Here is a 72,089-nt window from a genome sequence, read left to right as displayed (position 1 = left end):
GAGGGACTGATTTTATATACGATTTACATGTTCCAAACCAAATGGCTTCAGAATTTTAAGGATTTACCAAGAGTTTATTTATTTATTTGCAGGTCCTTATATACCATCCATATCGGGGTTCTCTGCTGGGCAGTTTACAGTATCTTAACAAAAAGCAAGCAGTACTCAAAAACAGCAACAGTTTAACAAAACAAGACAAGGCAATAACATGTAGCAACAGACAGCATACCCCCACAGTCATGAGGGGTGGAACAGGTAAAATAAAGAACAGTTGTTTTCCCTTTCAAATAATACTAAAACAAGGGGCACTCCATGAAACTAACAGCAGCAAATTTAAAACAAATCATACAAAAAAAATGTTCACTCAACACAAAATCAAGCTATGGAATCTGTTGCCAGATGATGTTGAAAAGACCACTAGCTAGGTTGAGAGAACATTGCACAAATCTCAACTTTGGGTGAGTTTCCTCACTCCGAAGGTCATCAAATCTTCACAAGAGAGCACTGTTCTGTTCGTACATCTCACTTTGAATGTCAAAGTGGCTCCTAACCCCTACACTAATTCCTGAACCTCACTTTAAGTTATTAGGTGGGCCTCCCATAGAGATATAAATACCTATCTAGTGTGAGGGCATTATGGCTAGGTGCTCTCCTCTCTCTCTCCCCCTCCCCTCCCCTCCCCCTGATGGCTGGCTTTCCAGGAGCTTAAAACAGCATGTGTGAAAACATCACAACACTCAATAAAGCCCTATCACACAGCTTTACACAAATGAAAAAGGTGTAGTTAAAGCCATGCAATATGGCTTTACAAAACTGTGAGGCCAGCCCACTTGGCCAAAACTCCCACCCCAATATCCTCCCCTTTTTGTTATTTGCATCGCCTTATGGTGCTTTCGCATGCGTTAATGGCATTTTCCCATGCGTTAAAGGTGTTTTTTGCATGCGAAAATTCCATATAGCACTTCGATAAATGACCCTGTTAGCCGGATATGTAGCAATAGTCAGCTTTATCCAGTTAAGTTAACCAGGTAATTAGACGTGGTCCAATCATGAAAAAATTACAAAGCATCTTGAGGAAAGTTGGCAAATTAAATTTAAGGAAGCAAATAGTAAATTTCTTAAAACAGTCTATTAAAGTATAACAAAATAGTTATTCTGTAAATATTTGAAATTAAATATTCTGTTACGCATCCCGTCCACGACCGGCCTGCGCATGGGCCTGCTCACCTTCATGGTTCCACGGCAGGTCCCAGGTCGGCCTCCCTAGAGGCTGTTGCTAGCGCGTCCAGGCCCCGGCGTCTCGCGGCAGCGATTGCTGGGCCTTCCACCATGCACCAGACCTCATGCCGGAGCTCGGCATCCTCGGCTGTGTCAGCCATGCCCCTATGCGCGCGCACGGGGAGCGCCCGGCCTCTTGTAGGGCCAAGGGGGGTCCTAGCTCCACGGCGCGCCCTGATTTATTCCCTGTTATAAGGAAGTCCTTGCATGAACTTCCTTGCCTTGGCAATCGGGTCGGCGTTTGTGCTAGATTGTCACTGCATACTTGCTTGTTCCAGTCTTGTTCCTAGTCTCGTTCCAGGATCCAGTTCTGTTCCTGCCTTGTTCCTGCTTCCTAGTACTCCAGTGTCCTCCTGTTCCTGTTCTTCTGTTCATCTACCCAGGTAGTACCTTGGACTGTCTTACTGGTATTGACCTCTGCTTATTCCTGACCTACCTGCCTTTTGACTCCTGTCCATTCCTCACCCTGCCTGCCTGCCTGCTGCCTGCCTTCTGACTTCAGTCTGTTCCTCGACCTGCCTGCCTGCCTGCTGCCTGCCTCCTGACTTCAGACCGTGCCTCGACTCGCCTGCCTGCTGCCTGCCTCTTGACTCCAGTCCATCCCTCGACTTGCCTGTCTGCTGCCTGCCTTCTGACCTCGGCCTGCCTGTGACCTCGTCTGACCTCTGGAACCTGACCTCTGCTCGCTGACCATTCCTCAGATTGATTCCTGGACTTTGACCTCTGCCTGCTTGACCACATTCCTAGATTCTGGCTCTGTTCCTCGCCTTGTCATCACCGATGCTCTTCTGGTCCTTCTTGCTACATTGGACCTCCTGTCTCGAACCTGACCGCGCTCCCCTTCTGCTTGTGGGCACACCGGAATTCCACCTTCCCAGGAGATCCTGCGAGGCCCACCTAAGTCCAAGCGGCCCGAGTCCCTACGGGCTCCTCCCGGGGGGGGGGGGACCTTGGGCTTCCAGTGGTGAAGCTCTACCTAGCCTCTGTCTCCTCCTGTGCTCCACCCCCTGGGGGAAGTTGTTTCCTGGTCCCAACCAGGAGGCAGTTCTCCACTGCCTCAGGACAAGGGTCCACCCCCGAGCACAACATATTCTTGGAGATCTTGCAATAAAAGTGGTCAACCTCATTCTGTGACATTACAAAAATCCACCTGTGCTTATATCCAATTGCAGCGCAGTAAGATGGAAGACAAAAGATAAAATAACTTCTCCAAGGTGCAATATGGAGAGCTTGATTTGAACTCTTGTGTATCAGGATTCTGCTGTTCTTCACTGCTATGGTCACAAACCTATCAGAGCATACTGCTGGAATTATGATTCCAGCAGCAGGAGTGGGCTGAATGCAGATGAGGCAACTTGAACAGGAGCAGATATAAGGTATCTTCTGCTGGTACTGCCACCTTCCCCTCAGGTTGAGCCTCAGATGTTGGTGATTGGCAGACTGCAAGAGCAGAACACTCACACCAGGGTAAAGGCACCCACAGGAGCAGGGTTGGACCATTGTAGGAAGGTGTCCACTTAAACAAGAACAAGACCAGAACCAGGCAAGAATACACAATTAGGACCAAACAGGAACGCCACAAGTCAAAAGCAAGACTAGGACATGACAATACCATGAGTTAGACTAAAGCTCTGGTAAGGTATAGACTAAGAAGGTGGACTATAACAAACCATACAGGATCAGCATGGCTGTCAGCAGAAGGTACAGATAGTCTTCTCATCTTTATGACTGAATGTATTTTGCCTCTTTTTTTGGACCCCTGCTGGCAGAAGCCAAGAACTTCCCAATAGGTTCTCACAAGAACAGGAGAACCAAACACAGAGAAGAACTGCACATATCTAGAATATGGAAGATAAAAAGGATATAATGCTAAAAATCACCATGCAGTTAAAGGGGCCTAAAAAAAGTTATTTAAGATCATACAACCTTTTTCCAATTTTATCAAGACAGGCTTTGAACTTTTCCAGGTCAGCAGTAGATTCTGAGTTAAAAGCTCCTAATGTTTGAATATTATTTGCGTATATATAGCAGTTAAAATCTAGTCCCTGAATTAATTCAGGTAATGGAGCAAAAAACAAATTAAGCAGTAAAGGGAACAAAATAGAACCTAGGGGTATCCCGCAAGTAACTGTTTTCAGAGATGAAATTCCATTTTCACAGTTTTCAAAAAATTGATGGTTTGCTAGGAATGGACTAAACCAGTTTTCAACTATATTAGCAATGCCAAGCTTTTGTAGACAACCTAGAAAAAGACTATGATCTACTACATCAAAAGCAGAACTCATATCTTTGGAGATAAGAAGATCATTCTTACCACAATCAATATTCATTCTAAACTCATTAATCATAGCTAATAAGGCTGCCTCTCTGCTAAAGCCTGTATGAAAATCTAATTGCTAAGGATGGACAACATTAACTTTTTCTGCATAATTATTTAAATTGCTGAAAAAACGCCTTTTCTATTATTTTAGACACAAACATCAGTTTAGGGACAGGACAATAGCTCTTAGTTCTGAGGGATTCAATGATTTCTTTTTTATAATGGGATAGATTAAGGATTGCTTTGATACAGTGGTGTAGCCAGAACTGAATTTTTTTTGGGGGGCCAAGGTTAACATGGATAGGCAGTAGGCATACAGGTCTAGGCCCTACTAGTTGTAGTCTTATCAATAAATAATGCCTTAGAGTGCACCTGACAATAGATTTCTAAGTACGCTCATCATGAGTGATGCTTTAAATATTTTCATTCTATTATTTCAAGCACTTACCAACATTAAATTGCTTTATTATCATATAAAAATTAAACAAAGAACACTTAACAAAAGCATCAGATCCAATCATGTAATAAAACAAATATCAATGTATTCCTTTATGAATTTTCTTTCCAAAAATGCAGAGTATATCATAACTATAATAAAACAGCAATAATCATAAGAACTTAAGATTTGCAATGGGTGCACAACAGAACTAGGACAGTTCATATTACAACTCAACATACAAAACAAATATTCAAATTCTGGTGTCACCTCAGCCCTCAATAACAGTAAAACAAACTCCCTTCACTGCCAAACACTGTAAAGTAACACAAACTCTTACAAAAATATAATAAAAAGTCACCTAGAACCTTGCCATTACATACCATAATAGCAGTAAATCTCAGGATTCAAACAGCAGCAACTGTATCTATGAAAAGGCAATAAGGCAAACATTGCACCAGGCCCAAAACACTAATACGCCACCTACTGGGCAAACAACAAGCTGGACTTTTGTAAATACCTACAAAAAACTACACACTAGCCGAAATACTGCACCTCTTTCACACATGTAGAGCCCAGACTGACCCTTACGTTGATTTATTTATTTATTGCCTTTTTTTTTATACCAACGTTCGTTCGCACATCACATTGGTTTACAACAATATAAAAAGCATAGGAATAACATAAAATACAATGCTGCATCTTAAAATTCCAAAAAAAATAAATAATATATACAGAATTATAAGCGTAAAAATTAACAATAAGACCATAGTCAGTAGCCATATTTAAAATCTAAAATCATAAAACTATGGGAAAATACAAACAATATAAAAAGATTATAAAAGACTCTGCTTTAAGGCTTTAAATGGAAAAAAATCAGCAGATATTATGGGCAGGCCTGCTGAAACAACCAGGTCTTCAACTTTCTTTTAAAAGTATGTGAGTTGGCCTCAAGTCTCATTTCTTGTGGTATTGCGTTCCAGATAGAAGGGCCTGCTAGGGATAGTGCTCGATCATGAATGGAGACGAGGTGTGCTAATTTGGGTGAAGGTATCGGTAGTGTTCCATTGCTGGTAGATCTGGTAATTCGAAGCGGAGTTTGAAAGTGAAGAGAGGCATTGAGCCATTCAATATTTTGATTATATAGAGTCTTGTGGATTAATGTTAGGCACTTGAAACGTATTCTATAAAGTATCGGAAGCCAGTGAAGATCTTTTAAAATGGGTGTAATATGGTCATTTCTTTGCATGTTTGTAAGTACTCTCACGGTGGCATTTTGTAACAGTTGTAGGAGTCTGAGTGTGGATGCTGGAAGTCCTAGCAGTATGGTGTTACAGTAATCTACTTTGGAAAAGATTAGTGACTGAAGAACCATTTTAAAATCTGTCTGAGGGAGAAGGGGGTCTTACTTTTTTTAATACTTGTAATTTATAGTAGCAGTCTTTGATTGTTGTGCTAATTAATTTTTTTAAGTTTAATTCAGTGTCAAGTATTACACCAAGGTCTCTCACCTCCTGTACAATATGGTATTTGATTTATTGGCATTGATATCAGATAAGACATTATCATTTAATTTATGACAGATTATTAAAATCTCTGTTTTAGAGGTATTTAGAGCTAGGTTCATTTGAATTAGTAATTGGTTGATGGCAGCAAGGTAGATCTCCCAGAGATTAAGGGCTTTCGCTATGGAATCGGTGATGGGAATTAAGATTTGCACGACATCTGCCTAGATGAAGTGTGTGAGCCCTAGACCAGTTAATAGCTTGCAGAGTGGCAGCATATATATATTAAATAATGTGGATGACAGTGATGATCCTTGAGAAATGCCTTGAGTTAATTCGATAGGTTCAGATTCGAAGTTGCCAATTTTAACCTTATACTGCCTATTATTTAGATATGACTCGAACCATTTTAATGTTTTATCTGCTAGTCCAATTTTGATCAATCTATCTAATAAGATTTTGTGACTAATGGTGTCGAATGCTGCGGAAATATCGAGCATTACAAGAATATACGATTGGCCGTTATTTATTCCTCTAAGGACAGTGTCAGTGAGAGAGAGTAGTAGGGTTTCGGTGCTAAAAAATTTGCGAAAACCAAACTGAGATGGATATAAATTGTTATATTTTTCTAAGTGCTCGGATAATTGCTGATTTACGACTTTTTTAAGTCGTTTGGCCAGAAAAGGAATAATGAATATTGGTCTAAAGTTGGCTAGGTCGGATAGATTTAGATGTGATTTTTTTAATATCGGTTTAACTATGGCGCCTTTTATTGAAGATGGGACATGGCCATGTGCCAGTGATGTATTTATAATATCAGATATAATGCAGAATAAAGGACTACAAATTAGAAACATGCAGATAAGATTGAAATGGAAAGCCCAATAAACCAGTCTCTGTGAACAGTTGAATAATGAAGAAAAAGCAAAATACAAATATATAAGAAATGCACATTCCTAAAGATGTCATATTCCAATCGATGAAAGTCAAAATAATTTTTTTTTTACCTTTGTTGTCTGATCTTATTTTTCTAATCGGTTGGTCCCAGTTTCTTTTTTCCCCTTGTCTGTCTTTTCCTAATTCCTTTTTCAGGGGCTCTTTTATTATTTCTATTTCTTTTCTTTCTTCCTGACCTTTACTTCCTCCCTGATGCACACACATAGGCTCTGTCTCACACACACACACACATGCTTTCTCGCATGCTCTTTCTCACACAGAGGCAGAGGTAACAGCCTTCCTTAGCTGGGAGCAGATCAATATCAACCAACTCTCTTAAAAATAAAAAAAAAACCTTCTCTTCTCCTCTCAACTGGACAGTCACTCTTCTAGGTCTGTGAAGGCAATTAAACAACAGGACAAAGTCCTTCCTCTTTGGTACAGGCTGAGTGACCTGAATTTAGGGATCGAGCAATACAGATTGCGCCATGCATGGGGGGAAGCCAGATTTGGCTTTTGATGACAGTGAGTACAAGAGTTACACTGCAAAGTGTGGGAAGTTTTGTCTATACTAGAGGGCTTCTTTTCAATAGTTCAGTTAGACTGCTTGGTAGCTGCTGACTATTTGAACTTATTACTTGTTGTTGTGGAGCTTGTGTATAAGTCTTGAAAGTAAATTCTTGTTGCTTGAAGGGACTGATTATTTTAAACCTTTCGCTCTCTCCCACCCCAGGCTCAAATCTTAAAATATAGACAACTGCATAATTAGGGGACTGGGAAAAGTTTCTGATTGGCAGTCCATAGTCCATTAGTGGCCTCACACAAAAATGCTTAATTGATTGATACTGACCAACATTGCAAAGAAACGATCCATTGTAGGTAAGAGATTTGCAGATATATAACTTAAATTAAACCAATCTAAGATACCTAATATCTCTAACGGATCAAAAGCTAAAATATGGAGATAGTAGTCCAGCAGCAAGATGGGAACTATCCAGTCTTTTGCATTGAGTGCCACAAATATAGTAATGTTTAATAAAAAAATCAAAACTTGGCTCTTTCAATAGGCATTTAATGAAGGTGATAACAGAAAATAATATAATCGATGAGTAACAGGTACTTAACCAAGAATAAAACAGGAAAAAAATGGACGATGAGTAAGGCATGTTTATCAATGGTTGTGGTGTGTGTTTTCTGTTTAGGAATTTTAACACAAATTGTAACTGAATTTAAAAATGATTTAGTAATATTGTTTTATTGATTTTAGTTAATATGTTATCTGTAAATTAATGTGAACTGATGTAAACCAATATAACGGTTTTACCAAATACCGGTATAGAAATTCCAATAAATAAATTAAATAAATAAATGTATGATTATCTATCAGATGGTAAAAGGCTATATGTGTACCCTATGCAAAGAACTCCTGACTTTAGGAGAACAAATCTGTAATCTGGAGGCCCGAGAGGAAGACCTGGGGAACAGAGGCAGAAGGTATATATTATTGTTTACTTTTGCTGTACATCACTTTGAAAAGACTTATTGTAAGTTTTGGAAGGTGATCTATAAATCTTGTAAATAAATAAATAAAATATATTCCCACTGCTTCTTTCCTTCAAGTTGAGAATATGAATATATTAATTGGGGAGGTTATCTGTGATTTGGGTGTCATACTGTATTCCTCCCTTACATTGCAGAGACAAATAAGACATGTAGTAAGAACTGAAAATGATTAGACTGTTGAAGAATTATATAGCTCTGAATGATTTGCGGAATGTAGAGCAAGCAATGGTATTAAGTAAAATAGATTTCTGTAATTCTCTATATTTAGGCTTACCATAAAAGTGACTGAGAACTTTAGAACACGCAGGGGCAGGTGTTCAGGGTTACGTGTGTAAGTTACGCATATAACCCTTTGAAAGTCTACCCCATTATTTGTTAAAAGTGCACACTATTTCCTGAAAATGGAAAAACACAATAAAGAAAAAAACCCTGAAAATGAAAAACAATAAAAAAAATCTGAAAAATGAAAACAAAATGAAGATGAAAAAATGAGTGCACACATCCCTAGTAGCTAGGACCTGCCCTTCAGGTGATGCATTATCCTCCTGCAATAAGGATGCATCTCCAGAGGTCTGTTCCCAGGAAGGAAGGGTTAGGATGGTCATTGTAGTTAACAATTCAATAAGTAGGAATATGGATATCTGGGTGGCTGGTGGGCATAAGGACCACTTGGTAACTTGCCTGCCTGATGCAAAGATGGCAGACCTCACACATCACCTAGACCGGATTTTAAACAGTACTGGGGAGGAAATGGCAGCCAAGATATATAGAAAGATACAGGAGGGAGTTTCTAGAAGCTAAATTTAGGCTTTTAAGTAGGAAACTGAAATCCAGAACATTCAGAGTAGCATTCTCAAAAATGCTTCCTGTTCCATGTGCAGGACCCCAGAAGCAGGCAGGACTCCAGAGTCTCAATGCATGAAAAAGATGATGGTACAGGGAAGAGTGCTTTGGATTTGTTAGGTAATGGGCAACATTTTTGGTAAGAAGAAGCCTACTTGGAAAGAATGGGCTCCGTGGAAATTGTGTTTATTCCCTCTTGGTTCATTTCCGAAAAGAGGATGATTCCGTTCCAGTACAATTTTACTATTTTTATTTTTCATGTAATATTACAAGGAGAAGACCACACTTTGAATAAGTTCTCCATGGGGGTTCTGAAATCTGTTACATTCAGCAAGACTTATATACTGTTTATATACAAAAAAATCAGCATCACAGAACAAATATGTTGTAAGTTATGATTACAGAACACAAAAAGCAGGAGCAAAACTGCACACAATAGTACAAATAATCCAAGGAATTGTGCAGAATAAATTAAATGTCCACGCAAAACTCAATGGTATTGATGTGTATTTATTTGGTACAGCAACTCCACGGTATTTTAAATCGAACAGTCTTATATTCGAGCAGGTCTAAGAATGACCTAGGTCCTAATTTTAGTTATCTACAAGCACAGTACATTTTGTTACTCAAAAATGAAATTTCAGATCTATTAGCTAAAATTTGTAAACTATCATTAAAATCATCCATTGTAACTGAAAACTAGAAGGTGACCAATGTAACCCCAATATTTAAAAAGGGCTCTAGGGGTGATCCAGGAAACTATAGACTGGTGAAGTGATTTCAGTGCTGGAAAAAATAGTGGAAACTATTCTAAAGATCAAAATCACAGAGCATATAGAAAGACATGGTTTAATGGAACACAGCCAGCATGGATTTACCGAAGGGAAGTTTTGCATAACAAATCTGCTTCATTTTTTTGAAGGGGTTAATAAACATGTGGATTTACTGTATTTGGATTTTCAGAAAGCATTTGATAAAGTCCCTCCTGAGAGACTTCTAAGAAAACTAAAAAGTCATGGGATAGGAAGCGATGTCTTTTTGTGGATTACAAACTGGTTAAAAGACAGGAAATAGAGAATAGGATTAAATGGTCAATTTGTTTTATTGACATCGAGGGACTCTAAGGGCCCATCTTTTTGGCAATGGTGCAATTTACTACATGATATGTTACAAATGGATAACAGAGCAGCACTAACATCTTTTAAAAGGCAACTTTCGTTCTTGGCAACATGGAACTCATATCTTCAATAACCTTCTCCAAGCACAAGGAGTTTAGTTCTAAATTCTACCATATGAATAACTGGACATTTGTGCTGTCTGTGTCTCTCTAATAATTGGGAAGGGGTGGGTATGAGAAGGGGGGATTCTAGGGTTCATAGTTGGTCTTTTGGTTATTCTTGCTTATTGCTTTTTGCTGCATACGAGGTGTGAAAAAATCCAACACACTTCATCTGTCTTTGTTAATGATAAAATAAAAATATAGGGGCAGATTTTAAATGTTACGCACGCGGGATACATTTGTGCGCGCTAGGGGTTGTACACTTGTGCACCTTGCGCGCACCGAGCCCAAGGGGAGCCCCGATGGCTTTCCCTGTTCCATCCAAGGCCGCTCCGAAATCGGAGCAGCTTTGGAGGGAACTTTTTTCAATCCCCCCACCTTTCCCTCCCTTCCCCTATCTAACCCACCCTGCCAGCCCTAACCAAATCCCCCCTACCTTTTTTTCAGGAGTTACGCCTGCCTGAGATACAGAGAAGGGCAACCAAAATGAGGCCTGAGGCAGGTGTAACTTGCACGCACCGGCCAGCTGCCGGCGCGCTGTGCCAAAGCACTCAGGATCACCCAGGACCTTCCCCAGACTGCCTCCACACCCCCGGCCCCTCCCCCAGACCGCCACCCTACCCCCGGCCCTGCCCCTGGACCACCCATTTTGGAAAGCCCCGGGACATACGCGCATCCCGGGGCTTGCGCGTGCCGCCGAGCCTATGCAAAATAGGCTCGGCACGCGCAGGGGTAGGTTTTCAGGGGTTATACGCATATCTTACGAGCGTAACCCTTTGAAAATCTACCCCATATTGAATATATAAATGGTCAATTTTCTCGGTGGAAAAAGGTATCAGTGGAGTGCTTCAGGGATCTGTACTTGAACCTGTGCTTTTCAATATATTTATAAAGGATCTGGAAAGGAATATGACGAGTAAGGTAATCAAATTTGCAGATGATACAAAATTATTCAGAGTAGTTAAATCACATGCGGATTGTGATAAATTGCAGGAGGACCTCGAGAGACTGGAAAATTGGACAACCAAATGGCAGATGAAATTTAATGTAGACAAGTGCAAGGTGATGCATATAGGGAAAAATAATCCATGCTGTAGTTACATATTAGGAGCAACCACCCAGGAAAAAGATCTAGGCATCTTAGTAGATAATACATTGAAATCATCAGCTCAGTGTGCTGCAGCAGTCAAAAAGGCAAACAGAATGTTAGGAATAATTAGGAAGAGAATGGTGAATAAAATGGAAAATGTCATAATGCCTCTGTATTGCTCAATGGTGAGACCACAACTTGAGTACTGTGTACAGTTCTGGTCGCCACATCTCAAAAAAAATATAGTTGCACTGGAGAAGGTACAGAGAAGGGCAACCAAAATGATAAAGGAGATGGAACGGCTCCCCTATGAGGAAAAGCTAAAAAGTTAGTGCTGCTCAGCTTGGAGAACAGATGGCTGAGGGGGGGATATGATAGAGGTGTTTAAAATCATGAGAGGTCTAGAATGGGTAAATATGACTCAGTTATTTACTTTTTCGGATAATAGGACTAGGGGGCACTCCATGAAGTTCGCATGTAGCACATTTAAAACCAATTGGAGAAAGTTCTTTTTTACTCAATGTGCAATTAAGCTCTGGAGTTTGTTGGTAGGGGATGTGGTGAGAGAGAGAGAGAGACAACCTCTGGGAGTAGCATCTTACAGGCCAATTCAGTAAAAGTAGCGGGAGAGCAGGCGAGCGCCCGCTGTCCCGGCGTGCGCACAGACCACTCTCCTGTGCACGCAATTCAGGGGGAAAAAGATGCAAATGAGGGCCCACGGTAAAAAGAGGCGCTAGGGACACTAGCGCGTCCCTAGCGCCTCCGTTTTGACAGGAGCGGCGGCTGTCAGTGGGTTTGACAGCTGACGCTCAATTTTTCCGGCGTCGGTTCTCGAGCCCGCTGACAGCCATGGGTTAGGAAAACAGACGCTGGCTAAATTGAGCGTCCGTCTTCCGACCCTCGGGCAGATTTTTTATTTTTTTTTACTTATAGGGCCTCCGACTTAATATCACCAAGCCACACACATTTTACTCTCAGAAATTAATGCCTGCCCAAGGCAGGAGTTAATTTTGGCCGGCACCAGGAAAGTGTACAGAAAAGCAGATAAAACTGCCTTTCTGTACACCCTCCGACTTAATATCATAGCGATATTAAGTCAGAGGCCCCAAAAATAAAAAAAATCATACAAAAAAAAAATCAGCCCGCGGATCGCGGGTTGGAAGAAGGACGCTCAATTTTGCCGGCGTCCATTTTCCAAACCCGTGGCTGTCAGCGAGTTCAACAACCGACGCCAGTAAAATTAAGCGTCAGCTGTCAAACCCGCTGACAGCTGCCGCTTCTGCCAATAAGGAGGCGCTAGGGAACTTTGGAAACTTGTTTAGCAAGTGAAGAACAGTATCAGCAGGGCTTAAGCAGATGGTTGTGGGGGGGGGGGTAGTTTGTCTGTGCCTGGGACCTGACTCAAGAGGAGGAGGGATGCCTGGCCAGCAGCCCTACACTGGACAGGAAGGTTCCCAGACTCAGGCAGTGGCTTGTCTTTGCACGTGGGATCCTGGAGTCTCACCTGTGCACTAACGAGTGGCGCAGGGTCTTTCCCGTTGAAGCTGCGTGCTCCTGTTTTTCGGTCGCACTGGGGTTCCCCAACCACATGAGTGGCAGGATGCTGATTTGGTATGTATTATAATCACGGGAAATGAAGTATATGTGCTGTAAATAAAGCTTTATTGTATTACTATATACATATCTTGTATATTATAGTGTGTGTGTCTGTGTGGTCTGTATCTCTCTTACTTGGGCATCTTGTAACTCTGGCTCAGAAGTTCTTCAGGACGACACGTTGGACCCTGATATCCCCTGCCCTTGACGATCAGTGAAGATTTTTTTTTTCTTTATTTTCCTTTTTTCTTTTTGTTCTCTTTGTGAAAGAGAACTGTTTATCAATGGTATTTTGGGGCCTTGAGGAGGCAGAAGACAAGCACATGGACGTGTTATGCCTGTGGCAAGGCTGCCAGCTTATTCGGCTGCAACTGCTCCTGTAGTGTACTGCGGTTTTTTAACCGTTTGCGATGCAGGTCGCATTGTGCTCCTTCTGCCTGCAATATTGGCACATTGTCTCTTTCTACTCTTTCCAAATTAGTGCTTTTTGTTTACTTTTTGGTTTTTTTTTCTTTAAATGTTTGGGACTTCTCTCGTTTCCTGCTGCAGAGACACTGTCAGATTTGTATTTTCCTCTGACTAGACCCTGGGCTGTACTTGCTACTTTTAAAGGTCACTGGGATCTTTACAACATTCGAGTGAAGAGGACCTGGTGTTTGGCAACTGGAGAATGCTGTTTTATTTCATTACTAATTGTTTAATGACTATTAGAGTTGTTTCTTGAGATGATTACTTTGAAAGGGTTGTTGGGATCATGGGGCTGTGGGGAGTGTAGGGGTCCATTGGATCATGTAGTGGGGTCATGGCGGGGTTAAGGGGTTTCTAAAGATTTTAAGGTTCTGCATAGCCCAGTTAAGTGAAGGGGTTGATGGGGGTTTGTGGGTCAAGTTTCAAGGGTTTGGGTCTTTAATGGGGTTTGGGTCAAGATAGATCCTCCTCTTAGGTCCCGATGGATATCCCACCAGAGGGGTTGGGGTCTTTATGGTTAGATAGATGGGTAGGTAATGGGGGTGTAAGGAAGGGGTTAGATATGGGGGTCTGGGTAGTAGCTGGTCTAGGGAAAGAGAGGGAGGTTTGGATATCTGGGGGTTCTTATGTATACCTAATGTGGGTTTGGGGTAACTAGAATACTAAAGGGTCACACCCAGCATTTTGGTGTTACTTGGACGTAAAAATCATGCTGCCTTAGGATGTATATTAGGCACACACAGTTTTATGATATTTTAGATATGAGCGCATCCAGGACGTAATGATTGATGTTGGTGGCCTTTTTCTGAATGTGCGAGGAATTTCATCTCCAATTAAAAGGAAGCACGTTCTCCAGTTTGTGCATAAACATAAGGCTCAAATTCTGCTACTTCAGGAAACGCACCTTACAAAGGTGGAACATGAAAAGCTGAAAACTGGATGGGTGGGCTCGGTATTCTGTTCCTCTTATAGTTCAAAATGCAGGGGAGTCTCTATCCTGATTGATAAAAATTTGCCTTTAGTGGTGTATCGTTCCCTCAGTGATCCTGAGGGTAGGAATGTGTTCCTTGATTGCTCCTTGCAGAATGTCAGATTTACTTTGGCTAATATTTACGGTCCTAATTCAGATCAGGCTGCATTCTTCCGGATACTTACAGATAAGCTGGCAACTTTCGATACTATTTCTTTGTGTATTGGAGGTGACTGGAACGTATGCCCTGATCTGTTGATGGACAGGACATCTGCATCCAAGTATGGATCTCAGACCTCTCATAGTATTAAAGATGCAGTGGATATCCTTCATCTTATTGATGTTTGGAGACATCATCACCTTGTGGAGCGAGATTATACTTTTTACTCTCCCGGGCACAACATGTACAGCAGAATTGACTATTTTCTATGCTTGCCTGATTTAATATCCTGAGTGAGTTCTACAGATATCTTAAGTGGTACTACATCAGATCACTACCCTATATGGCTGTGTTTCTCATTTGATAATCCCCTCGGCAAGCCTTTGCTTGCCATCTGAACAATTCGCTCTTGGGAGATAAGCACTTTCTTGTATTGCTAAAAACTGCTGTCTCAGACTTTAATGTCTGTAACCCTATAGAGAATTATGTGCCTACCCTGCACTAGGAAGTTTTTAAGGCCTTTCTGAGAGGCAAAATTATTAGTTATGCCAGATTTTTGCAAATGGAGAGGAGACAAAAAATAGATAAGCTTATGGCTCAGATTAAAGCATTGGAAATCCAGCACAAAAAAGTCTGCTTAACATGTACATTGAGGTTCCTAGAATCTGCTAGAAGAGAGCTTAAATTTTTAGAAATAGATAAAATTGGGAGAGCTTTAAAGCATACAAGGCTTAAATGTTATGAATTTGGTGACAAATCTGGGGTGTTCTTGGCCAGAGCAATTCGGAAGAAAGCTAATCAAGCTATTTATCAAATTAAAAAGCCATATGGGGGAGTTACTTCAGAGTCTCAGGAAGTAGAAAATGGTTTTGTTCAGTTCTTTACTGAGCTGTACACGGCATTAGAAACGCCTAGTTCGGCAGCCATAGGATGTTTTCTTCTTGGTTTCAACTTGCCTAACTTATAAGAGATTCCACAGCAATACTTGACCTTTCAATTTCCACTCTACTACACACTAAACAAAAAACAACTCATGAGGAGATATGCTGAATGTGTTCATATGTTTGGTAACACTTAACCTCATGAAAACCACTATTAGGTTCTCTTTTATGTTAGTGCATTCCGTTTTTAATTTTAATCTTTATTTTTCAATTTTCATTTTCTTTTTTCTTTATAAAATCTTGCGTAATCCTCTATGTTATATTATATACTGCACTGGCTCTCCTCGGTTATCCCGACTCACTCAATGTTCTTTACTAATACCTTAAATCACTTATCTCCATTGTTACTTTGGACCTTGGTCCTTCCCTTTCTTTTAACTGCTTTATCTGGAGTCCAGTCCGATTGCCCGACACTGTCCGTGTGACACCGGCCGTGTTTCGATGTTGTCTGCTTCAAGGACGTTGAAGAGCCATCCACGTATGTCATTCCTCCCTCTACAGGTAAAGCCTCCTTCAGAACGACCTTGATTTTTGCTTCTGCTAATCTCTGTTTTCATAAACATTTGTAGGGATCCTGTTAGTAGGGATTAGGGTTGCAAACTGGCTCCAGATTTTCAGGACAGGTTGATTCAGCCTGGTTTTACTTACCTGCATGCAGGTACTTATTGTCTTGCTTTTCTTAGGGAATGCAATAGGGAAATCAGAATAAGTCTCAGTAAGCATTGGGGTGAAACCAGGACTGGATCAACCTGTCCTGAAAATCTGGAGCCAATTGGCAACCCTAGTAGGGATGGGCATTTGGGAGAAACAAAATAGCAAATTAGACAAAATTTCCTATTTCATTTTCAAAATGAAACAACTGAAAAGCTGATGAAATTTCATTGGCTTCACATTTCGTTTTGAAATCAAAATTGATCTGTTGGGCTTGGGCCTTGACCAGAGCACGACGCTGGGGCCTGGGCCTAAGCCTAGTCTTGAGGCCAGGGCCTCATCTAGGCATAGGCTGCGGCCCGATGCACTAACCAAGGTCTAGATCTGAGTGCAACATCAGGGTCTCAGCCGAGGCTCAAGCCTAACACCCGGTCCTTGACAGAGACCCCAAAAATATAAAAAACTTACCTATTCCTGGGATCCAGCATCACAGTCCAGGCCCAGACATGAAACCAGGACACTACCAAGAGGCCGGGTCTTGACATCCAGGCTTTGGCCCGGACCCAGGCCCAACACCATGACCCAAGTTGGTGGCGGGGTCTCGACTTTGGAGCCCAGGCCTGGGAGCTCCTCTTTTTCCTCTTCTTTCTTTGGTCCTTGAAAGCCAAATGATGCCATCCAATGGGTTCACGCTGGAGTTAACTCTGGCACATTTCAGGTACTATAAAATGGGAGAAGTTGGAGAAGTTCGACTGGAGAGGTAGAAAACAAAAGACTATAAATAAGAGTACATAGGAGGGATGCTAAGTTTTATGCTAAACCATGCAGGAAGTGAAGAAGATTAAATTCAGAACTGGAGAAATTAGATAGTTAATTGCATAATTTGACAATAGAAGAGAATTTATTAAGATCTAAAGGTGTAACATCAGAACTGGGTAACATAGCTGTAAAGAACCTTTTAATCAATGTATCATCTTTCAGTAAAGTTTATGTTGGAAACCATCATAGCTTCCAGTATAGTTATTGCTGTCATATACACCTTATAGAGACCTTCAGTACTTTTTACATGGACTGCTAATTGGGATAGAGAGTGAGGCAATCACAGGGCCTAGAAGATTTTTTCTTCCACCCTCCCACCCCCCACTCAGATAATTTATCAACATGGGAAGATTTGACTATGAGAACTGGTTTGAGGTGTGGTTCCTGGGGCTGTATCTATGACTATCAGCTGAGGGGTTACACATTAGTGGGATGGAATGGGTAAAGAGAGAACAGATATTTACCCTTTCAAATAACACAGAGTGGCATTTACTACTACCCTTAACAGAAGGCTTGGTGGTAACCTTCATGGAGCAGCAGTTACTATCCTCAAAAAAGTATTTGTTGGGCAGATTAGATGGGCCATTTTGGTCTTTATCTGCCATCATTTGCTACGTTACTTATATTACTAGGACTAGTGGACACTACATTAAACTAAGGGGTGGTACCCCAAATAAATGTTGTTATGTTTTATATATCGTTCTGGAGGTGGACCAATTTGTTGGTAGAGACAAAGGGCAGGGGAGTAGGAAGTCACTCTGGGGCCCCTGCTAGATCACCAGGTACATTTTGGCGAGTCCGAGGGCTCAGGAGGATGGGCTAGGGTGGATGGGGTTAAATTGGTTAATAAAGAGTAAGGATTGGAGAGGGATTCTGGACACTTTTTTTTTTTACTCACAAAATGCAATGAAATAGGTAATATGGTCTGTATTTCCTATTTCATTGCAATTGAATTCCCACCCCTACATGAAACTAGCAACACACAGATTTAAAACAAATCCTAGTAAGTATTTTTTCACTCATTGCAAAACCAAGAAATGGAATCTGATGCCACAGGATATGGTCAAGCCAATAGTAGCCAGGTAGACTTGGAAAGCCTTTGCTTATCCTTGGCAGTGAAATCATAGGTGCCGACTCTGTGGGTGCTTGAGCACACCCAATATTGCCTCCTGCAGACCTATGAATCAGAAGTTGAAAGCTCCATGCTGCAGGGCTGTGAGGAAGGGCAGTAATGAAATGCTTTTGCTCCTTGCTACAGTTCCTGCCTCCCCCTGCAACCTACTGACTGACCAATGGGGTGCAGGTGCAAGCACTGCACTTCTTTCTCCCAGTTACTATTCTCACTTCCCCCTGCAGTCTATTGGCTGGCTGTATAATGATTGACCCGTGATTTGAAGCGAGACCAGAGACTAGCAGCAGTGTAGGACAGACAGTCTTCCTGAGATGCAGTAGAGAACGGGAGGGCTGCTGATAGATGGTCTGGGAAAGATAGAGGGGAACAGAGAAGCTATAAGGTGGGTAAGAGAGAGGTTGAAAGAACTGCTGGGAGATGGTTTTAAAGGGAATACTGGCTGGGAGAGATAATACTGCTTTGAGGGTCTTGAAGAGGATCTGAAAGAATGAATTCTGGCTGGGAGAGGAGGAGGCAAGGAGTTGTGAAGGGAAGAAGGACTAGAAGAGGAGTAGACACAAGCTATGAGGCCAGAGAGAGCTAAGAGAGGGGATATGGCTATGAGAAGGGATCAGGAGCTGAGACAAGAGAAAATGGGATACAAGCTGGGAGAGAAGAAATAGGCTATGATAAGAGGAGCAGAAGCTGAGTGATCAGGTGAAGGGAACAAGAAAGGTGAAAGCGACTGTAAAAGGAGCTGTGTGGACAGAGAGGATGGCTCATAGGTGAGGTAAATGAAGAGAATGCTTGTAAGAAGAGAGATGATGGTCAAGGGAAGAGGCAAGAAGAGGTAAGAGACATAGAAGTAGCAGGAGAGTGGAACTAAGAGGAGGTGAGAGAAGATAACGAGCTGTGGAAAGCAGCTGGTAGCTAGAAAGAGAAGCACCAGAAGAAAAAAAACAAATGATGAAGCAATGAAAGGAAGAAACTAAGCTTTAAAAGAAAAAAAGGAATAAGGAGGCAAAAAAGAAACTAAAAGCCAAGTGCAAGCAGAAGCAGAGGATAGATTCAAACTATAGGATGGAAAATTATTTATTCAAACGTTGGTAATAATTTCTGTGCTAGCTAGGCAGGGTCAAGGGAGGGGGGCAGGTGATATCTGCCCTTTTCTTCCAACCCTGTAATCACGAGGGTAAATAAGGTATTTTACTAAAAGGATAGGGAAGGAGGGAAGAGGTTGTGAGTGCATGTGCTATCATAGATTCAAAATCACCTCTTAAAAATTGGCAATTCCAGTATAGTGAAGTATTGTGGTCAGATTTTGTACTGAGGGGGAATTTACGTGAATATTGCTCCCATTGTTTACAATAAAATTAAAACATTTCTCTTATATCCTATAAAATAGCAGTTACCTCTGAGGTTTCCAATAAGGATTGGAAACTGATAGGCACTGACTTTTTTCGTGTCGCTTTTGTTTCAGGTTTTTGTGCTTAATTTCATTTTTTAAATGGTTCGGGGAAATTTATTTTGCATATTCAGACTTAGGCCTGGATTCATCTTGCGAAAGTGGGGGGTGGGCCTGCAAAAGCCCGCAGCCTTCGTGCCATGGCGGTGTACCGGCTGCTGGCTTTCACACTGAATAGCACCACCGTGAAAGGTGGTGCTATTCGGCGCGCTACTGCTGATGATAATGTTAGTAACATTATCGCCTGCAGCGAAACCACCGCTGACTCCATTCCCTCCCCAAAATGGCGCCGGCGCTACCTTTGCCCTGTCATATGACAGGGCAAAGGAAGCGCCGGCGCCATTTTCTATCAACGCGCCCGACGCCCGAGAGTGGAAGATCACAACGGGACCCCCCCCCCCCCCACTGGACCCAAGGTAATTTAAGACATTTTGGGGGGGGTTCGGGAGGGTGGGGGATTTATTTTAAAGGGTCGGGGTGGGTTTTAGGGATGTTTTAGTGTGCTGGTCTTCCCGCCCTCCCCCTTTCCCCGATTTACGATTTTTGACGATAAATCGGGGGAATTCCTATTAAATATCACCTCTAACGATGTTTGATGATTTAAAATATATCGGACGAAATTTTAAATCGTCAAAAAACGATTCACATCCCTAGTGTCCTGACTGCTTCTGTTCTAATTTCATTTTTCTGCTTCTGAATGCAACTGATTGCCAAGGTAGACAGCTCCCCCGGTGGGAGAAGACTCAGTCCCTTGAGTCTAAACATTGACAATAGTCTGATAAGCTGTGCAAACAACACCAATTTAAGGTGTGCTTCACCTGGGTGGATTGACTTAGATTTTAAACAGTATTGTATGTTAACTGAATTTTCAGTTTAACTGGATGATAAACCTCAATGACTATTTAGCATACTAGAAAGTACTGTAGACATGAAGCCTAACTTTCAAAGGTATTCCTGGTACAGCATTTTCGTGTGTAAATGAATGTGCAGAGATTAATTCTAATGTTTTATAAACTGTGGTAGGGGCTGTACAGTCTATAAAATACCGTGTATTTCAGCTGCAAAAGTACGTGCACATGTTTAAGTAAGTGCGAGTATTTGCAATGCAAGAAAGAAAACATATTTTCTCTGCCTATTTTCTAAACATATGCGGGTATATTTTAGGTGTGTAAAATACTATAACATGAACATGTTATAACCCCGATTTAGATGCAGAGTCAGGTATGCCTTTTTTTAAAATACTTGCGTGCCAACTTGAACTCACCAATTCACTGAAACTTCCACCAGTTCACCCAGACCTCTTCCAGTCCAGGCCCTCTATTACTTCAACCAGACCTCCCGCCCAAAAACTGCAGTCAACAAGCAAGTCCAATTTCACGTGTGCCAGTCAATGAGCGGGTGTAAAAGTGTACAAATAAATTCTTAATATATGCACATATATCTTTTACAAAATAGCAACTACCACTCGTATTTCTGAACCCCATCTGGAACACCCCTCACCCGCCCCGTTAGTCCGCAGTAAAATGTATGTGCAAAATGGAAAATGTTGGTGTGCCGGCTGTGGCCGGCCCTCATACCTTCATTTGCCTGCTCCAGTGCCTGGTTCTGCTTCTCTTGCGGCTGTGGGCCACCACCTCTGACTCCGGGCTGCTCCCCATGCTCCAGGTTCCAAGGCAGATGTCTCAGCTCCGCTGCAGGCCTGCCTAGGTAAGCGCATCAGTTCTCCTTTTAAATGGGCCGCAGCGGGATTCCAACCTGCGGCCCCTGATGATGATGTCACTGGGTCGCGGTACTTAAGGCTGGGTCCAGCCAGTGCTTCCTTGCCTTGGCAACAGGTCTCCATGCCAGTCGTGAGTTTAGTTGCTTGTTCCTGCGTTTCCTCCGTGTTCCTGGTTCCTGATTCGTCTGCATTGCTGTTCCTGATCCTGGTACCCGTTCTTGCTCCTTTGTTCTGTGTCTACCCTGCATGTTGCTACTGACTGACTCCTGGCTTTGACCACTGCTTCGTCTGACCATGCTACTGATTGTCTCCTGGCTTTGACTACTGCTTCATCTGACCACGCTACTGATTGTCTCCTGGATTTGACCTCTGCTTCTTCTAACTACGATCCTGCCCGTCTCCTGGTTTGACCTTTGCCTTGCCTGATCATTCTCTAGCTGACTTCTGGTTTTGACCCATGTTTGTTTTGCCAGTCTTCCTTGTCTGCCGCCTCCCCCGACTTCAGCCTACTCTATGACGCTTCTCTTGAATTCACTCTGGACTTGGCCTCTCAGGCTTCAGCCTGTTCTTACTCGGGCACCCTCTGTCTGCCTCCTATTCTCATTGGCGCCCGAGTCTCTGGGACTCCGCCTCATCCAGATCAGACCACCTACTCCTACTACCACTGCTGGCCCCTGGCTGACCTCCTCGTCATTCCCTAGAAGATCTCGGACGGAGGCCCACCTAAGTCCAGCCGGCCCTGGTACCCAAGGGCTCAACCTGCGGGGAATGAGAGCTGGTATTGGCAAAGCTCCAGCTGGCCTCCGTCAGTCAGCCAGCTCTGACTGCCGACAGTGGGGACCCATAGGGCTTGCACTGCAGGTAGCTTCAACCCCACCTCGGCCCAAGGGTCCACCTCCAGGGCAACAGAAAATACACTGGTATTCTCAACGTTTATAAAACAGCATATATGCAACTACATGCTACTTGAACGTGAATGCCTTTTAAAAATGTTCTCCTTAATACGGTCCTATAACCCTTATGATCACATCTCTCCTGCATTAAAGGACCTTCGCTAGTTGCCGTTTGCTTGAAGAAAGAAATTATGCTTGTTTTTAAAGGTGCAAGGTATGGTGATCCAAGCTATTGAAGTCTTTAGTAACTGATTTCGTACCAAGTCAGTCCTTAAGATCTGCACATGAATCTGATGTATGTATACCTTCTGTTAAAATCTTTTGCCTAGTCACCAAATATAGCATTCAACTTTAATTCAAACTTGTTAAACTATACTTCACAACCTCGAAAAGGCCCGACCATATGCATAACCCCCGTTATGCACAGAAGTGCCAAACCCTGAAAAAGGGATGGGCCGAGGGGCATGGTCTGTTGGGGGGGGGGGCTGTCCTGGGGATGTGCATGCTGGCAACTGGAGGAGCAGTAAGTAATCTAACAACAAAAAAATAAGTAGTTAGGAAGGGTTAGGGGTCGGAGAGGAGAGGGGAAAGGGTAGGAAGGTTAGGTAGGGTTATAGGGAAGATTCCTCCCAGTCCGCTCCTTAATTGGGCTTCCCCAGTTCTCTCCCAGTCCCAGTCCCTAGTCCCATCGCTGCACGTGTGCATGTTATAAAATAGCTGCATCCATGTGCCATGAACCGCATGCAGATAAATGGGCACATGATCCTTTGAAAATTGACCCCTAAGTCTCACTAGTGTGCACTCAGTCTTGTTGGTGCACACTAACTCAAAATACTAATTATACAAAATTTTGTCTTTTTTTTCATTTCAGGGTGCTCCTGAAACAAGATGAAATAGACAATTTTGTTGCCATTGTCTATTTTGTCTAAAATGAATGCACATCCCTAGTTTTCAAATCGAGGACAGGAAGCCCTACATGCTGAGGAGATATCTGACTGCTGACATGCAGGTGGTGGAGGGTCTTATGTGAACTCTGCAGGCTTGGAACTGGCTCTGGCCTGGAACCTGTGAGTGCTGGGAGAAGGGTTGCAGTGAATGGGGAGGCAAGAGCAGTTCCAGGAAAAAAAAAGTGTCTGGGCTCAGGGAGTGCAAAGCAGGGAAGTAATCCAACCCTGTAGACGAGGGGAATCACAAATTGAAAGGTGAGCCAAGCCTGCCAATGAAGGGAAACCTAAGATGTTGATGAGGGTGGGAATCATTGAAGGAATGGGTGAACCAAGCCTGCAGATGAGGGTAGCTAGGTAAGGAGGAATGGAGGAATGGGAAGAGGAACTGGGAAGAGAACAGTGAAGGACAGGTCAGTGGGAAATGGGGAGCAGAACAGGTTAAGGGGATGTAGGGAGTAGAGCTGCAAGAGGAGTATTAAACCCCCTCCCCCCAAATATAAAATTCAAAGTATGCTCATGCAGGAGAAGGAGAATTATGAGTGCAGACGGAGTAAGGGGGAGAAGAAGAAAAGATGGGGAGAGGATGAAGAGATTAGGAGCATGAGAGAAAATGGGGTTGAGAAAGAATGGCAGTGACAGGTGAGGGTGGGGGAAGAAACTGTGGTGTGGAATGGCTGTTGGAGAGGGAATGGAGCAAGAGGGAGAAGATTGGTGGGGATGAGCTGGGATTAGAGTGAAGAATGGGACTCTAGTGGGACTCTAAGTCTTCCCTACTTTTGTTTTGGACTAGCCACATAGGTCTTCTCTATGTCCACATTACCTGCTTCTTTCTGGACATTTAAATACAAGCTGGTCGGTCACACTCACCACTCACTGTGTTCTGTTTTATTCATTATTTTCTGGGAGCACTGTAATTTATGTTGAGTTCAGCATCCGCAGTCCTTTTCAAAAGTTGGTTCTTAAGAGTAAAATAGATCAACCATTTGGGATCTTCCAGTTACTTGTGATCCAAACTGGCACTGTCAGAGTCAGGATGCTGGGCTTGATGGACCTTGGCCAGACCCAGTACGGCACTTCTTATCTTCTTCCCAATTTTCTGCACCTAAGGCCCTATACTCATTGCCAAAATCATCATTACAAGTAAACACCATGGAAAATGATATAAGCAATGCAAAACAATCAAATGTAAACAGCTTTTCAATTTGCATAGCTTTATGAAAAGCAAATTAGCAAACCAGCTGAATTTAAGTTTTTTGTTTTTGCATAAAACTCTTCATTCACATGTCCTTCTTCTTAGATGGATTTAAATATAAGAAAAGAATTGCATGAGAGTGGGTGTAGAGGGCAGTGGAGGAGCCTTAAGCATTCAAAAGTGCTCATCAATCAGTATCCCAGAACAAACATGTTCATTTTGTGACAATGAAGGAATTCTAACAAAGGAGGAGTGCTTGATAAGCACTTCAAGATGTATGCACCATCTTTTCAAATAAGCATTTTAAATTGGTTTTTGGTTAATGCTTAACAAATTGTTAATTGGTTGTTTTGGAAGAATGGCTAGTTTCAGGTCTTAAGGGCGATATGACCCAAGTCTGTTTTGTTTCTTTTTCCATAATGCAGTGGATGCTGGTAATTGCAGTCCTGATCCTAGCACTGGAAAAACAAGGCTAACATATTAATAATTATGCAGATACAGGATTAGGAAAGACAATATGGATAGGAAAAAAGGGGGCTTGCAAGAGAGACTCTCAGTTTCTAATCCTGGCTCTTTCATGGCAATTTTGCATAACCCACAACCAACCATTCTACTTCCCTGTAACTAATTAATACTTCTCTCCATCAAACGTGCTATACAATGTCCATGTTCAAATTCAGCTTAGCCAACTTTGTTAAAGGCGGGTTCATGATATCCAAAATGATTTATACAATACATTACTTACCTCCTCCTAATCTAAGCAGTGAAATTAGTAGAGGAGGCTGTGTGCAAGTTTCTAGAACAAGATCATTGTAACATAGTAACATGGTAAATGTTGGCAGAAAAATACCCAAATGGTTCATCCAGTCTGCCAAGCAAGTTTTTTGGTTTGTTTTTTTTAGGTTAGTAACTATTACTCCATGCAGGTAACCCTAGTTAACACAGGTTAATCTTTCTTTTCCTGTGTTTTTCCCATGCCCTTCTGAATTCCATTTCCGATCATGTCGTCATCACCTCTTTCAGCAGAGCATTCCATGTATCCTCCACCCTTTGTGAAGAAATATTTCCTGATGTTGTTCCTGAGTCTATCCCCTTAGAGTTTCACATCATGACTCTTAGTTCTACAGCTTTCTTTCCATTGGAAAAGGTTTCATTCTTATGCATCATTAATACCTTGACATTATTTAAAAGTCTGTATCATATCCATCCCGTCTCTACTCTCCTCCAGGGTATACATATTAAGTTCTTTCAGTCTCATCTCATATGACTTTTGATGCGGACCCTACCACCATTTTGGTTGCCTATCTCTGGACTGCTTCCATCCTGTCTCTATCCTTTGTGAGATACAATTTCCATTGGAATGGACAGAGATCCAATTTGAATTGTGAGACCTAAGTTTTAGTATAACCTAAAAAGTGAATTTGAAAGGCTCTAGGCACCCAAAGCAGGGAAATATGCATGTGTATTGGCCCAGTGCGTGCTACGCAGATTTTAAGAGGTGCCCGGGTACATGCATATCTCCTGGAATGTAAGTAAATAATTATTTTTCATAAAAGGGGTGGGGCGTGGGTGGGGTCTGGGCAGGGCATGGGCGTTCCAGGAAATATGAATGAAACCAGTGGGGATGATTTTAAGAGCCCTGCTCGCCTAAATCTGCCTAAATCCGGGCGGATTTAGGCGAGCAGGGCCCTGCGCGCCGGTGCGCCTATGTTCAATAGGCCTACTGGCGTGTGCAGACCCCGGGACTCGCGTAAGTCCCAGGGTTTGGCAAGGGGGGCGTGTTGGTGGCGTGTCGGGGGCGGGCCCGGTCGGCGCTGCGTTTTGGGGGGGTGTCGGCAGCGTTTTGGGGGCGGGCCCGGGGGCGTGGTTACGGCCCGGGGCGGCCCGGGGGCGTGGCCGTGCCCTCCGTACCCGCCCCCAGGTCGCGTCCCGGCGCGCTAGCGGCCCGCTGGCGCGCGGGGATTTACGTCTCCCTCCGGGAGGCGTAAATCCCCCGACAAAGGTAAGGGGGGGTTTTAGACAGGGCCGGGCGGGTGGGTTAGGTAGGGGAAGGGAGGGGAAGGTGAGGGGAGGGCAAAAGAAAGTTCCCTCCGAGGCCGCTCCGAGCGGCCTCGGAGGGAACTCGGAGGGAATGGGGGTAGGCTGCGCGGCTCGGCGCGCGCCGGCTATACGGAATCGATAGCCTTGCGCGCGCCGATCCAGGATTTTAGCGGATACGCGCGGCTACGCGCGTATCTACTAAAATCCCGCATACTTTTGCTTGCACCTGATGCGCCAGCAAAAGTACGCCAAATCGCGCGGTTTGAAAATCTACCCCAGTGTGTAAGTATTTTACGCAGACCAGCGAGCCCCAGGATCCCTATCTGCGTAACTTTACTTCTGCTATGGATGGCGTGTGAGTCATGATACAAAACAAAACCGAGGCTAGTCAGCGGGGTTTTAAGGATTGGGGCTAATAGGGTAAAAGGAAGGCAAGTTAGCTAGGGGTTTTAGGAAGTCCTATCCTTTACTGGGGTGAATTGGAAATGAACTGAGGAAACAACCGATTATGTCAGTGTATTTATCTACTAAAATCCTCCCCACTTACACGATCGAGGCGGCACAATTCAATGTAAAATTGTGCGCATATGTACGCACGTATAGCTGATTTTATAACAGGCGTGCATATATGCGCATATGTTTTTAAACCACCGCATCCATGTGTGCGAGCCAGCAAACGCGCACACAGGTCTTAAAATTCACCTTTAAATAGAATTGCTAAATGCCATAGATCCAATAGAGATGTGCTTTCTTTTTGAAATGACCTGAAAACACTGATGAGGCTTGTTGTATTGATTCATGTTATTTTCAGTACAAAAATGATAGAAAAAACAATGAATTTTTGGTTTGCTTTTTCATGGTAGCCTGCACAAAAACTATTTCATGTGCACCAACAGAGAAAACAAGTAAAAAAAAAAAAGAAATGTGTAATGAAACAAAAGTTGTTTTCCCTAAAAATTCATGTCATCTATCCAGTTAACCAATCTTTCTCACTAGAACTTGAAAGTCCTCCTAGTTAAAATAAATCTGTAATTGTGCTATTAAAAATTCTAGCTTAGAATCATACAATGCAAATGACCAATCTTTTTATACAAGGGAGTTTCAGATTTCATGCAAGGTTTTTCAGGACCTTCAAAAACACTGTTTGGTATTGTACAAAATTATCTGAATGAAAAATGAATAGTTTTCAATTAGCTTGGAGCTTCCTCTGGACTTGGGTATTACATCTGATCCAAATCATCCAGATCACAGCCAACTTTGATCCGAAGTGCTTGAAACCAAATCCAACCCTACATGATCTAGTTCATCAAACTCTGATCCAGTTGAACAGGGGCAGGAATATCTCCAGTGGAGGAGGGACTCTTACTTACCATGTCACTCCTTTAAGGCTGTTGATAAAGGGCACCAGTTGGGTGGGAGATCCGGTTTTGAGATCAAGAAAAGTCACCACACTATCCCTCCTTCTGGCAAAATGAGCAAATCTGAGCCAGCTAGCACACACACATACATGTCAGTTTTCTAAAATAAAATAAAAATAATAATCCAGTAGAGGCCTATTTAAATCATTTTGCAACGGACTGAGGAATCTGGACAACAGATGGGCTCAATGAGAGTCACTGTCTGAGTCAGGATGCAGCTCACACGTACCCTGACAAAGGCTGGCATTTGAAGACAGCCTTCAATAACATTCTATATAGCCACACTACCTATCACCTAGTAGAAAATAAGAAGGTCAATAATGAGTTTCAAAAGTCTAAAAAAGGCTTTTAATTAATGTGTATCTCTTATGGTAATCCTGTTCAACATAAAAATGGTAAAGACAGCAGATAAGTGAGGGATGAAGCATCCATGAAATCCAGTATTGCTTAGGTGTTTAATAATGATTTATTCAGTTATAAAATAGACTTTAACACCTCCCATGTCACAACTGGCAAATCACAAGAATGCACATTGTACTACTTACCTAAGAGGTATTCACAGAAATGTGTTAATATGTATTACACTCATAATGCTGTTACTGATTGTAAAGGTAAGTTTATTCAAATAAAAAATTATTTGTTTTGCAATCTGGCAAAAAAATAGCTGCAGAGAAATGGGAGCTACCTACAAATAATCCAGTTTTTCTTTGTATGTGAAAGTAAGAATATGCAATAACAGGTTAACAGAAAGAAAGAGATGAAGATGTGATAGGTTGGGAACATTGTCCCAGTATAGAATATAAATATAAGCACTGCACTATGTAATTATTCCAGTTAGCTTTAGTTCTCAGTCTTGACAGTACTTTGTAGCTGAGGCTCTAGATTCATCCAGCATATTATAATAAACGAGGTAGCAGTGCAGGTTGCACCTGAATGTGCCTCCATACTGTTCTGAATCTGCAACCCCAAATGAAGCATAAGTAAATCACTTTCTATAACCAAGCGCCACAAACTCCAGATGAATTATAGCTCAACCATACAGCACACAAAGCGACCAGGAGCTCCATGCCATAGTCAAGAGGCTGAGCTAGTCTTGGTTTTATTCCTATTCACGCCAATGCAATATCAACTCATGTAAAACAGGCACTCATGATTGAGTGCCCGCTCGCCTAATGTGCACCCAGCCACCTCTCCTTGGCACGTGATGCATTATTTAAATGAGGGGTTGCGTTAAAAAGATTGTGTTAGGAATACATTTTGCGTCCCTTATGTGTTCATGTCATCGGGCGCCCAGAAGAAGTGGCTGTGCGCTGGTTAGGAAATCTGATGCTCAATTAATGAGCATCCGTTTTCCTAACCTGACTGCCAGCAAGATTTTTTTTTCATGCTGCTTTCTGCATCGGGACAATACTAAGTAGGAGGAGCCACAGAAAAGCAGAATTTTTGGCTTTTTTTGTGACTTTGTGGGGGTAGAGTTTCAGACAGCTTGGAGAGTGTAAAGACTTAACGTCTGCCCTGAGGCTGATGTTACGTTTTCCTCATTAAAACATGCGCATTGGGCATACAATGATTTTTTGCATCGGGGGTAATAGCTAACAGTCTCAACTACATGCATTTACATGTGATGAGCGTTATTAGCCATGCACTGGACGCACATTTTGGACACACTAATCCTCTTATTACATCACGTGTTAGCCTAGCGTGTCTAAAATGTGCATCCAAGAGCTCTTTAGCCTGTGTGCTAGGCTCAGGGCACGATATAGCATTAGCCTGATTATGTATCTGTAATTATAGTTCCAAAAACAAAAGACAAAAAAAAAGCTAAAATCAGATTAGCTCAACCAGATCTCAGAATGGTCTGATAGTTTAAAATCATCATGATATTTGTTAGATCTTTTTCTATTGTTTCCCATCTAACATGACAAAAAAAAATTTGGCGGTTTAGTATACGCTAAAACATTTAAGCATGTATTGTAGAAAATAGTGCCTACTAAAATTAAATAAGTAAAACAAACAAAATAGATGAAAAATAAACAAAATAAAAGGAAAATGAAAACCAAAATTTCCATGCAAATCCCTTCTTTTTTGACATTTTTAAAACTCATCATGAAACCTTACTTAGGTCAATAATGCAGATATTAATATTTTTAAATATTCCATAGAAGATCATGGGTAGCAAGAGCACCCCAGTATAGACTCTCAATTTTTTTCAACACATTGCAGTGGGAGATCAGCTATATAATATGTCATTTTACTAATGCCATTGTTTCATTGATCAGGAATAAAAACAAAGTTAAGAATGCTTTGGTATGATTTCTATTTCAGTACTACATTTAGCATTTAGTTGATTATTATATTTTGAATAATTTTGTTAACATTTCGAATTAAAGAAGAATTATATCTCCATAGTATTCGCTCTTTAATGAGATGATCTTTGTGTAGTTTTGGGTAATTTACAGTTCTGCAGTGCTGAATAAATGCAGTTTTCAAAGGCACTCTTTTGGTTTTTCCAAGGCCCTTTATTATTCTGTGGACAGTGGTATGAATTACTTTCCGTGGATCAACTATCAGTTTCCCAGGAGCTTGAACCAGTGACTCTCTATAGATGTGCTGCAGTATATTAACTCCTGGGATAGAGGTCCAAGAAGAAATGTTGAATGCATCAGTTCTGTACAAAGTATTTACTGGAAAGAGAAATCTTTGAAAGAGAAATATGCCAACATCTGGATGCTCTTCCTGAAGATCATCCATCATCTCTTTCCAGTTCTGATGTTTCTGTGGAAGAATTATTTCATCAATGTCAATTAGTACGACAAACTTGCTTCTATACATATTTCTGTAAATGCAATCATTTAGTGTAGCAAGCTGTGCAAAGTAGCCAATGTCTTTCCCATCATTCATATAATGCCAGTTTGGAGAAATATTGAGGTATTCATTGATTGGCCAAAGTAATACTTCCACAGTACCTTCACTGGTATAATACTGCAAGACTTTTTCTATCAGTTGACTACAGCTGGTTTTATAGATCATCACTTTCTGTGCCCCAAGTAATTTATACATCTCTATGGCCTGTATGAACTGTAAGACATTATTGTAATTTCCAAACATGGTAGAAATGCAGACGGTGAACTCAACAAAGAAAGTATTAGGCTCACGGTTTCTTATTTTGAAAGTAGGTAGTTGGTCAATATCTCCTTCAGGGGACCAATGAATTGACACATATTTTGGATCACAGTTTGATGGTTCCAAGCAAAGCACATCTGCTACAGAATAAGGAAACTTCTGGTGACAACCAACATTTATTCTCGCCACTGTTATCGACATATTTCCATAAAGGCTGCAACAAAACCAGCAATACAACTGCTTTACTTTTAGTCTCTGAATAATGGAGAGTACACGAGTGATGTTCTCTCTGTGATCAAGGTAAGCCGATATTATGAAGGTTTTATTGTCACTTAATGGTGTGATTGTATCTTGTGCAGAACGACCCCTACAAGATGAGATCCTTTTTACTGATATTGGGTGAGACAGCTGCTGTGACCAGTAGTAGCATGTGAAGATCAGCACAAGCATGCAAACAAGTGTGAAACTTGTATAAAGAATTCCTTTACTCTTCGGGCAAAACATTTTGAATTTTCAAACTCTAACCTTTAATCTTCTAAATCATTAATCCTGTAAGCATAAAATAAAAACAAAAATAAAGGTGGATTTTCAATAAATTTTTGATAGATTTTTTTTTCTTAAGATGATTGAACTATGAATGTGCATGAAAGAAGTGTGAATGGATCTTAGCCAGGTTTGAAGCCTTGATAATTAATTGATGCTACAGCACCCAAGTTTCAAACTACTGCTTATTCAACCCCTTCTTTGTGCTGGTCTCCTGTGTCCACTATGACAGGAATTTTGTAACATTGCCCATAACTTAGCTGTCAAACATGCACATAAGTTACACCAATTTTCAAAGGTGACTTGCATGCATAAGTCCACTTTGAAAATGATCGCAGCAAACCTATCTGTGCACATTTATCTCGCCGCCATCCCATTCTCAACTCAGACATGGGGACAACCAGAGAGGGCCAAAGACCATTCAAAACCTCATGACCTTCAGGGGTTCCCAAACAAGGTGGGGGTGAGGGTGGGAACATCAGTATTTTCAAAGGCCTTGGGATTTTTCTTGTTCACATAGGGGCTTTTGCTGCTCACCAGTACAGTCATACCTAAAGAAACCATGCTAAACCCCCAGGTTACATAAACCTTTACTCTAACTGGTGGCAAGGTAAGGTCCAAAAATTTCTGGCACATCACAGAAACATGCACCAGTTCCAAAAATTTTCCAACAGCGTAAATGCAGTCTCTTCCAAACTCCTTTCCCAGGAGAGGTCAGCTTTTTGGGACAGGTATACCTTCCACCCTGGCCCTCCCAATATCTGTTGGGTAGCTGAAATCTTTTTCCTTAAGGGTTCCTTTTTCCTTTCCTCCCTCTCTTGAGTCTCAGGCTGATTTTAGTAGAATCAGTCTTTGACTCTGGTGGAATTTCCCAGGCAGAAGGTCTCTCATCTAGCACCTCCCAATTCCCCAGCTTCCAGGAAATCCCTTTCTTCTCAAGACTCCACAGGATCTGATGCTCTTTAGGACCCTTTTCTCTTTTGTTGCTTCTGGACCTTGGAATCATTCTCAGTCTCCTCTCAACTTTCTCTGTGAAAAGACAGGCCCAAATGGTACCACTCTGTGAAGAAATAGCTCCACACACACATAGGACTCCAGATCTTGGAATCCCTCTTAGTACTCCCATGCACCAATGAATGGGAGGGTATATACCCTTCTAGGACCCCTCCAAATGGGGAGTGGTAGTCCTCTCTACACACTGCCCTTACACTGATATCACATGAAGGCAAGGTCTAGTGAGATCTCTGTCACTCCGAGGGCACTCAGTCCAGCTGAAGCTGCTGTTGCCATGCAAGTGAAGGGCAAGGGTTATTGTCAAAGGGTCAAAAATGAGTACTGAATCACAGTTACACTTGTTAAAATGCACACAGAATTTGTTTGGAAAATTAGCATGCATATATTTTAAAATTCAAATCTATACAAAGACTACACTTCTCCCCAGTCCCACCCCTGAGAATGCCTCTGGTCAGTCTAGGTCAACTTATGCACAGATATGATACTGTTATGCTTAATGGTGTTTGGGTGGATCCTTGGACACTGTGGCAGCTGACCACGCCCACGGGGGGCAGTCCTGTGAGGTACCACAGTGTCAGGCTAAACTCCGGACAGACAAACACAGATTTGAATCTTTTATTAAACAGTTTATGGAACCACCAGAGGTGGCAGTAGTGAGTAGTGATTGTAGAGCCCGGCTGGGCATGTTTCTCACAGAATGCTGGAACAGCAGATCCTCTGAAGAGCAGTGCTGTAGTGGAAAAGACAGAGTTATGAGCACACAATAAGATTATCATTCAGAGTCCCAAATAGAGTAGGAGAGCTCCGAGACAGGGAGAGTAGGCCCTCGAGGAGAGAGTACCTGATCCCTTAGAGCAGAGAGACTCAGTAGTGTTGTATTCACTAGCAGTAGCAGAGATTCCACTAGACGAGAGGTCTGGCACCGGCGCAGAGGGCAGGCCCTCGAGGAGCAAGTACCTGATTCCGGCGAAGCGGTACTATAGAGAGAGATGTTTTCTGTACTCACTGATGGTGACTGTAAGTTAGTTCTTCCAAGTAGAAGGGTAAAGGTAGCAGGCAGCGACACAGGGAACATGGGCCCTTGAGGAGCGAGTACCGGTTTCCTGATAGCACCTGAAAGAAGCAGAGAGGCCCCCAAGGAGCGGGTACCCTGTTAGTGACCCCAAAAGGGTAATAAGAGTTCCAGATAGAGCTGGAGTGGCAGAGTAGCTTAGGAACGGAGAGCGAATCCCATCCATATGAATCCTGTTGCTAACTAAACGAGCTAGCAAATACTGTAGGCAGATATACCCTGGGGTCATGACATCAGAACCCCTGAGGTTCGCGCCAACGTGAAGTTAAAGATAAGGGAGGCGTGCAAATGCGCGCCCTAGAGGTACCTTGAAGGAGAATGGTGGGAGGCAGCACCAAAGCCGGTCCAGGGACGCCGGAGAGAACGGCAAGCAGATGCTGTGGCGGCCATCAGTCCAAGGTGAGCGGGAGGAGCCGCAAGTAGAGAGAGGTAGGCGGGGCGAAGCTGTCAAAGACCAACGGACACAACAGATACTTATTTGTATCATGCCTATTTTTACTTTTCTGAAGCTATGATTGAAAGATTTTGTAAGTTCTAGTTATCTGTGAAAATAATTTATTTTAGTAATAACATCAAATTTATGAGTTTAGGGAATTTCTGAAGGGAAAGTTATTCTTGTTACATATAGAAGAGTGTTCATTTCTAGACAGCAACCCATTGAAACCTGAAGATATTTAAAAACAAAAACAATTTTTTCAAATGAAGATCAGACACAAGGTCAAGAATAATTTCTAATTATTGTCTTAGGTCTAATCAGCAGCCAAGGGCCTTTAAAATGTCCACAAATTGAGATGATGATAGATTTTGAAGTTAATTCTTATGATCAGTATTCCCCAGGTCCTATCTTCCTTGGTCTTCAATATAAACATCTACAGTTTTTAAATGTCATTTCTGTAATGTTAAAACCTCTCAGATTAATTGTTCCTCAAACCCTCTGTCTAGCCAATACTTGGATACATCTCTGGTGCCATCTGGTGGCATTAGGCCACCTCTGCCTTTTGGCATTCCTATAGGTCCATATGCACCTGGTTTTGAAGGCATGGATTAGATTTCTAAAGTCTATGCTTTCTACAGGCTCTTAATTGTCCTTTCAATTCTTTCATCTGCTAAGCAGTAAAATGTGCTTTGCAAAGCTAATATTAGGAAATTATACTGGACTTAAGACAGGAGACATAAGTCTTTGCATTACCAATAAGAAATCAGCACTAGATTTACTTACCAAAACTTTCAAGATTACTATATTCACCAATGTTTCTATCTTGCTACAAACCTTCTAAGCAAATCCGTGAGTATCCCCAAATATATTTCAATGATTATAATGCAGTGTCTAGGCTTACAGGTAGATTTTAAAAGCCCTACACATGACAAATCCGAGTGATATGCGCGTGTCTCGGGCTGATGCGTGCCGCTCAGATTTTAAAAAGTGCACGAGTATGCGCGTATCTCCCAGTATGTGCACAAATCAGGAAGTCATAAAAATGGGGGAGGTATGGGAGGAGTCTGAGTAGGACATGGGTCTGTAACCTGAATTATATGCGTAAGTATTTATGTGCATAGGCGAGGTGCCGGGGTCCCCTACAATATAACTTTACTTCTGCTATGGATGGTATGTTAGTTTTAAAATAAACAAATCAGGGCTAGTCATCGGAATTTGAAGAGTCAAGGCTAATAGGGTAAAAAGGATGCTTTCTAGCTAGGGGGGTTAGGAAGTCAGAAGCCTTTACCTGGGTGAACTGGGAACGGACTGGGGAAACTGGTAATTGCATCGACACACATATCTAATAAAATCACCCCACTTATGTGGTAGAGCAGGTATTTGCACACAAAAGCGCACATGCATATTATTTGAGTGCATATGTACATGTATACAGCTGATTTTATATCATCTGCGTATATACATGTGATTGCTATAAAATGGCTGTGTCCATTTGCACGAGCCACCATAGGCGCATATATGTACGCCCGCACAGCTGTTTAAAAGTTGCCGTCCTTATGTTAGAGATTTGAAGTCTTATAAAAATGTATATATTTTAGAGGTATCCTTTAAATAACTTCTACAATGGAATTTATTTTTAATTAAGCATGTAATCACTTATCACAGAGACTATAGTTTTGGAAATGGCTTCTATTTAAAATAATAAAAATGTCCTTTTCTTCAATAACACTGCAATTGTGAGAACCCGAGTTTTAATTTGATTGTACACATTATAAACATGAAATTGACAAAAGAAATAATATTGCACCTGGCACTGTACTACTGGAATCAATTACACTCACGATCATAAAAAAAATGTGAAAAAGGGCAACCCAAATTTTTAAAACAAGTGAGTTTCCAAAGTTGCAGATTGCTTTGGTAAGTGGTTACATGATTCATTTACAGGGGCACTTAAAAGTGCATAGTTTCCCTTTAAGCACCAAAACTAGAAGAACTAGTAGAAACATAGGTGCTCATGTTGCTGGATCTGTCTGGCAGGCTGCTATGATACAATTACAGATGAATTTTAAAAGCTAGACATTAGGGGATGCACGAATATGTCGGGCCAGATGCGCCGAGTGGATTTTAAAAGCCACTAGGATATGTGCAAATTGTGCATACATGCCGCTGCACACACAAATTAAAAGTTTCCAAAAAGGGGTGGGGCATGGTCTGGGTGGGGCATGGGCAAAGTGGTTCTACATATGTTACCATGTTAGTATTTAGGATGTAATATGATAATGATTCAAAAAACACACCAAAATTGATGATAGATTAAACAGAGGGATGTCCTTTCCATGCATATATTTAGGATTGTCATGAGCTGAAAAATATGCAGTATGTAATTCTTTTTATAAGAGTAAAACAATCAAACCTCATTCCAACTATTTGGAAAAGAACATTTTTATTAATGTAAGCTTTTTGATGCCTTCCTTTTCTTGGTTCTAGGGTTGATTATATAATCTTAGTCTGTTTGAATTCCTAAGCATGTGTGTTGGATTGGGGGAGTCAGGTGATAGGAAGTATGGAAAAAGCACTATAGGCAAAAGGTTAGTTTCACTTTGTTTGAACAGAAATAGCATGGTGGACCTGAACCAGTACTTATCTCTAGTTTGACATTACTACTCAGGAACATGAACAGCAAAAGCAAAGTGATGAAAGTTAAACAAATGTCATTAGGTGTTTTGAAAATTTACATCAGAGTAAAGCACATTGCAAACTCTGAAACTGACTGAAAAGTCTTTTAATAAGAAGAGATATCTGGAAAGACATCAGTCAAGTACTAAAGGAAGGGGTGTCATGTAATGCTGCTCTAGCAGAAAGAGACCGATGTGTTGAGCTTCCCATGGACTATTACAATATTTTGCCTCCCAACAATGCCTCTAAAATGTCTAAAAACCTCTCTAAAGACAGAGCGATACTTTGCTGCTGGCTCTGTGGTCTGAGTAAGTAAGTGAGGGGAAGAAAACAGCATGCAAAAGCATGATGAAAAAGTCAGGTTTTGAGGACAGGATGATGATCAAGGAATGTGCCAAAATGATCCTGGCTATGAAAGAGGTGCTTTGAAAGCTATCTACTCAAATCCACACTAGCTTGGATACCTGACTTGAAATCATAGTGGACAAAGTACCTCAGCTAGTGTCCAGAGTAAACAAAACTAAAACTTGGGTCAATGAAGAAGAAGAAAGGGTCGATGAGTGGCCATGCGAAAAATAAAAAATCTCGAGTGATGTTCTAAGTCTCTGACGGAGAAACACAATGATTTGGAGAACAGGAACTGTTTCAACAATATTCCAGCAATCGGTTTACCTGAGAAAATGGAAGGCTCTGACCAGGTGAAGTTCTTCTTGGACTGGTTGCCATGACTGAACGGGAAGTTTCATTATCGACCAGGCTCATCGAGCCTTAAGCCTTGAACCAAAGAATGGCAAACACCCCAGAGCAATCATCTTATGCCTGCATTACTTTTCTGACAAAATTAGGTTTATTGTAGAAGCAAAGAAGGCAGGACCCCTCTTCTACCAGGAGGCAAGAGGTTTTATTTACAAGACTTCTTGGTCAACCTACAACACAAGCAAGAGGAGTGCAGAAAGTCATGCAAAACTGAGGAAGGAGAGGCCTTTCATATGTGTTACTCTATCTTGCTAAGTTGAAGGCTTTTGTAAGTGGCAAACCTAGAATATTTGAATCAGTACAGGAGGCGGAGAAATTACTTTAAACCAACACAGACCACGGCTGGAGCTCCACCAACAAAGCCCCGACTCCAACAGCGTGGTCAGCTGGCAGGAGGCAGCGGGTTGAGGTACACCCTCCCCCAGCAGGTGAGAGAGGGAAGGAAGACTCCGGCACTAGCAGGCCAGCACCTGCATTCCGACCACCCCTAAGGACACCCACCACCACCAACAAAGACGCAATAGCCCAGCAGCCATGCTAAGAGACCACAGCCAGAGCTCCTCTAACTGAGCCCTGACTCTAACAGTACAGTCAGCCAGTGGGAAGCAACGGGTAGAGGTGTTCCCTCCCCCAACAGGTGAGATAGAGAAGGACGACTCCGGTGCCAGCAGACTGGCACCCATACTCTGACTGCCCCTAAGCCCGCCCACCACATCAATGAGGACGCAAGAGCCCAGCAGCTGCACGGAGATGCTAGTGCCAGTAGGCGCTTGCCCTTGGTGTGCGCATGAAGGAGCAGAACAAAAGAGCTTGCCCCTTTGTGCAACCCTTCGTGTGTGCCTGAAATGTGTGCCTGCATCATTTTATACAACAATTAGCATACAGAAGTGCAGACCACAAGAAACCTACAGAAACTACCTGCGCCTCCCTCCAGAAGAGCTAATCCACTCCCTCATCTACCTCAAGGAGCCTGAAGTAACTCCTAAATAATTACTACTAAAATACAGCCCATAACAATCTACAAAAATGGAGCCAAGCCTATTCCAAACAGCTATAACATTGGAACCAACCTACCCCACTGAAACCATAACAGAACAAGGAATTTATGGAAATCTCCACAGAACCTCCCATTACAAGCAAAAAAAGAGTATAAAGCTGATCTACCCCAAGATAAGTAACAACTCTCATACAACTTCTCCTTGCCTAAAGCTGACTCTCTTTATTACTAAACGTCCAATCACTGACTAAGAAAATCCCATTGATAAATGATCTACTAGAAGAACAAAAACCTACCATCTTCTGCATCACCGAAACATGGCTGAAAGCCAGTGATAATGTTCTCTTAAATCAAATTGATAACCCCAATTACGATAGCTTTCACCTCCCCAGACACAAACGTAAAGGTGGGGGTATTTTAATAATCAGCAAAGAACAACTAAAACTTAAACCCTACAAAGTAAAGATTAACCCCCACCCCTATGAAGTGGCATTATTAAAATCAACACAATTAAATATAGGTACTGTCTATTGCCCACCTGGAACATTCCAAAAAGACTGCTAACCACTAATCGAAATTTTCACAAAAGCATTTCCATCTCCTGAATCGACCATAATCTTTGGGGATTTTAACCTACATGTAGACAGCATACCAAAAAACACCACAAGTGAAATCTTCTTAGATACGTTGGAAGCAATGGGCTGGTCACAATTTATAACCAACCCCACTCATAAAGCTGGTCACATCCTTGACCTAATATTCGCCAACCACAAGAACTGCAAAATCAATACATCCCACTACATACTACCCTTGTCTGACCATGTTAGGTTCGCCAGCCACGGAAAGCTGTGGCTGGCCCCCCTCACCTCATTCACGGGTGCCGGGAACACTGCAGGGAGACGGCCCTGCTGCATGCCTCCAGCCTCGGGCTCTCCCATGGCTGCTGCCACAAAAGAAGCTGCCTCCTCCGGCAGGCCCCAGCTCCTTCTTTGTTACTCGATGCCGCCAGCTGACGCCGGGCCCTCCCTAGGCACGCAGCCAAGCCACCTAGCCACTTTTTAAGGGATAGCACCAATTAGAACAGATCGGCCCCTGGGATGACGTCAGGAGCCTGTGAGTATATATTGGAGCCTCCTCTTCATGCCCCTTGACTTGGCAACGAGTCTGCTTCCCTTCAGTGAGGTCTCCGGTGTTTCGTGGTTCCTGTTCCTGCCTTCCGAGTCCTGCTCCTACTCCCATCCTCCGGTCCCTTTGGATGGATCTTCTAGCTTCTGACCTCGGACTGGCTTCGGTGATTCTTCTGGCTTCTGACCTCAGACTGGCTATTGATGGATTCTCCGGCTTTGGACTCTGGACTGGCCATCGGCGACTTCCTGGCTTCCGACCTTGGGCTGATTACCGTCTTTGCTTTCAGTTGTGATTCAACTGTCTTCACAGAGGTCCACCTAAGACCAGCCGGCCCCACGCACCCAAGGGCTCCACCTGCAGGGAACGGGGTTGGTATTGGTGAAGCTCCAGCAGGCCCCAGCACCAATTTAGCCTCGCCTCCCGACGGTAGGGACCTGTGGGGGTTTACCTTCAGAGGTAGTGCCAACTCCTCCTCGGGCAAGGGGTCCACATCTTCCTGAGTGAATATAACAGATTGCCAAGTCCATGGACCCGGCAGAGGCCTCTGCCCTCCAAGCCATTCTGGGTCTAGCTCAAAGGATTGTTGAGCAGCAGAAGGCCCTGGAAACACTCGCCTCAGCTGTGGAGAATTTAAATCGACGTCTGGATTCCACAGCTCCCATAGTCGCCACCCCACTGCCGATGCCTACCATTTCACTTCCGGCACCGGTTGGCCACCCGGTGATCCCTCTACCTGCTCCTCCTCACTTTGCTGGAGACCCACAGGCCTGTAGAGGCTTCATTAATCAGTGCAGTATGCACTTTTGTTTCCAACCTACTCTTTTCCCTGAAGACATCACGAAGACTATATACATCTTGTCCCTTCTCGATGGGAAAGCCCTGGTCTCAGCATCCCCCCTCTGGGAACGTTCTGATCCAGTTCTGCGGGACCTGGGTGGCTTCTTGACCCTCTTCCGCACCGTATTTGAGGATCCTGCCCGGCAGGCGGCTTCTGGGGCGACTCTTCTCCACCTGCGCCAAGGTTCTCGGACTCTATCAGAATTTGTAACAGAGTTTCGAACCTTGTCCTCCGAGCTCCATTGGGACGCTGGTTGTTTGAGAGCCATTTTTCTGGAAGGCTTAAATCCCAGAATCAAGGATGAGCTTGCAACCCGTGAGCTACCAGGATCGTTAGATGCCTTGATTGAATTGACCAGGCGCATCGACTGGCGCCTCCAAGAACACTCCCAGCAGGTTCAATGCTCCAAGAAATCCACCACCAGCTTCAGACGTCCACGGTGCTCTCCTTCGCCCACTGAGTCGGGTACTGCCCCCAGAACGTCTAGCGAAGAACCCATGCAACTGGGCCATGGGAAATTCTCGACCAAGGAATGCCTTCAGCATCGGCAGTCAGGCCTCTACTTCGGGGAGGCAGGCCATCTCCTAGCTACCTGCCCCGTGAGGTCGGGAAACTCCCAGACTTAGGCCCTGCAGGAGGACTCATCCTAGGTTTCACTTCACCTTCTCCTCCACTCATCGTACCCAAATCCCTCACTGTGGGCAATCAGATATTCCATACTTTGGCCCAGGTGGACTCTGGAGCCGGAGGCAACTTCATTATGAAACCTCTGGTGGAACACCTCCACATTCCAGTCAACCACTCGCCCATTCCTCTGGTGATATCCTCCATCCAAGGGGATCCTTTACCCGGCCACATAACCTTGTCTACCGACCCGCTCCTAGTCCGCACTGGCGTACTCCATGTCGAGCATCTTTCCTTCCATATTTTGGACCGTGCCATACACACTGTTGTCTTCGGATTAACTTGGCTTCAGTAATATTCTCCTAGTTTTGATTGGTCCACGATGCAGCTCTCCAGTTGGGGTTCAGCATGCCGCTCCAGGTGTTTGGATCTAGTCACGCCCCTTGCCTTCCTGGCCTACCGCCTCACTATGCCGCCTTCGCCGACGTCTTCTCCAAAGACATCTCAGACACTCTGCCTCCATACCACACCTTTGATTGTGCCATTATTCTGCAACCAAATTCAGAGCCCCCTCATGGGCATATCTGCCCGTTATCCGCAGCCGAGACTAAAGCCATGTCAGAATATATCCATGAAAACCTCAACAAAGGCTTCATATGCCGCTCTACATCCTCAGAAGGGACAGGATTATTTTTCTTCAGGAAGAAGGACGGTAGCCTCCGACCATGTATCGATTACCGAGGCTTAAATGCTATAACCCTCAAGGACCGCTACCCTCTACCACTGATTTCTGAGCTCTTTGCCCGGCTCCAGGGAGCCAAGATATTCTCAAAACTTGACCTCAGGGGCACGTACAACCTGATTCGCATTAAGGAGGATGAAGAATGGAAGACGGCACTTAATACCCGGGACGGGCATTACGAGTACCTCGTGATGCCCTTCGGACTCTGTAATGCCCCTGCCGTCTTCCAAAATATGATGGATGAGGTATTTCGGGACATGCTCTATGACTGTGTCATGGTTTGCTTAGATGACATAGTGGTCTTCTCCAAACACCTGCAAACGCACCGCAAGTACATCATACAGATCCTGCAGCAGTTGTGCAACAACTGTCTCTACGCCAAACTTGAGAAATGCTCATTCGAAAAGAACACGGTGCCTTTCCTGGGATATGTAGTGTCCAGTTGAGGGTTCTGAATGGACCCCAAAAAACTCAAAGCAATCCACAATTGGCCGCAGCCCACAGGCCTCCATCCGCTACAAAAGTTCCTATGGTTTGCTAATTATTACAGATCCTTCATGCAGAACTACTCCACCGTGGTGTCTCCGCTTACCGCCCTTACCCACAACTGGGCCAACCCCAAACAGTGGCTGCCTGAAGCAGTTACGGCCTTTATCAACCTAAAACCTAAAGCCCAGGAGGCGGTGTGGTGCTTTATGCCTGGGATGGCATAGAGTCCTACAGGATAAACATCCTGCATGAGACTAAATGCACAACTGAATCTTTATGGGTAGAAATCCCTTGTGTGTCGGGGAAGACTATAGTGATAGGAGTATACTACCATCCGCCTGGTCAAGATGGTGAGACTGACAGTGAAATGCTAAGAGAAATTAGGGAAGATAACCAAATTGGTGGTGCGGTAATAATGGGAGACTTCAATTACCGTGAAGAACAACAAGTGCAGATCAAATTCTTGGATCCAAATGTTTATTAAGTATAAACAATACTTAATAAACATTTGGATCCAAAAATTTGACATGCACTTGTTGTTCTTCACGATTTCCTGTTCAAAGTACAGTACCAGCCTGAGTGGTGTCTAGACTTCAATTACCCCAATATTGACTGGGTAAATGTATCATCGGGACATGCTAGAGAGCTAAAGTTCCTTGATGGAATAAATGATAGCTTTATGGAGCAATTGGTTCAGGAACCGATGAGAGGGAACAATTTTAGATCTAATTCTCAGTGGAGAACAGGATTTGGTGAGAGAGGTAATGGTGGTGGGGCTGCTTGGCAATAGTGATCATAATAGGAACAAATTTGATTTAATGACTGGAAGGGGGACAGTAAGCAAATCCACGGCTCTCGTGCTAAACTTTCAAAAGGGAAACTTTGATAAAATGAGAAAAATAGTTAGAAAAAAACTGAAAGGAGCAGCTACAAAAGTAAAAAGTGTGCAAGAGGCGTGGTCATTGTTAAAAAATACCATTCTAGAAGCACAATCTAGATGTATTCCACACATTAAGAAAGGTTGAAAGAAGGCAAAACGATTACCGGCATGATTAAAAGGGGAGGTGAAAGAAGCTATTTTAGCCAAAAGATCTTCATTCAAAAATTGAAAGAAGGATCCAACAGAAGAAAATAGGATAAAGCATAAACGTTGGCAAGTTAAATGTAAGAAATTGATAAGACAGGCTAAGAGAGAATTTGAAAAGAAGTTGGCCGTAGAGGCAAAAACTCACAGTAAAAACTTTAAAAAATATATCCAAAGCAGAAAGCCTGTGAGGAAGTCAGTTGGCCCGTTAGATGATTGAGAGGTTAAAGGGGAGAAGATAAGGGCATTGCAGAAAGATTAAATGATTTCTTTTCTTTGGTGTTTACCGAAGAGGATGTTGGGGAGGTAACCGTGCTGGAGAAGGTTTTCATGGGTAATGATTCAGATGGACTGAACCAAATCACGGTGAACCTAGAAGATGTGGTAGACCTGATTGACAAACTTAAGAGTAGTAAATCACCTGGACCGGATGGTATACACCCCAGAGTTCTGAAGGAACTAAAAAATGAAATTTGTCACAACATTTCTAAAGACACTTGTTTACGGTTTACAGGTTTAGCAAATAGCAATAGGGGTTGAGGATAAAGCAAAGTTCTCTTCAAGTTCTTGTCTGGCAATGCTCCCTGAGACAGGGGAAAGAAGCTTCTCTCCAAGGTCTTTTGATCTTCCGTCGGCACCCAATGAAGTTTCACCGACATTGTGCTCCCCCACTTGAGATGTAAACGCGGCTTCTCCAAGCTCACCTAATTGTACTGATCTCATACCCTGAACCTCCTCATTTGGGCTCACTACAAAAAACAACTTCCGTATATTGAGTGAGCCTGATTCATTGGTATTGACAGTAGTCTGGGGCGGAGCAGGAACTGTTGGTGCCCCTGGACTGAGACTAACTTCGCCTAATAGTGGAGATACTTGCTCCTTATCTACCACTATAACAGGCCTCTCCGGGGTTAAATTTTCTGATGGTGAATAAAATCCCATTATCATTGATTGTATAGGGTTGTGTCTCACAGGTATTGAGGCCTCCTGCTTGACTTTGCCCTTTCGTTTAGTATGAGGCATTCTAACAAAGAAAAAAGGTTCACTCAATAAACCTGGGATTTACTCACGCTTCTGTAGTTCAAAACGAGTATTCAGGACTCAAAGAGGTTTAACGAAAACCGCTGGTTCAGGTAGAAGGATCCTGGGTGCCTTCTCGCCTTCGCCGGCCTAAGCCGGACCCCCACTGGACTTTTGGCAAGTCTTGTGGGGGTCAGGAGGCCCCCCAAGCTGGCCAAAAGTCCATGGGGGTCCAGCAGGGGTCCAGGAGCGATCTCCTGCACTTGGGCCGTATTGCCAATATTCAAAATGGCGCTGGCGCTATCTTTGCCCTGTTACACGGTAAGGGCAAAGGGCCATCGGCGCCATTTTTATTAACGCAGCCGATGGCCCGAGAGCGGGAGATCGCACCGGGACCCCCCCACTGGACTACCAGGTAATTTAAAACATTTTGGGGGGGGTTCGGGAGGGTGGGGGATTTGTTTTAAAGGGTCGGGGTGGGTTTTAGGTTTGTTTTGGTGTGCCAGTTTTCCCGCCCTCCCCCGATTTACGATTTTTCACGATAATCGGGGGAATTTCTATTGCATCGCGACTCTAACGATTTTTGACGATTTAAAAAATATCTGACGATTTTTTTAAAACGTCAAAAAACGATTCACATCCCTACTAAACTGATTCATGGTGTAATATTCAATTCAAAACAAATATTCGAAACAGTCAAAAACCTAATCAAGGACCCATCTTCATCAATCACAAATAACCACAACGTTACAAAGAACTCCTGCAATTAATATGCCACCTTATTGCTAGACAAACAAATACATTTTCAAAGGCCCGCACGTGCAAATACCGGCTTTTATGAATATGGTTGGGCCTTGTGTGCGCCGTGGCATTTTATAACAGGGCCGGCCACGCGTGTAAACCCTGGTACGCTCTGAAGTGCTGGGCCCTGAAAAAGGGGCGGGCCAGGGAGGCATGATCTGAGCGGGAGGGTGGGCCGGGACAGCGCCATTTGACACTGTCCCAGGGAAACGCTGGCCAGCATGTGAAAATTACTTCTGCTCCACCCTCCCGCAATGTTCTTGTCACCTACATCTAACTGGGTTGGGTATAAAAGGGAAAGTGTACACAGGGAATTTGGGGCTCTCTTTATACTGGAAACTGGGCTAAGGTTAAAAGTAGTGCTTTACAGATGATGACAGTATCAGCCACAATAGGTGTTTTTATACATTTACTCCTGTATGTCTGAGTTTCAGGGTTGAGGGGAGGGGCAGGATCAGTTGTCATTTATTTATTTATTTATTTATTTTATTTAGAAACTTTTATATACCGGTATTAGTGGGGACATCATACCGGTTTACATTTGAACAAAAGGCTTGAAAATACATATTAACAGGGAAAAGGAACTGGGAGATTACCATAAATACATAAATACCATAAAAGAATTTTAAAAAGACAGATGAAAAGTTACTTACACAGCTGCAACCTGTTCAGAGTTATCTATACAATATTCAGGATAATTGGTTGCAGTGCTTTATATTTTTTCTGTTAATTAAGATAAGTAATTATATTTACAGCCTTTTAGTTATTTTTGCTCAGGAGTGACCTGAAAATTATGGGGTGAATTTTAAAGCATTGCTTGGGCTAAAAGTCCCATATATGCGAGTATCTGGGCCACGTGCAAGCAACATGTACTTTACAAGCTGCAAATTATGTGCGTATATATGTAGGCATGAGTAAAATAAAAAGTGGGGGGGGGGGGGGGGGGGCAGAGCTAGGGCATATCAGGGGTGTTCTGGGGCAGGCCCAACAGTTACATGTGTAAATCCGTATTTTAATTCCGGCAGTCTCAACGTTAGCCAAATATATTTACTGCTGCTCCAGATGAGGTGTAAGCTTGCAAAAATCGCTTTTTAGGCTTAAAACAATAGGTTGAAGAGTCCTGGTTAACTGAGGGGAGTGCAGACCGAAGAACCAGAGGGTTCTGGATGACCTCAAGATAGATTGGGCAAACTAGTGGACTAATTGGTAAAACTTAGAATGTCCTTCACATGAGCATGTTTTAAAATATGCTTACCTGCTTTCGTTACAGCTGATAAAATCCTAAGGAAGATACTAGAAGTACATTTGCTTGAATAACAGCTTAAAATTAGGAACATACATACAATCATTAGATGTATTTAAAATCATACGTTCAATTGCGCTGATGATTTAAAATTCCAGCGTATGTCCGCTTGCACGCCAATACGTGTGTGTATGGTCACCCATGTGCCTGTTTTAAAGTTACCATCAGGTAAGTGTATATCACTAAGGGCCTCATTTTCTAAAGTATCGCAGGCCTGCGATACTTTAGAAAATTGTGCTACTCTGGGGCGGGGGGTTGGGCGTGGGGGCGGTGCGATCGCTGCCGGCATCGCGCCCAATAACTACACCATAGAAGGTGTAGTTATTGGGCGCGAAATAGCGAGCGAAAAGGGCCTTACCTTTCCGCTCTGCGCGCCGTCCTCGCGGAGTCGGCCCCAGTGATGCCCCCGACTTCTCCTCTTCCGGGGCCGACTCCGCCTCGATTTCAGTAGCGCAGGCCTGCGCTACTTTCGCTAGCTATCGCAGGCTTGCGCTAACAGCGCAAGCCTGCGATAGCTTTGGAAAATGAGACCCTAAATTTGTGTGGAATAGTTTCACTCATTAAATGCAAGAGAGAGCTGCAATTTCTTTTTTAAATAGAGCTCAAATTGCTCTAATTCAGGAGAGGTACTTCATGGACAGGAGCATCTGAAACTTAGATCGGGTTGGCCAATTTCTTTTTTTAGTCTCTTATAACTCAAAAAGTTGTCGAATTTTTATTTGCACCTATCTCTATGTAGGAGAAGATGCATGATCCTAAAGGGAGTTGAATTGTCCTTCTTCTCCATCAGCTTTGTTTTGATTAATGTCTATGGCCCAAATGTGGATCAGCTTTCTTTTTATTCTCAACTAACAACTTGCTTCATTTCAGATTTACCACTACTTCTGGGTGGGGACTGGAACTCATGCATTAACCCAGACAAAGATAGGTCAACAGGACACTTACATTCATATGATCATAATAATAGTCTCCTTGGTTATGGAAAATACATAATCAACCTGGCAGAGACTATACATGCTACTCGGTGCGATTTCAATCCTACAGCAGGATAAACTATTTTCTTTGCTCTGCATCTCTAGTAAAAAAACACTTCTTCTTGTGACATCTTAGCTAGCACAATATTAAATCATCATACTGTGTCTGTAATATACTGTATTCTTTACTGACAGCTCTTGCTCTGGAGCCTCATAGAGGCTTAACATGTCACTGATGAATCATAAAGGTTTTCAATTTCTTATGGGCGACACAGTGGCAGATTTTTTATACTATCATTTTCTAACTAATTTTTCTATCTGTATTACTTTGGGAAATTTTTAAAAGTGGTGGTCAGAGGTCGAATAATTGCTTTTGCTAGCAATATTAATATGCTCAAGAATCAGAAGCAAAGAGACCTTGAGACCAAACTTAAAGATTTCGAAGATAAGCACAAGCATTCAGGTCCCACTAAAACTTATGCAGCTTTGCGTTTAGCCAGAGAGGAAATATTCTATATTGCAAATTGGCAAAATAGAAAAGAATATTAGGTTCATGAGACAAAAGTGTTATGTTCATGGGAGAAAGGTGGGGAAGTTTCTTTCTAAGTGATACAGAAGAAAAAACAGAGGGCCCTTGTTGGCACGATTATGCAGGCAACCGGCAGGATTTTCTATTCACCAATTGCAATATATGAGACAAATTATACTCTTTGAAATAGATATCCTCTCAGGTTAGCATCAAGTAGGGAAGAGCAGTGACAAAAATTTTGATTTGGTTCATTAATTCATTATGTAGGTCACAATCATTCATTTGATTCATTTCAGATAAAGCTTTTTTTTTGTTTACTTAATTTATTCATTCATTTCAGTCTTATTGCATCTGCTGTTGCAATGAGTTCACAAACGACAACACCTCTGCTTTCATTCCCTCTTGCTCACAGAAACTCTCAAAATTTTCCTACAGAATATTTACTGTGGGAATGACCTCACCCAGGCTGGCACTTTTGGAACTCAGATCCTCTGCGGAATATACTTGAAGGGCTTCAGAACTTTTATCAGCTGCCTCATCACTACCCAATTATGATACCCAAGCAATCCATACCTATCTCCATTTCCAAAGACAGGTCATGAAGAGGCATCCGCGCTTTACTAACTACTGGAGCATCAGATAGGTGGAATTACAGTCGGTGCCAGTATCTTGAATGAACCACTTATGAAGCATTGCGAATTCTTCCTGCTTCTTATGGAGAAGCTGCCCATCCTTCATACTATGTTGAAAATGCCTCACTAATGGAGGAAGTAACATCATCGCCCGACATGGGCACTTAAGCCCAGAGCTCCCGTCCCTATCTAACACAGTGCCCCGGCATCGACTCTCCACAGGCTTTGATCACGCTCCCTTCTGCAGCTTCCCTCAGTGTTGGAATGGTTTTCTTTTACAAACGCTGCCGTGTTGCTGGAGGTGGGCCCCGATGGCGGTCTGTAGGCCGACCTTGTGATGCCGGAGGTGAGTGGAGTAATTGGGAGTGAGGCGGGAGATGTAGCACCAACTAAGGCAGACTTTCCTAACTGGTTCGAGGCCCTACGCAAAGACAATGCTGGCCTGAAAATCAAGTTGCAGGGCTTGTTGTCTGAGATGAGAAAAAGAACATTTAAGAGCTGGGGAAGCAGGTTGAGGACACCGAGGCTCATCTGGAGGATCAGGCCTTGCAGCTGGCAGTCTGCAAATTAGCCCAAGATAAACTCCTGCAAATGAATCATAATTTAATGATCCGCATCGAGGATCTAGAGAGTAGGTCCAGTAGAGCAAACTTAAGATTCTGTGGGCTACTGGAGAGCCCTGAATTCAATGATTGCAGGAAAGTGGTTATTGATATCAGTGAGTTGGTTCTGGGAATGCGTGCAGAACCAAAGGACATCCCCACAGTGAAATTGGACAGGGCGCACTGGGCACTGGGGGCTATTCGCAACAACTAGCCGTGTGACATCATAGCTTACAATCACAGTTTTTCACTAAAGGAGGAAATTGCTGCAGTGGCTCGAAAAGCTGGTTCTATCACCTGGAAGGGCCATAAGATGGAAATCTATCAAGACCTAGCGATTTCGACCATTCACAAGTGCAGAGAATTTAGAGAGGCTGTGGCCACCCTTCACGGGAACAATGTCAAATACTGGTGGTTTTTTCCATGTGGACAACCTGCAAGCCTCAGGTCTGAAAATAACTTCTTCTGCTCCCACTTCCAGAAGTTGAATATGAAATGACACTCCAAGATGGCAGTGTGTGGACAAGGGAGGCAGACACCTCCAAAAACTATCTGGTGATTCACTTTCCTCCAAAGAGCCTCTTACTTGAACTAGTCGACACTTTTGACTTGCAGGCTGGTTGTTTCATTGGGAAAGGGGCATTTCTATATTTCAATTTTCACTTGTTGCGTTACCGTGGAGTTGATTAAGTTGTAATGCAGTGTACAGGGGGACTCTCCTGACAGCATACGTTTTTGTATTCATGGATATGTTGGGGCTGGAATGAGGGAATATGCTGGAGTGATGTCTTCATTTCTCATGGAGGCGACCCACCAGGGCGGAAGGTGGACTTCTATCGAGGGGGTTTGTGGGATGGGGGGTGGCTTCGGTGGGGGGGGGGGGGGGTAGGATTGGGTGGTTGAGCTACTGTAGTTTGTATTTGGTGGCTGGATGTGTAATATGGAGGGGTGGGCCAAACTGCTATCTGCTTAATATAGTCTGGTGAGGATTGATAGCTCTTAGGTCACTTGCAAAATGGCTGGGTTACGTATAATGTCTATTAATACTAAAGGTTTAAATACACCTGCTAAAAGGACATTTTTATTTCAAGAGGCTAGTAGTTTATTAGCCAACGTTATATTTTGCCAGGAAGCTCATCTACTTACACGTATGGAGTGGCTGTTGTGGGATAGGTTCTTTCCCCAGCAGTATTTGGCTTCAGCTACTGTCAAAAACATATACTGTGGAGTGGGCATTCTGCTTGAGAAAACCTTAATTGCAGGTGTTAAAGATGTTAGGTGTGATATGGAGGGCCTATTTGTTGCTCTCAAAGCTATGTTTGATGGTATATTGTTCACACTCCTTTCTCTCTATGGCCCAAATTCGGCACAAGGCCCTTTTTTTAGAAGTATCTCTGTCTGCTGGAAGAATGGGAGGAGGGTCATGTCATTGTGGGGGGAGACTTCACTCTCACTAGGTATCCATATCTAGATAACTCTAACTCAGGCTCGAGGGGTTCCTGATGTCACAGACAAGATCTTAAAAATGTAATCTCTGACTGGGGTTTGATCAATATTTGGCACGTGCAGAACCCTACTGCGCGCAATTACACTTATTTCTCTCACACCCACCTGTCTTACTACTTTCTTATTGATAAATCTCTGGTAGATATGGTCATTGAGGCTGAAGTGGGCATTATGACCTGGTCTGATCATTCCCCGATTTTGGTGGCATTACATCTGCAGAGCAGGGGGCGGGACAATGCTACTGGTGTTTGAATGATTGTTGGACGACAAATCCTTTACAGACTATCTCACAGATGATATTCATGAATATTTGGACCTCAATTGGTCCGGGGATGTATTCTCTGGCATAGTTTGGGACTGCATGAAAGCTGTGGTCAGGGGTTAGCTTTTTTCTTGGGCAACCTTTCTTAAGAATAAGAGGTGTGCTCAAAGGCTGTGACTCATGCAGCATATTGCCAAACTGGAGTTGAGTCATAAGCATACTTTGGACCTCCAGAGGCTTGAGGAATTGGAGGCCGTGAGGAGGGAGCTACAGGCCTTAGATCTTGAAAAAATGGTGTTTCAACTAGACATGCTCAAGCAAAGGCATTTTGAGCTAAGCAATAAAGCTGGGTAGCCATTAGCCCAGAAATTGAAGGAGCGATCCGCACAATCTTTTATTACTAAAATTAAGGATAAGTTGAGGTCTTTTCTTTATGAATCTAAGGATATCAGTAAGCGATTTTAGGCTTTCTATGAAGAGCTATATGCTTCAGATAATACAGTGGAAAATAGGCTATTGACTTATACCTACAGGGGGTGGAGTTGCCTTCCATTCCTGATAAGGATCGTGAGTTATTGAATAAGGCCATTACCTATGCCGAAGTCTACCAAGCAATTCAGGATCTAAAGTTGTGGAAATCACCAGGTCTAGATAGGTTCTCAGCTAAGTTTTATAAAATGTTCCATTCTGTGGTGATACCACCCTTATTGGATATGTTTAATGCTCTTAGGGATGAGGGTTCACTAGCACAGGATTCCAACCTGGCTGGGATAACTCTGTTAGCTAAAAGTGAGAGGGATGCCACACTATGTGGGTCTTATACACTAATATCCTTGATAAACATTGACTCAAAGCTTCTTGCTAAGATACTGGCTAGGTGATTGGGGATGGTAGCCCCATATCTCATCCATGAAGATCAGTCAGGTTTCATGCCAGGGAGATTGGCATCTGATAATGTGCAAAGGGTTTTGGAGCTGATATGGAGGTCACAGCATACTCAAACTCCATTAGTGTTGTTAGTTATAGATGCTGAAAAAGCCTTTGATAGGTCCACTGGCCTTACTTATTCAGAGTTTTATAGAAAATGAACCTGGGCTCTGACTTTATTGGCTAACTTCATTGCTTATATGCAACCATAGGGCAGTGATGGCGAACTTCAGTCCTCGAGTGCCACAAACAGGCCAGGTTTTCAGGATATCCACAATGAATATGCATGAGAAAGATTTGCATGCACTGCCTGCATTGTATGCAAATCTATCTCATGCATATTTGTTGTGGATATCCTGAAAACCTGGCCAGTTTGTGGCACTCGAGGACTGGAGTTTGCTATCACTGCCCTAGGGCATGTCTGAAAATTAATGGGTATTTCTCCCTTTTGAGGTCAAAGGGGGCACAAGGCAGGGCTGTACTTATCACCGTATTATTTGCGCTGTATCCTGAACCATTTGCAGCAGTGGTGTGACAGGATGCTCAGATTCAGGGGATGTTAGTACAGTCTCAAAATTATAAGCTCATCATGTTCGCTGATGATCTTTTATTTATGATGACAGATCTGGAATCTTCTCTTCCAGTGCTGTTGCAGGCTTTGTGGGCATTTGGCAGGATTTCTGGTTTTAAGGTTAATGAAGATAAATCGGAGCTATTAAATGTCTCAGTGCCTAGTGAATGTTTTACTCAAATTCTATCACATTTCCCCTTCCGATCAGCAAAAGGGTGGGTGAAGTACCTAGGGGTTAAAATCGGTCCAGATATACAGGGGTTATTTAGGCTCAATTATACTTCTGTCTTGGCCCATATTCAAAAAGATTTAGATCATTGGGACAGGATGGCCTTCTCTTGGCTGGGGAGGATAGCTATTGTAAAAAGGAATGTATTGCCACGTATCTGTTATTATTTCCAAACTCTCCCCGTTTCTGTGCCCGATTCTTTGTTGAAACAATGGCAACGTAAGCTGCTTTGCTTCATTTGGGAAAGTAGGCCCCCTAGAGTTTCTAGATCTGTTTTGTTTCTGGATAACTGAGAGGAGGTCGGCAGGTTGGTACTTTGCTGCTTCTCAATTGACTTCATTTTTGCATTGGCATAGGGCTGGAGAGTTGAAACCCTGGGGTCGTATAGTATCCTAGGGAGCGGGAGACCCGCCTCTACATATTTGAGCCTGGCAAAAGGGAGAGTTTAATCTTTCTGGTTTATCCCCTTTTTCCAGGTTAATTTATAAGGTTTGGGGTAAATGGAAATCTCTGCTGGTAGAGGTTAAACAGGTTTATCACCTAACTTCCTTTCTTTTTTACTACACTTTTCCTCCTGGGAATGAGCAGACCAGTATTGAACGTTGGAAGAAGAAGGGTTTGTATAAATGGGAGCAATTATGGGATGGTCAGAAGTTGCTGCCATTCTCAGAGTTGCAGCAATCTTACCCAATCACTAAGCTGGACCTTTTTGCTTATAATCAGCTCTCCCATTATTTCTCCGCTACAAAGATGGCCTGGGAGCTTAAGAAGGGTAAGTTTTTATTCAAACATTTTTGTGATCAAGCTGATAAGCTTACCAAACCCACCACTAAGATATACGCTTTGTTGAATCAGAACCCTCCAAGGAAAATTGCATTCCAAATTGCTTGGAAATGGGATTTGGGGGGGGTATGCTGGCTGATAAAGATTGGGACCAGTGCTTTTTGGCAGTTAGTCGGAGTTCTGGTCATCAATTATTAAGGAGAATGGGTATAAAGTACTCTATCGATGGTACTTAACACCTGTCTGGCTGAGTAAGCTCTCTATTGGTGCTGATGACAGGTGCTGGAAGGGGTGTGGGAGGAGGGACTTTTCTAAAGTTGTGGAGGGAATGCCCGGGTATCGGGGTATTATGGGATGCAGTACTCGATTTTTATTGGACGTCTGGGGGATGTTCAGGTTCCTAAGGATCCCAAAGTGTGTTTATTATGTTTGCCAACCACAGTGGGGACAGAACTTTTCCAGCGATGGATTCAGCAGGTGATCACGGCAGCCAGATGTGAAATTGCAGCTTGCTGGCATCGACCTACTGTACCCTCACTGCATGATTTATTTATTGATTTATTTTAAAGGGTTTATATACCACTTTTACAACTAAAAAGTCGGGCAAAACAATTTCTAAATAAATATACATATGATGTGCTTGCAAGCCTAGATAGGGTGTTCTATATGAATAAGTTAACTGCTATATGTAATAATAAGATGGCCAAATTTGAGAAAGTGTGGAGGCCTTATATACACTGGAAGTCTAAGGGAACCAACGGATTATCTATTAGATCTGTAGTGGCTTTACCTGGGACCCTTACACCAGATCTGTTTGGGGTTATGGGGGGTTTAGCATTGTTGTCTGGAGTGCCTTTCTTCCTTTGCTTTTGTTTTCCTCCTCATGGGGTCTATGTGGTGTTTTGGCTTGGACCTTTACCATAGTTGCTTATCTTCTTTGGATATACGTTTGACCACCTTGGTGTTTCTACAAAGGGGGGGAGGTGAGGGATGGGGGTATAATAATGAAAAGACAGCACCATTTGTTTATAAGTTTATTTCATGGTAGCATTTCATTTATAATGTACTATAGCATTGTTTGTTGTCATGGATTTATTTGCTATCCAGTATTACAACTCTCTTGTGCTATTAATAAACTTTAAATTATTTAAAAAAAAATCCCCACTATTTTCATGCACCTCTCTATTGGGTCTTTCAGAACTGGAATCCCATGTTCCTTAGGCCTCAGCCCTAGGGCATCCATTACTGCCAGGTGTAACACATGAGCAAAGCATCAGATCCCTTGATACCCCCATCTTGCACTGCACTTATCATATTTGCATCACTGGCTATCAAAAAACCCCTACATGAAGACTCCTGTCTCTCTGGTCTAGCTGCCAGGCCTCCAGCATCTTACTTATGTCTTATGATATTGCACAAGGTATGGGTAGTATCCATCGCCTCGTTAGCAGCACACCCCACTTGCACCCTGATGCTCCATCCCCACTAGAGCTGTTACTACACATGCCTATCTCTCCCTAGAGATGTGCAAAATAAGACTGATTTGTTTCATTCAGGGGGGACCCAAAAAGAATTGAGGTCCCTTGAATGAAACAAACTGTATTCATTGCATTCATTTTAAATGAATGCATCAGGCCTAGGCCTAGACATAGGCATAGGTCTGAGGCTGTGGCCCAAAGCAGGGGCCATGGCCTATATCCAAGCACAAAGTCAGTATCTTGTCCTAGGCTTGGGCCTAGGCCTGAAACCGGGACCTCGCCTGGGTCATAGGCCAAAGCCCAAAGCAGGGGCCGTGGCCTAGGCTGAGCATGATGCCAGGGCCTTGGCCCAGCCTCCCTCCCCACCAAACAAACTTACCTGATCCATCAGGTATCCACAGAAGCAGCCAGTCCGGGTCCTCACACGTGAGCCTCAGCTACTATATTGCTTTTCTCAGGCAAGAGCCCTGGCCCAGATGGATACCCTGTGGAATGGTATAACAAATTCCTACCACCATTCTCTTCCATGCTGGTTAATTTATTCAATTATGTTAAATGTTGATGTCTATGAGTATTCTGGTAGAGGCTACATCATTGCTATTCCAAAAACAGACAAAAATATATCTGATTTCATTCCTATAGGTCAATATATATTATTTATTTATTTATTTATTCATGAACTTTTATTTACCGACGTTCATAAAACACATCACGTCGGTTTACAATGAACTGAAAAGAATGGAAAATTACAATGAACGAGGAAAGGGGAAAGGGGGGCAGGCTAGAAAAGGCGGAGGCGGGGAAGGGAACGAGAGAGACTAAGAGGGAGAAATAAAGGAATGCAGAAAGGAAAAACGATTGAAATTGAAACCAGATTAAGTGGTTATAAAAAACTGCAATTATCATATACCAATATGAGAAACAATTGAATGCTATATACAATTGAAGGCTATATACAATGAAGGCTGTGTACAATTAAGGGCTGAGTACAAGTAATACTTATGGAAATTACAAGGCAATTATACAATGATACAAAATTAATAAGATGTAAGAGAAAGAGGCAAAATAGTGGGGGGGGGGGAGGGGGAGGGGCCGGGCTACATAAAAGGGATGTAAAGGGAGGAGGAGGGCTTCAGGGAGTATAGGTAGAGCAGGCGGGTAGAAGGGACTAGGTTTGGTTTGCATCAGGGAATGCCTGCTTAAAGAGCCAAGTCTTGACTCCTTTTTTAAAATTGTGTAGGGATGGCTCAAGACGGAGGAAGGTGGGGAAGGAGTTCCAGAGGGAGATGCCCACCATAGAGAAGGCTCTTTCTCTAGTGAGGGCAAGGTGGGCAGGTTTGAACGATGGGATGTGTAGGGTGCCTGCAAGAGCAGTTCTAGTGGGATGCTCAGTGGAGCGGAAATGTGGCATTTTCTCTAGCCATGGGTAATTGTATCTGTACAATGAACTGTGTAGGATGGTAAGGGTTTTGTATTGTATCCAGAAAGAAATAGGGAGCCAATGCAGATTCTTTAATATGGGGGTGATGTGGTCCCTTCTACGGGTGTTGGTTATGATCCTGGCCATGGCATTTTGCAAAATCTGGAAGGGTCTGATAGTGGAGACAGGTAGGCCCAGGAGGAGGGATTTACAATAGTCCAACTTAGAGAGCATGGTCGCTTGCAGTACAGTCCGGAAATCATGCATGTGGAGGAGGGGTTTTAGTTTTTTAAGAATGTTTAGCTTGTAGAAGCCCCCTTTTAGGAGAGATTTCATGTGGGGCTTGAAGTTAAGGTGTTGGTCGATGAGTACACCTAAATTTCTTACCGATTGCAGAGGGGTGTGTGCTGGGGCATTGTTGTGTGAGGTGGGGTGGGATATACGGTCCGGGTGATTGGAAATGAGTTCTGTTTTAGTAGTGTTTAGAGCTAAGTGGAGGTTAGATAGTAAGGAGTTTATAGAAGCCAGGCAGGATTCCCAAAATTGCATAGTTTTGTTGAGGGAAGTTTGAATGGGGATTAGGATCTGTACATCATCTGCATATAAGAAGAACTTTAGGCCTAGATTGGAGAGCAGATGGCATAATGGCAGGAGATAAATATTAAAGAGGGTAGAGGACAGGGAGGATCCTTGAGGGACACCCTGTGTAATGGGGATATGTGAGGATTCGTAGTTATCGATTTTTACTAAATACTTTCTATGGTTGAGACAGGATGAGAACCAGGATAGGGCTGTGTCTGAAATACCTATCTCAGCTAGACGGCTGATTAGGATCTGTGGTTGACTGTATCGAAGGCTGCTGAGATGTCCAGTAGGGCAAGTAGATATGATTTTCCATGATCCATACCTTTAAGGATGGTATCTGTCATTGATAGTAGTAGGGTTTCGGTATTGCGGGCTTTACGGAAACCAAATTGGGATGGGTGTAGGATATTATTGTCTTCTAAAAAGTCGGTGAGCTGTGTGTTAACTACTTTTTCCAGGATTTTGGAGATGAAGGGCAGGTTGGATATGGGCCGGTAGTTTGCTGGGTCAGTGGAGTCGAGGGTGGGTTTTTTAAGGAGGGGCTTGACGACAGCAAGTTTGAGTGGGTCTGGGATAGAACCGAAGGTGATGGAGCAGTTAATTAAATCAGCAATGGGCTTTGCAATGGTGAAGGGAATAGAAAGGAGGATTTTTGAGGGGATGGTGTCTGAGATGTGGGAAGCAGGTTTCATCTTTTTTAGAATGGACTCAATCTCCATGGAAGTAGTGAGGTCGAAGGACCCAAGGTTGATCCTATTGTCATAGGGGAGCAGGGTAGTGGGGGGAGGCTTAGAGGGAAAGCGAAGGAGAATGTTGGCAATTTTTTTCTTGAAGGATAGCGCTAGTTCTTCACATTTATTCCTGGCATTGGTCTCATTGTGCGTAGTGGGGATGGAGTTTGTGAGTTTTGCAACATATGCGAATAGGACATTTGAATTGAATTGATAATCATGAATTTTTGCTGAATAGAAGTCTCGTTTTGCTTGGAGAATGGCTTGACGGTATGTGTTTAGTAGATTTTTGTAGGCAGCTTTATGTGACGGTGAAGGTATTTTGTGCCATGATCGTTCTTTGGATCTCAGGTTCTGCTTTATCTTTTTAAATTCAGCTATGTACCATGGTTTTTTTCTGTTTGTGTGAGGGGTATTTTTTTGCAGATGATGGGGCAGATCTCATTGGCTATTGCAGAGGTGAGATTGTTCCATGAAAGTAGAGCGGTGTCTGGATTAGTAAAGTCAAGATTATTAGTTGCTTTATCAAAAGCTAGAGTAAAGTCCTCTGTAGGGCAAGTTTTCCTGAAAGAGATGATTTTACTATGTTTTTGTGATGCGGAAGAGGAGGAGGTTGTAAGGAGGGCATTGATGAGGAAGTGGTCTGACCATGGGACTGGGGTGGCTACGGGCGGGTCTAGAGCAATTATCAGCGAGTTAATGAAGAGGAGGTCAAGGGTATGGCCTGCTTTATGTGTGGGTGCAGTAATGGTTTGTTTAAAACCCATGGCTGTAAGAGTGTCTAGTAAGGTTTCGCAGGCAGGGGTGGTGGGGCGGGTATCCACATGGAGATTGAAATCTCCTAAGATGATGGTGGGGGTGTCAGATTTAAGGTTGTCAGCAAGGTATTCAATGAAAGGAGAAGGGTCATGTTTGAGTAGGCCTGGAGGGGCATAGATGAGGCAGATCTGCAAGGCTTTAGAGGTGAAAAGCCCTATTTCTAGTTTTAGGGGGGGATGGGAGGTTTAGAGTTTAAGGTTGAGGTTTTTTTTGGCGGCCAATAGTTTAATGCAGATATTAATATACTGGCTAAGATTTTGCAAAAGATGTTAGAGTCACTGATTCCACCCTTGGTATATCCATACCAATCTAGTTTCACATAGGGAAGAACTTCTGCAGCTAACACTAAGTGTTTCACATTGGGGTAGATTTTCAGACATACGCGCGGGCGTAGATTTGTTCGCGCAACCCGGCGTGAACAAATCTACGCCCGATTTTATAATATGCGCGCGCATGTTATTAAATCCAGGGTCGGCGCATGCAAGGGGGTGCACAATTGTGCAACTTGCGTGTGCCAAGCCGCGTAGCCTTCCTCCATTCCCTTCCACTTCCCCCACCTTCCCCTCCCTTCCCCTACCTAACCTGGCCCCCAGTCCTATCTAAAACCTCCCCCTGACCTTTATCATCGAAGTTACACCTGCCTCCGGCTGGCTGCCAGCGCGCCATCCCTCAGCAGGGCCACAATGGAGGAGGCCTCAGCCCCGTCCTTGGAACGCCCCCAGACCGGCATCCCACCCATGGCCCCGCCCCAGGAACGCCCCTTTTTCGAAGCCCCAGGACATACACGCCGAGCCTATACAAGATAGGCTCGGCACGCGCAGGGGCAGGCAGGGGCAGGTTATCGGGGGTTACGCGCGTATGTTACGCGCATAACCCTTTGGAAATCTGCCCCATTATGAGCTGGGCTAAAATTTGTAAATTTCCAGCCTGGTTTTTGGCTTTAGATGCAGAAAAGGCCTTTGACTGGGTGTCCTGGCCTTTTATGTTCAGTGTGTTACAAAAATTTGGCTCAACTTATAAAACAATTGATTTCAGTCATGGGTTTTGTGATTGGGGATAGCTCCCATAACATCTTTTTATATGCTGACGATGTTATGTTATATGTTACAAATACCTTTCAATCTGCCCCCAGTACATTAACTCTGTTGGACAAGTTTGGTGAAGTCTCGGGTTACAAATTGAACTTAAACAAACCAGAGGCTTTTTCTACTGGACCCAAATTAGCAGTTCCTTTTTGTCTGGCTTGGTTCAGGCTTCAAAAATAAGTTTCAATACATAACAATCACTATCATGAGGAAGTTTCAAGATTTATTTGCCAACAATTATAGACAGGTAATAACCAAGATTAAAAATGACTTCAAGTACTGGAGCGATCTCCTTGTCACCTAGTCAGGTAGGTAACATACTTAAAATGATCATGGTTCCACAGTTGATGAATTTGCTTCAAAATGTTCCTTGCTCAGTAGCAGGGGAGGAAGGGTTTCACAGAACTGATTGGGATTTTATCTAGTTTCATCTGGCCTAATAAACTGGCTCAGATACAGCTTAGCGTTCTCTGGCTTCCTAGGTTTAAAGGTGACATGGCACTACCCAGTCTCCAACTCTATTATTGGGCGGCTAGGTTGATCTCTTTAATAAAATAGTTGAAGGAGCCAATGTTTATGTGATGGTTGTCAGTAAAGAAGTCTTTTTCTCCAGAAGAGGAGTTGGTACATTTGATAACTCTACATCCATTGCATCTGATGGCCAGGAGGGTCTGCAGGAGTAGCCCAATAATGCCCACACTTTATCCTTGTAGTGAAGGTGCAGAGTAAACTAGGTGTACAGGACAAACACTTGGCACTTCCTTCATTTGTCACAATCTGACAGTTTCTGTACATACATTTTTTGCTAACATGAGTGAGTGGGAGTCCAGAGGATTACAATATATTGGGCAGATCTAGGTCACTGATCAGATGATATCCTTTAATCATTTAAAGAGAGATTTTAAATTCCCAGCTGTACACGCGGAAGAGCCAGGGTTTAGAAAAGGGTCAGGCAGGATGTGGAGCAGGGCCGGGGCCAGTCGGGACAGTGCCAGATATAAAATCGGGCACTGTCTAATTTTGGGACTCATAGCTTAGGGCACAAGAACACTGCAATTCAGCAAGAGGTTTTAAAATTTAGTTTATTTTGGCTTTTTCAAAAGACATGCAAACGCATGTGCGCGCGGGTATGGGATTTTAGAACATGCACACGTCAGCGTACGCCTGTTATAAAATCAGTGCGTCCATGTGCATGTACCGGGAGCCATGCACACATGAACACATGCACGCTTCTTTTAAAATTTACCCGTTAGTTTGCCAGTTTAAGATTCCTGCAAATATTTTTCAATTTTTAACTACTCAAAAAGTCCCTTACCAAATTGAAGGAAAGTAGACCAATGAACTTGGTGGAACATGCATTGTACAAACAAGGGGCAAAAATCAAATGAAATCAAAATCAAAGTGAAAATCGGTATACAGTAGCATATCAATAGGTTGTAGAAGAGTTGATTTAAAGGTAAATTTTAAGACCCGCATGCAGGCGTCCATGTGCACGCAGTTCCCAGCGCGCGCACATAGACGCACCAATTTTATAACATGTGCACATCGATGCACACGTTATAAAATCCACTACCCACATGCATCAGTGCCGCATATGAGTTCGAACGCCGACTTGCACATGTAAGGAGAAGAAATTTTACTATATGCATGTGGCAACACAATAGGCCCTAATCTCAGAAGTTCCCTCCCAGAAGTTCCCTCCCAGTCCGCTCCAATAAAGGAGCGGACTGGGAGGCAACTTCTTAAGTCCCTACCTAACCTGCCTCCCTTTTCCCCTACTAATCCCAACCCCTAAAATCCTGCTAACTAACCTATTTTTTTTTTTTTGTTGTTTTATTACTTACCTGCTCTCTGGAGCAGTAGCAAGTTACGCAGGCCAGTCGGTTGCCGGCATGCACTTCAGCGGGACAGTGCCTAATGGCGCTCTCCTTACCCACCCACACCCCACCCAGACTCTGCCCTGTCATGTCCCTTTCTCCCAAACCTGATTTTCTGTGCATACCGGGAGATACATGCATAGCCATGAGTGTTTGAAAATTCCCACGGTGTGCACATAGCCCAGCCATGCACATATCTCCTGGTTTTCACATGCACTAGGTTTTCAAAAATCGGGCCTTTAATATTTAGGCTTTTACATTGAACATTCAAATGTCCTGCATTAAATTATAGATTTAACCTTGCCTACCCCAATTCGTGCTGGAGACAGTAGGAATGTATAGGCATGCCTTTATAAATGTGCTGGGCTTTCCATGGGTACAATATTTTTGGGTTGAGGTTTCTGGATCCACTTTTGTCTTTAGTGGGATTGACTGGAGATTTGTGTGTACATCATATTAAAACAAATGAGATTAAGTACCAACTTTTGCCTGTGGATTATAAGCAGGGAGGATAACATTAAAATGAGCGTATGCACAATCATATGTGCACATATGGGGGCATGACTGCACGTGTGCTAGTATTTTGTATCATTTGAGCAAGTGTGTGCACGTGTGTCTCTTCATGCATTATATGTGCTACTAGTGATGTGCATTCATTTTTCATGAATTAGACAATTTCAACAAAATTGTCCAATTCGTCATGGTTCGTGGGCACTGAGAAACAAACGGAAATTTTCTGAAATCTCAGAAAAATTGGTAGTTCATGTTAGTGCGTGCTAACACGAAAATTGGGACCCACGAAAAAAAAAAAAATGAACCGCAGGAAAAATGAAATTTCCCATGGGGCCCTAAAAACGAAGCCTGAACCGATAGATGTTAACAATGCACATCTCTATGTGCTATTAATTTTAAGTATTTACACCAGCATCTGCTAATCACATATTTGTCTTAGGAATTGTCAGGTTTTACAAGTTCAAGTGAGGTAATTTTTTAACATGCATGGGTGAAGGAAATGACCAGTTTGCCCAGTTTATCAGCCACTTTGCTCAGTTTATCTCTAGTTCATCTAGACTCCACTGGTTATTCAGCCTACACTCCCTCCAGTTTATGCAGACCCTTCACTCAATTATGAGATTAATTTGCATTCTCTGCCTCCATAGCATGCACATTTTATTTCATGTATATTCATTGTGGATATCCTGAAAACCTGACTGGCTAGGGGTCCCCCAGGATAGGTTTGGGAACCTCTGCCCTAAAGCTACTATTAAAATTAAAGGATCCTATTCAGTACTTTTCAGTAAAACAGAAAAGAGAAGGTTTTCCTGTCTCATATTTACGATTTGTATTAATAGTGAAAACCATAGGTGCCAGCTGTTTGGGTGCAGTGAGTGCTTGAGCACTCTCAGTACTGAGTAAAACTCTTTTACTGCATCCATGGAGGGGTAATTTATGTTGAGTTTAGCAAATCATTTTGGAAAGTTGGTTCCTATGACAGAAACCCTAGAACAGATGAGAGTATCAACATTTGGGATTTCGTATAGGAGAAATAAAAACTAGCTAATAAATTATTAGTAATAATATTGTTGTGCATGGTAACATGTAACTGTTACTCAACTAACTATTTCATTACCAAATCTTAGGAGAGAATGAGAAATCTTTGTGAAAACAGATTTAAAATTAAATATAACAAGACAGAAGCATTAAAACAAATGTCTCTCAACACTGGATAAAGTTTCTTTAAACTGTTTTTTCATTTAAGGGAGTAATATTCCCTGGTTTACATATGGAAATGTGATTTTATATAATTGTCCACTTGGTGCATGAGTAAACATATGCAAATATCATGTTTGCATATAAATTTACCTGAACAGTACAGAGGCGTGTGGTTGAGGGAGGATGAAGTATACACTTACAATTTTAAAAAACGTACAAAATTATACACAGGAAACTTACGCACTCCATTTAGTAGGCGTAATTCATGCAGGTACGTTTGTTGGAATAATTTTCAAAGCAATTGTATGCACTCAAAGGTGAATTTTAAAAGCCAGATGCATGCCAAAATTGGGAGATGGTCGTGCTTCCCCCCAATTTTAAAAACTGCCCACATACATGCCCAAATCCCTATGCGCATTGGGAAAAAGGGGCAGAATCTGGGCGAGGCATTGGAATTCCAGGGCAGGATCAATAGATGTGTGCACAAGCCATTGAGTACCTGGGCAGATGCCCAGGTATATTTGAGCATAAAGTTACTTCTACAGAGGAGTTGTATGAGATACTTAGCAGCAGTGAAAGTGGCCAGGATTAAATGAGAGAAATGCGATCCTGACAGAGGTAAATCTCAGTAAAACTATTTTCATGCATCTATGAAGGGTTTGAGGGGATCTGGGTTAACTGGGAGGAGTGCAGGCTAAAGAACCAGGGGGGTTTGGAGGACCTAGCTGTAGGCTAGATGAACTGGTAAAACTGGCGTGGACGTGCACCTGTTAAAAAATTCATTGACTTATATGGCTCAAAGCCAACATTTCATGGCTGTGCGCACACTTGTAAAATTAAGAGCACACATATGCGCGCCAGAATTATTTTATAATATACACACGTATGTGTGCGCAGGATATAAAATTGTCACGTATCTGGCCATGTGCTCACACATACACACACACACACATACATGTATGCCTGTGCGCCCGTTTGAAAGTTACCATCATAGGTTTCCTCTGAAAATTGATGTAAGTTATGGCCACATACGTTACCAGTGATTTTACAAAATGTAAGTTATGGCCACATAAGTTACCAGTGATTTTACAAAATTTCCCTCCCTATGGGTTATTTTATCAAATATCTTTCAAGTCATGACACTAACAAAGACAACTTATCACTAAATTAGATTCATTAGCATTATATATTACTTAAGTGCTTGCAATTGAACTCCCTGTTAATTTACTTTTAAAAAATTACAAAACATACATATTTGTATTAATTTGGAACTGTAGACCAGAGAAAATGAGAGAATATTATACAGATCTAGCACAAAGAATGTCCAGGCAATTGCATATATGTTAGAATATTGTTTCCTGTGCCATTCAGAAATCTTACACCAGAAAAGTTGGAACTCTAGTGCCAGAGTATCACTTAGATAATATATAAAGTTCCTCCCTTAAAAACTGAAAGTAGTAATTTCTTTTGAGACTTCTGCAGCAAATCTGCAATAATTTAGCACAGAAAATGAAATCAGATATCCAAGTTTATCCTACCCATATGTAATTCTACTTTGTTTCCTTTAGATCAAATATTTGGTCATATTCTTTTGGTGAAAGAACCTAGGTTTAAAATGTGTGTGTGTAGTCTATCCAGATGATAAAATAGTAGATTTTAATTACCTCTAAATGAAACAGAAAATCAGTGAGCATTTATGCCCATGTACAAATAATTAATTTTAGCTGCAAGAAATATATTTAAATAGTTTAAAAAAAAACACACATTTTCTCAAGAATCTTTTTCTCCACAAGATATCAGCAAAGGAGCTGATCTCAAATATATAGTGGATATTAATAAATGTTTTAGATATCAATAAGAACCCCATGGAATGGGACAAATTACAATCCCACCTCTGAGAAGAGTACTGAAAAAATGTATCAGCATACAGGGCTGTTATAGACTCAGTTTTCACTCTAACCCTGAAGAACTATGAAAAGAGTTTACAAATGATATTTAGTATCTCTGAAGTGGAATTAATTGTATTCTAGTTTATCGTATCTTTGTTGATATGGAAAGATTGGGACCCATATTTTCTATCCTATGCAAAAGCAATTCTAGACACAAGTATAAAGGTTGAAGCAAACAGATCTCCAGACTTTCCTACCTAAAAACTATATGAAAAACAGATTACTAGCTCATCTATCACTGGATCGTCTATCATTGGATGTTTGAGAACTTAAGACTGGATAAAAAAATAACCACTTGCTACCTCAAGTATAAATGACCGATTCGGAGAAATCTAGGATAATTTAATAATTGAAAACTTAGCACTAACTGGACCATGCTAATTAGTATTCTAAAGTCTGAGACCTGTTTTGTTGGATATCAGAAGCCAACTTTTCTAAACAATTGAACATGCTAAACTCAATACAAAATTAGACCTTTCTGAACACAGTGAAGTCATTTGCTCAATACTGGGGGTGCTCAAGCACCCACAAAGCTGGTAGCTGCATGAAAAATACAAAAACATAAGCAGACATAAAACCATTTCATCTACACAATTTCCTCTTCTTTTGGAAGAAAAAAATGGATACATCTATCCCAATAGAAACCATATGGTAATTCTTAGTGAAATGAACAATTCACCCCCTTAGTCCCCATAGAATTATTACATGCTGTTTTCAGGGTTCAGGCAAGTCCATTATAAGACCTAGCTTTGTAATCTCCATCTCCATCTTCATCTTTGTAGTCTTAGCACTGTGATTCTTCTTTACCATTCTGGGTTCTAGTGGAGTTTTGTTTTGATTTTTGTACAATACCTTCTGTTGAAAGCTGAAACTGGACAAGTGTTTTGATGCATGCAACGCCTTAAATGGTGGCGACATTGCTACCTATCTGAAGCTGTTAAAACAGTAGAACTAAATAAACATTCAGAAAGAAATCTTTACCTGCATTAAATGGAATGGTCTCAATTATTTCCCTTCATCCTTCAATGTTTTCAATAATAACAGAACAAATTGTTGAGCCGTACCTTTTCTTCATGCATATTATTTTATACCTTTCTACTTCAAAAAGTAGACCGCAGTTATTTTTCAAACAAAAACAATAGCCTAGCCGGAACTTTCTTTGCTCAATTTCAAAAGTTATGGGTTTTTTTTCCGTCAGCCCTTTGAATATTTTCAACCTCGAAGTTTAATCAATTCCAAATTATTTTGCTGTCTTAAAATGTGGTTTGAGATACCACGATGCTAATAGCAAAACTCCCTTGTAGTTCCCTTTGTCAAGACCTTATTTAGAAGAGAATGAGTCTATATGAATACTTTGTACTGGAAAAGTGCTCTTTATATAGAGGGCACTAGTTGAACACTTGGGTATGACCATATTTTAATTTATGTTAAATGCAAAAGAAATCTTTAGGAATGATACCATCAAAATCATAGAAATACGAAAGAAAAAATGTTAATTTACCTAGGAGCTCCAGCATCTTTCTCCTTCTTCCCCCCTTTCCCCCAACACACACTTCTATAATCCAAAGCTGCGCCCAAAACAAACACACTCCAGCTTTGTCTTTGTCACCAGAAAAAGGAAAGGCTCTGGAGGGAGTTTGTATGGCACAGATTTTCTAAACTTGAGCAAATCAGGACGCTACAGGTCATTCTAAGATTTGAATCCAATTGGCCTACACCACTTAGATTCATGGGAATTGTATTTTTAGCACTGGCATTTGAAGGTAGATGGAGTTGTCCATGTAGTCTAATTAAAACTGAGACCTGGGCAGGGTCCCAGGTTCAAATTCAGTGTTCTCCTTTTTCACCAAATGGCTTAAGCAAATGACTTTTACATCCATGTGCTCTACCAAATCTGGTTGCTTTCTTTAACTTTTCTTCAGTAGATTGGTGAGAAGAATCTTTCAGACTTTCTCTGGTTTATGAATATAAAGCTCAGTTTAATGGCATGATGCAAATATTAATACACTATTAGATTATACTAAATGTAGGTTTAGTATGTACAAATTGTATGCATAATGAAAAAATCCCACAGGAAGTTAAATGGAAATGTAAAGCATTGACTGGCGTCATTATGTAGGTCAGCAAGTAAATGTCTTCAGCAGGAGAATAGCATAATTTTGTATTAAACCAAACTGTGCAATGATTTCAGTTGATTTTCTAACAACCAGACAAGACACTCCTTAGTGAGCATCACTCACTAAGTAGCAGGAGTGAGCATCAGTACCTCAAAGAGGCTGACACAGAGCTGTCTTTTCTTTTTTTTAATTCTGCTTTTTGCACTTTAAAGTGGATTACATTCAGGTACTGTAGGTATTTCCCTATCCCCAGAGGGATCATAATCTAAGTTTCATACCTGAGACAATGGTGGGTAAAGTGACTTGCCCTAGGTCACAAGGAGCAACAGCAGGCCTCAAACCCTGGTCTCCTGGTTCATAGCCCACTGCTCTAACCACTGCTCTAACCACTAGGCTACTCCTAGGGGAAGTTTGTTTCACTTGCCCTACTTCACTAGGAGAAAATAAAAATCACAGCGCTGCTGAAAGCACCATAATATTTTCTGTCTGCCTGCATATCTAAAAGAAGAGTTTCTACACTTGGCAGAAACTACTTATATCTTTTAGAGTGGCACCCCCACACAAACAATAGCTGAGCTGTTACATCCTGGTAGTAAATTATAAATGAGAGACAACAACAGGATGTAATCAAATACTCAGATTAAATATAGCATTGAAGGCCTGTAACCATCACTATGTGATTTATTGGAGCTTTGTTGAACAAAATGCATGTACAATTTTGCATATATTCATGTTTAAGAGCGGGCTCCAGACATCTGGCACAAATGCAACTCTGTGCATGTTTAAAGAGCCATTACTAGCCAACAGAATAACATTTTAATTCTTACATCTGTGTCATTCAGGTGGAATAAAAGGAGTCACATCTGAAGAATGGGACCTATGTGGTCTTGACAGTCTATGCACCACATTTTCTTTTCTGCTGGTATTTTAAAAAGATCATCACAACCTATAGTGAACTCAGGAAAAGTAAACGTGAATGTTCATTGCTTGCCCACCAACGGACGTGGGAGATGGGAGACAAAGTAAAAATGACTGTCTTCAGACATCAGCTGGGAAAGACTAACATGGATTTGAGTGCAGATATCCACGGGAGCAGTACATAATGGGGGAGGGGAATGAAATACTGAAGTGCAAGCACTCAGAAGAGAGAACTTGGAGTGATCATATCTGATCATTTTAAAGTTGAAAAATGATGTGATAAAGCGATGACCAGAGACAGAGTTATACCTAGTAGGAAAAAGGATGATGTGATAATGCCTTTCTATGGGTCACTGGGGAGACCTCAGCTAGAGTATTGTGCCCATTTCTGGAGATCATACCTTGGAAATGATATAGGCAAGTTAGAGGCAGTCTAGAGAAGAGCTACCAAAATACTGCAGGGACTGCACCAAAAACCTTAAGCTATGAGACTTAAGTACCTGAATATTAGGAATGTACAGGGAAAAAAACAACTTCATTTCATGTTTTTTTTTAAATTTGGGTTATGGTTCCTTTAGTTTGTTGAATTGTAATAAAGATTTTTTAAAAATCCCCCCCCCCCCAAAAAAAAAAGAAAACAAAAAACAAAACTGTGCCAGATGCAGAAAGGGGCAGAAGCAATGCCTAATCACTCCTGGTTTCACCAGCCGTGAAGCAAAAAAGGTGACAGGCTGGCACCATAACCAGGAGCTGGTACAGCAGGAGCAAATGGGGATCAGCCCTGCCTATTTCTACATCAAAGATCCCCACAGAGGGGGCAAGTGTCTTCCATGGAGGGGTGGGGAGGCTTCAGGGGATGTGGGGGTAGGGGAGACATTTTGCGTCTCAGCCTTTTTTTTTTTTTCATTGACTTTCTCAAACCAAAATTGCTGAAAAAAATTTCAAGGGGGAAAGGGGGAGTTAGGTTTTATTTGTAAACAAAATGAAATACAAGCGTTTTGTCATGTTTTACATTTCTTCTAAAAACGAATGCATCCACCTGGCTAAATACGTATTTATTTATTTTTTTATTTATTTATAACTTTTCTATACCGAAGTTCAAATAACAGAGTTAATTATCACTCCGGTTTACATTGCAACCATAAAAACAGTGATAAAGTTGTCTTACATAGAACATGATAAAGGAAAAGAGAGAGAGAGGAAGAATATGATAGACATTCAAATCCCTCAAAGGTATAAAGAATGTACAGGAAGCAAACCTTTTTCTCTGTGGATTGGAAGCTCTAGAACAAGAAGTCATGATGTGAGCTTCAGAGAGGGTAGATTCAGAAATAACATAGGCAAACGTTGCTTTGACGAAAGACTCGTGGATGCAGGGGACAATGCCCCAAGGGAGGTAGGGACAAAAAAAAAAGTATAAGATTTTTATGGGATAGATACAGAGAATCTCTAGCTGTAGAGAAGTAAAGGGAAAGCTCCAGATCAGCTGAGGATTATGCTACAGCACCAGGGAGTAAATTGGGCAGGTTGGATGGACCTTATAGTCCCTACCCACTGACCTATTTTGTATTTCTATGTGAAGTTCATGCTATTAGTAATTTCTTAAACACAAACCACAAAGAGCTAGTGAAAATATTATTGGAGTTTGTTCTAAAACTCTCACCATGTACATCAGCATACCAGAGTTTATATGCATATACACACACATTTTTGTGGTTCTCGTAAAAAAGATGAAGTAAGTTCCGAATGCTGGCCAGCTGCCGGCGCGCGCTTCCCCGGGTTAGCGCCTCATGGCTGCTGTCCTGGTCAGCCCCTGCCCCCCGACCCACCTCTTTCAAGGAGCCCAGCACTTCCGAGTGTAACGGAGGATACACGTGTGGCTGGGCCGTTTTTAAAATGCACTCGGCGCACACATGGCCCAGCCATGCACGTATCCCCCAGTTTTTTGCGCACACCAGGCTTTTAAAATTTGGGCTTAAATGCTTAAGAAAAGCAGTGATGTTCCCTCCCTCTGAGTTCCTATGAATTTCAGGCACAGCTGTGGGGCCTTCTCTCTTTCTCAGGCTTTAGTATAAGTTAATTGCTTGCTTTCTCATCAAAGACATACTGGGATATTAAAATAGACTTGCCTGTTAATAAGCATTTCACAGTGCAAAACAGTAAGTATAAGTTCACTCCCAGATTAGCCTGTAGTTGTATGGGGAATGTCGTAATTCTGCTTTTCATCCATTATTGTGGGTCAGGGGGGTTCCTGTACTTTTACATTTAGCCCCATGACAATCATGTGTTCAGTGTGTCACGCATGTGAGAACCATCTGTCAGGTGTGAACTGACAGAAAAAAGGTTGAGAACCACTGGGTTAACTTTCCTTATTCAATAGTGATATGGATAAAGAGACAATGAGCAAGGAGATCAAATTTGCAAATGTGACAAAATTATTTAACGTAATTAAGATATGAGTAGACAGAGGAATTAAAGAAGCACATTGTGAGACTAGGGACGTGGGCATCTAAATAGCAGATGAAATTTAATGTTAACAAGGGCAAAGTGATGCACATGGAGAAAAATGATGACAATCATACAAACACAATGCTGGGTTCTGTATTAGAAGTTAACAACCAGGAAATGAATTTTTGAGTCACTATGGAAAACACACATACATTTTTAGCTCAGTGCACAGCAGCAGCAGCCAGGAATTATTTAGAAATGAATAGAAATGAATACATCTCAGAATATCATAATGTCTCTCTATATATCTATGCTGCAGTCATAACTTGAGTACTTTGTACAGTTCTGATCACTTCAATCTCAAAAATACTATATAGCTGAACTAGAAAACATACAGAGAAAGGCAATAAAAATGATTAAGAGCATGGAAACAGGCTAAACACGTTAGGGCTTTTCAGTTTGGAGAAGAGATGACAGAGAGGGATATGATAGAAGTTTATAAAATCATGGTGTCAAATTCATAGGGAACAGTTAGTTACTTTTTCAAACAGTGCTAAGAGTAGGTGATATTCCATGAAACTAACCAATAGCAGATTTAAAACAAGTTTAAGAAAGTATTTTCTTCCGTCAATGCATAATTAAACTGTGGAATTTGTTGCTAAAGGATATGGTAAAGGAAAGTAGTATAGCAAAATTTAAAAAAAATATTTTGATAAGTTCCTGGAAGACAGGTCCATTAACAACTTTTAGCCAGGCAGACTTGGGGTTCAATACTTCTTAAGTCTGGGAGTGAGCAACATGGAATGAGCATCCCACAAGGATCTGTCATGTACTTGCAAGTGACCCAGTGTGGCTAATGTCAGAGACAGAATGAGGGCTCATGGATCATTAAGTCTGACCAAGATGGTACTTCATGTCTTTAGATGGGTTAGTAGATGGGGAATAGCAATAAGTAGTGAGTTTGGCTGGCATAGTATACCTGACAAACTGCATTGTAGGTGTCCTATGGTCAAGCTCCAGGGAGTACAGAATCCTCCCATGGGATAGGAGAGAAAAAGTTTGCTTGATTTTGATATTCAGCATAAACAGAGCAAAAAAGAGGGGCTTGTAATTGCCATGTGTACCCAACAATGTTGCTGCCTCATCTTTCTATCCCCATATTTCTTAATAAGAAGCATAATCCACCAAGCACTGGATAAATTAATAGGTACTGTGAGTTGGGTTCAGGCTATCATGAGAGAATGATTTCACCCTACCTATGACGTGCTGTTGCAATGGTAACCCTACCAACTGGATAAGCTTTTACAGAATCTGAATCCTACTGCATGCAGTCGGGATCCATTACCATCTAAAATGATTAAGAAAACCAAGTTAGGCCTAGTTGACCACTATTGTAAATGTTACTTTGCAACAGGGAAAGATGCTTGACTCATTGAAAGTAGTTTAAGTACGACCTGTGTTGCAGAATGCAGGTTTGGATGACATCTTTTACAACATTATCACCCTATACCTAATTTTTCATTTCTTTCTAAGGTAGTTGAGAGGGTGGTTTATTCCAAGATCCAGAATTTTCTTGTGGATATACATGAGTTTCATCTATGTCAAGCTAGGATTTAATTATGTCTTGGTACAGCAACTGCATGTTTA

The 72,089-nt window shown here is 42.3% G+C and overlaps 1 protein-coding gene and 1 long non-coding RNA gene across 2 annotated transcripts; both read right to left on the bottom strand.

Annotated features, from left to right (window-relative positions):
* Positions 1 to 28,028: 28,028 nt before the first annotated feature.
* On the bottom strand, positions 28,029 to 32,925 carry LOC115097282 (beta-1,4-galactosyltransferase galt-1-like). Its single transcript, XM_029612960.1, has one exon. The coding sequence runs from the start codon at positions 31,266 to 31,268 to the stop codon at positions 29,982 to 29,984; it is 1,287 nt and encodes a 428-aa protein (XP_029468820.1). The 5' UTR covers positions 31,269 to 32,925; the 3' UTR covers positions 28,029 to 29,981.
* Positions 32,926 to 33,780: 855 nt separating this feature from the next.
* Positions 33,781 to 66,564, bottom strand: LOC115096337. Its single transcript, XR_003858041.1, has 3 exons — positions 66,461 to 66,564; positions 55,160 to 55,265; positions 33,781 to 33,837 (listed from the first exon to the last, which is right to left on the bottom strand). It is a non-coding gene; the product is annotated as an uncharacterized LOC115096337 (long non-coding RNA).
* Between the last annotated feature and the right edge of the window lie 5,525 nt (positions 66,565 to 72,089).

This window comes from Rhinatrema bivittatum, chromosome 8 (assembly GCF_901001135.1).
Source record: "Rhinatrema bivittatum chromosome 8, aRhiBiv1.1, whole genome shotgun sequence".
In the NCBI taxonomy this organism is placed as follows: domain Eukaryota; kingdom Metazoa; phylum Chordata; class Amphibia; order Gymnophiona; family Rhinatrematidae; genus Rhinatrema; species Rhinatrema bivittatum.
The sequence above is the reverse complement of the archived record's forward strand: the minus strand, read 5'-3'. Positions and strand labels throughout refer to the sequence as shown.

Coding starts and splice junctions, on each gene's coding strand:
- LOC115097282 (XM_029612960.1), bottom strand. CDS start 31,268: ATGTTTTGCCCGAAGAGTAAAGGAATTCTTTATACAAGTTTCACACTT.